General features: G+C 36.8%; 4 protein-coding genes across 6 annotated transcripts; 2 read left to right on the top strand and 2 right to left on the bottom strand.

The window, feature by feature from the left end:
• Window positions 13,196-17,858, top strand: LOC18766287 (dicarboxylate transporter 2.1, chloroplastic). The gene is made up of 4 exons (XM_007199685.2): window positions 13,196-14,304; window positions 15,162-15,475; window positions 16,696-17,144; window positions 17,428-17,858. The coding sequence occupies exons 1-4, from the start codon at window positions 13,492-13,494 to the stop codon at window positions 17,541-17,543; spliced, it is 1,692 nt and encodes a 563-aa protein (XP_007199747.1). The 5' UTR covers window positions 13,196-13,491; the 3' UTR covers window positions 17,544-17,858.
• Window positions 27,617-39,452, bottom strand: LOC18767611 (probable DNA helicase MCM9). Of its 3 annotated transcripts, XM_020553903.1 has the most exons (21): window positions 39,228-39,452; window positions 38,984-39,086; window positions 38,777-38,876; window positions 38,535-38,673; window positions 37,988-38,054; window positions 37,343-37,517; window positions 35,725-35,824; window positions 35,197-35,294; window positions 34,929-34,994; window positions 34,622-34,717; window positions 33,982-34,098; window positions 32,884-32,956; window positions 32,301-32,367; window positions 31,333-31,414; window positions 30,971-31,092; window positions 30,802-30,869; window positions 29,100-29,209; window positions 28,971-29,018; window positions 28,734-28,886; window positions 28,022-28,107; window positions 27,617-27,910 (listed from the first exon to the last, which is right to left on the bottom strand). In XM_020553903.1, the coding sequence occupies exons 1-20, from the start codon at window positions 39,362-39,364 to the stop codon at window positions 28,031-28,033; spliced, it is 1,998 nt and encodes a 665-aa protein (XP_020409492.1). In that variant the 5' UTR covers window positions 39,365-39,452; the 3' UTR covers window positions 27,617-27,910; window positions 28,022-28,030. The 3 variants fall into 3 exon arrangements, with proteins under 3 accessions (XP_020409492.1, XP_020409491.1, XP_020409493.1); XM_020553902.1 differs by having other exon boundaries at window positions 27,617-28,107; XM_020553904.1 differs by having other exon boundaries at window positions 27,617-28,107; window positions 34,622-34,714.
• Window positions 45,594-46,670, bottom strand: LOC18768186 (zinc finger MYM-type protein 1). Its single transcript, XM_020570981.1, has one exon. It carries the CDS (start codon window positions 46,668-46,670, stop codon window positions 45,594-45,596), a length of 1,077 nt encoding a protein of 358 aa, XP_020426570.1.
• Window positions 64,407-68,689, top strand: LOC18767238 (splicing factor 3B subunit 1). The gene has a single exon (XM_007201704.2). It carries the CDS (start codon window positions 64,672-64,674, stop codon window positions 68,476-68,478), a length of 3,807 nt encoding a protein of 1,268 aa, XP_007201766.1. The 5' UTR covers window positions 64,407-64,671; the 3' UTR covers window positions 68,479-68,689.

The raw sequence follows: 72,089 nt of genomic DNA, 5'->3' as shown, positions 1-72,089 counted from the left end.
GTGCAGCTTCTTCTTCATGTTTGAGTATGGATTTTGATGGTATTAGCAGTGAGTTTGGAAATGATTATTTGGGCAAATATGGTAGTTGTGGAGGTCGTAAGTATTTGTCTACTGATTGGGAGGGTTATATTACTCATGAGGGTCAGAAGTTTGAGGGTGGAGTTTGTGAATTCCGTGATAAGTTGGCTAAGTACTCGATTGAGAATGATTTTAAGATGAAGTATTTGAAAAATGAGCCTCGTCGTGTTACTACCGTGTGTGCTAAGAAGGAATCAAATGGCTGTAAGTGGCATGTGCATGATGTTAAGTCCAATGTAAATGGATTTTTTTATATTAAGAATTTAAATAACGTACACAGTTGCAGTGGTTTGATTAGTGAGAAGAGAAATAAGGCAATGGGGTCTCGTTTGGTATCTTCAATTGTCAAAGATAAAGTTCGTAGCAATCCTTTGGTAAGGCCTATTGAGCTGATTACTTATTTGAAGGAAAATTATGGATTTGATATCCCTTATCATGTTGCTTGGTATGGGAAGGAGTCGGCCACTAAGGATTTACGTGGTGATAAGGAGTTGTCTTATGCTCACCTGTCTTGGTATGTGGATGTTTTGAAGGCCAGCAATGTCGGACCTCATTGTGTGCTTGACTGTGGCGAGGATGGTTCTCGTTTCCAGCGGATCTTTATATGTTTTAAGGCCTCCATTGATGGTTTTCGATGGTGTAGGCCTATGTTGTTCATTGATGATATTTTCGTCACAAACAAGTACAAGGGTACTCTTCTAGGAGCTACTGCAAAGAATGGAAATAAAGGTATGCAATGCTTTTTCACTGTTGTTACAATTTTTTGTACCCATTATGCAAATCAATTGATGTTAAGTAGTATGGAGTTGTACACTTTTGTCGTACCTATTATGCAAATGTAAATGATGTAGTTGTTGACTTCCATTGAGTGGTATGAACAGTATAGTTATGCAAATGTAAATGCTGTAGTTGTTGACTTCCATTGAGTGGTATGAACAGTTGCTATGCTGTTCATACCCTGCATCTGAGTATTTTTATGCATTGTAGTTTTACTCTGCTTCATATGGCACTGTTAGCTCTTGCAATGTTCAAACTAACTAATATAGTTCTCTGTTTCTTGTAGAGGTATTCCCTTTTGCCTTTGCAATTGTATCTGGTGAAACTGTGGACAATTGGAGGTGGTTTCTGCAAAGGATATCTGAAGTCTTGGAGATGAGAGTAGGCAACTTACATTCATTTCTGATAGGCATAGTGCTATTATCAATGTTGTTAGGACTGTTTTTCCTGCTTCTGCCCATGATTTTTGTCTATATCATTTGAAAGAGAACTTGAAAAAGAAGTATCCGCATTCTGTTGGTTCCTCTTTCAATGATCATATTTTATGACTTTTTTGTAAGTTGTTGTATGCACCGACTATTGAGTAATATCAAGATAGGTTGAGAAAATTAAGAGATGATGGCGGTCCAACAATAATTGATAAGTTTTTTGCTGATCTCCCTATCCAAAATTTTGCTAATGCATTTTTTCCGGGAAAGAGGTATGAGGAGGTTAGTAATGCCTTGTCCGAGTCGTTTAATTTATGGGTTAAGGATGTGCGTAGGCTTCCAATTTATGAGATGATTGACACTGTTAGGGTCAAAATGATGGAGATGATTTCTAGGAGGAAGCTTGCATCCGAGAAATGGTGTGGTGTTTTGTGTTCGGTTATTGAGGATGAGTTGAAGAATTTAGCTGCAAAGGGTCGTCATTGGAGGATATGTCGCGAGAGTGAATTTATATTTGAAGTTCATGCTGATTTAAGTGTTATGGTCAATTTGGACGAGAGGTTTTGCTCCTGTTATCAGTGGCAATTGGTTGGGTTTCCGTGTCTACATGCGATTCAAGTTATCCAACATTCCGGGTTATGTTTGTACAACTTTGTTGATGAGTATTACAAGGCAGACTTTTATAGGGCTACTTTTGCAACCCCTATATTTCCCATACCTGATATTGAGAAGCCTCCTCCTGGAGATGTTTTTCTTCTACCTCCTCATATAAGAAAGCCTTTGGGATGACCTCCGACAAAGCTTTTCGAGTCAAGCAGTGAAACTAAAAGGCAAGTGAAATGCAAGAGCTGCGGATCTTGTGATCGTCATAATAGGAGGACTTGCAAGGCTTCTATTTGATGTAAAGGTTCTAGAGTATATAGACTTGAATGAATGTAGTTAGTTTTTAACAAGTTAAAGTGCTATGTGATTGATTAATGACAATCATAGTTGAAAGGAATAGAAATTGATATGCAAGTTGTTAATACAGTGAATAGCAGTTACTGCATATGAATACTCTTTGAATTTTTGTATTAATACATAATATTTACCATTTTTTGTATTTTGCAAATTTTGGTTTTGAAGTTTGATATGAATTAAGGATTACTGTTGTTTGAATTATCTATAAATTAACGAACACTATTTAATGCACGCTGTTTACATCATAGTTGAAATTAAAAGATCGTTCTATGACATGATATTAACAATTTATTTCTATCAAATAGTATTAACATTGTATTTAGAGTGCGTTGGTATTTGTTGGAGTTCACCTTTTTAGTTGTTTTAGTGTTATGGAGACCATTATTTCAGGTTACATACACTGTTATTTCACGTAAATAAACTGGTTTTTGAATAAGTACATAACTTGAATTTTAAAATCACTTTACTTCAATGTTTTAAACCTACACAAGTCCTAAGAAACTACAATATAAGCAAGAATTTTGGCAAAATATTTTATTACAACTTTATTCTTTCGCATTTCTCTCTTTGATGGAAATCCAACTTCTTTCATTGCTCATAATTTTCATGAGGACTTCTTTTCTCATTTTCCAAACCTTTGATTTGTTGAAATCTGATTCTATTTGTTTGTCTTTGGAAAGCTGCTTCATGAAGTGCATGACAAAGACGCCACAATCATTGTTGCATAATAGAGATACATATGCAGGAGTTAGTTCAGTATTTTTTTAGTTGAAGAGAATTAAATTTTTACTGTTATTGCGTAACTTACGAATTGTTTGCTTGTTGGGGACATTCTCTGTTCTCAGTCAGCTTGAAGTTAGTAATATCATGACGAATTAGATACTTCAATGTCTGAGCATATTTTGGTGTAAGTTTGATGCTGGCAAGTATTTTTGCTATCATTTTAGCTGAAGCTTCATTAAGCCCTCTCGGCTTCTTGGCATCAAAATTAGGAATTTGGACGAGTTTTGTTTTCAGTGATGTTGCAACACATTCCTTAAGAAGACAAAGGAATATATTTGCTGTCTCAACCTGCATCATAGTCAAGTATGTGCTTAGTTTCCTTTAAATTTAGTGTCATATGTATTAACAATGTTAATCACCAGTCTTACTTACCAAAACAGTTGCCTTCTTGTGATAATATTGGAGAGTTTGTTCTGATGTCCCCCTGGATGAGTTAAAGTGTGTCCATTTTGCTGCATCGGTGTCAAAGACAAGCAGCATATGGAGGTTCTCGTCTGTAATTGGTATGAACACTCTATCAACTCTTCCAACATTTTCTAGGAGTGGCATATAGAAAGCATGATATGTCAGCTTGTACGAAGTACCTCTCAAAAATATCTGCAAAAGTCATATGTTGGTGATTAGTGAGTATGTTGGTGATATAAAATTGATGTATTAGATGTGATCTTACATAGTTATTAGCAGACAAATATGCATTTTTTTTGTTTCTGAGGGTTTTGCTTCGCATCATCATTAAGTGCCTCTCCATAAGCATTGATGATTAGTGCAGAAATTGGATCATCTCCCATCAGGTTTTCAATGTTATGTTTGTACAATATTGTCCTATTGTGTAGGCAAAAAGCGTCCCTGCAACAATAATGTTGTTTAAAAAATAATTCAACAAATAATAATCTCATAACAGTTTAATAACAAGATAGTTCTATGACATAGTATTAACAGTGTGATTCTATGATAGTCCTACGGCATAGTATTAACAGTGTAATTCTATGACAGATTGGCTCACTCATCAGAATCAGATGCAGATTTCCAGTAATTTTCCAACTTCTTCTTTGATATTTCATCCAGCCTGTTGTAGACCTCATACATGTGCAATTGAAGGTATGTATCTTTGTCCTTTTTTTTGTTTGCTGCTTCGTCTTCACTTCGGCTTGCTCTTTTTCGGGCTTTCTTATGTGCTTCAGGGTATGTGTAATCTGGTTTCTTTGCAGGCTTTCTGTCTTTGATTATTTTGATGCCAGAACGTAACTGCCGTGTTCCTACTTCTTTCGCTTGCATGATAACTGACTTTTTAGGAGTTTTTTCATCGGCATTCTCATCTTCATCATTAGGAGATTCTTGCATCTCTAATTCACTTTCTTCCTTATTTTCTTCTATTGTATTATCATCTTTCTGATTGGCTTTTCCATCTGCTCTTTCAATTTCAAGGTTCTCTGCTAGTTTCTCAATTTTCTGCTCAATCTTTTCTGTTGTTTCAACTTGAACTGCTTCCTTTTATTATCGTTCTTCTGCTATTCTCTCATCTTTTTTCTCATTATCAGCTTGTTCTTTCATTGGAATTTCTCCTTGTTCACGTTGTTTGAAATTTTTTCCCATCACATGTTTCAAAGAGGCAATAATAGTGTCTTTTTCTTTCATTCTCTCAATGTAGGACAACTTTTCCCCTTCAAGTAGTTCACGTTGTTCCTGTAGTTGTCTCCTGTTTGATTTTCGTGCATGAAGTTCCCCTTGTAATTTTGTACTTCCTTTTTTCTCTGGCTCAAGCTGCTTTTTCAGTATTTGAATTTGTTGCTCCAAATCTTCTTTTTCAGTCCATATTTGTTGAGTGAATGAATTTTTCTTTATGCGGGATTCTATAGCAGTCTGCATCATATCCCTTCGAGTATCTGCCTTTTCAATCCAATAGTAGACTGCTTCTTTCAGTTGTTGGATTTTCTCATGGGTAGGAACTATTTCATGCTTGTAGTACTCTGGGATTGAACCCACTATGTCCCCAAAAATGTTGTTGAAGTCTTCTTCCTGGCTATCAAGTTCTGGATGCTGTTACTGGACATTAACAGTGTTCTCCTCCATCATTGAGTCTGCACTAAGGTCAACTGCTTGTTCTTCAATTTCATCATCTTCTTTGCGTCCCAATGATTGTGCTGGTTGTTCTTCAATTTCATCATCTGCTTTGCATCCCAATGATTGTGCATTGTCTTCATTTTGCTCATGTTGTGAAGTTTTTGTCTAGGTTGAACTTTGGTCCACATTTTCATAGAAGCTGAAGTTCTATTTTTGGGTAATAACAGTCTGCTTTTTTCCTTTTTGCGTTTGACTCTTTAACTATAACAAATATTAGAAATGAAAAAAAGAGTATTAGCAAATTTATATACATGTATATGTTTTTGTACACCAGCAATTCAGCTTTGAAATATAAATGTTGGATCATTGTAGGCTATCTTACCCAATCTTTAAGTGTGATATAAAAGTTATCATCCTCTTCATTTTCTTCTTGTTCTTCATGGTCTGCATGATCAGTCTTTGTTGCTTCTTCTTCTTTTTCATTGTCAGCAGCTTTTATCTGTTGAATTATTGGAGGCAGTAGTAATTATGGTGTACTAACATTATATATGTTTATGGAAGTAAGAAAAATGCCTTAATGTTTTCATATTTTGCAATATTCAGCTTGATATTGAGCTCCGGAAGGCTCCATTTCATAGCCACTGGTTTGTGAGCTTCTCTTCCAGGAATTGGACTGATCAGGTTAGTTCCTTCAGATAGCCAATACTGCAAACATGTTTTTCAAAATAAAGTGTTAATCCACATGAAAACAAATAATAAAATAGGATTAACAAATGGATGTAGTTTCTTATCAGGATTAGCACAAGGCAACCACTGACACTTGGTTGATTTGTCTTGTCCTTTTTATTTTTTATGGCTTGGTCCAGTCCAAAATACATGTATTCTAAGACTCCTTGCGCTCAGTTGTAGCTGTTCATTGCTTCTAAGGTGTCGATCATAGTCAAAAAGGTCCAAGCCATTGTCGCCCCAGAGTTGCAAAAGAGATTTGTGATGAAGAGCTCTAGGATTAACAACCTCACAACATCCATTGCATTTCTGTTTCTGTCATCTGCTATTGTTGTGTTCAGACACCTATCAAGGTAAGTTTTTGTGATTTTTTTTGAATTCTTGAAGTACTTCTTTTCAAAGTCCAAATTTGTTCTTGTGGAAGTTGTTGTGCTTGGCAACTTGTTTCCTTTGTTTGGCAATCCAAAGATGTCAAACACATTGTTGCTTGTAATTTCATACTCGTTGCCTTCACTGAATTTGAATTTTTTGGTTGCGGGGTTTTAGAGTTTGATTAGTCTAATTATTTGATAATTAGACTTCTGGCATTCTGCCTTGGTGAACTGACCTTCCATGTAAGCCTTGATGATGCTCCAGAATGGCGTTTTTTGTAGGATCTTGAGGACATCCTTTCTTGCTGCAAGCTTGTCTTTTACCGTTTGCAATGTGTTGTCAAATGTGAGCATATTGCTCTTGATCTACACATAATTTGGGTTATTACCTCTGTTTGGTTGAGGTTTTTGTGTTTGGGATGGTGTTCTTTGGTCTTCGTTGTTTTCTTTGGTTTCAGTGTGTTTGTGGATTTGGGAGTGGATGGTTTTGGTGTTTGTTTAGCTTTGGTCTTTGGTTTATGTGGATTGGCTTTAAGTGTTGACAGTTTGGCTTTTGCTGTTGTTGGTGGTGTGCCTTGTGTGTTTGTTGATTCTGTTTTGTGCTTTTCCTGGCTTGGGATCCTTTTGTAGCCTTTTTTTTTAAAAAAAAAATTTCAACATGGTTATCTTTTTCCATATGACCACCTGCAAAGTGAAACAAATAGATTACTTTAACTAAACAAAAGAAAGATGAAACATAAGTATTACTACTTCTATGCATAGCAGTCCCAGATTTTGATTGACAAAGGATGCTATATATTTTGGTCTTCAAGTGCACTGCGAAGTAGTGCACTAGAAGAGCAAGATGCATAGCAACCCCAAATTTTGATTAACAAAGCATGCTATATATTTTGAAGTTCTATGACATAGTATTAATAGTTCAAGTTCTATGACATAGTATTAATAGTTGTGAAACATATACATTGCAGTCAAAACATGCATCTTTTCAAAACATGTCAAAACATTGCTATTGGACTTTGAAGTTAAGAGATTTTGTAATACCTGGGAGTTTGATACTAATGTTTTGTCAGCCATTTCTGAAGCTTCTTTGTTTGATTTGGGATGGTCTTCTGTGCTTTTTGCATGATGAGTGTTTGTTTCTGTCATTGTTGGACCTTTTCGTTGGTTACCTGTATTAAATGTGGTACTCTTGCATTAATTAGCAAAATCTTGAGACGAAAGTGGAAAGTGAGTGTGGGTTTTTGAAATTGTACCTTCTGTCGATCTTTATGGATGAAATTTTCTTCCTTTTGTCCTGGGTTGTCCTTGTGCTCAGTTGCTTTTTTAAGGTTTTGTAGTGTCAATTTTGAAGACTTTTGGCTATGGCAGAATGTAACTTCGATTAGCCGGCTTTCTTGTTATGGAGTTTGTCTTTGATTGGTGGTTATGGAGTTTGTCTCCTACCTGGTGGTTATGGAGGTTGTCGCCTGCTTTTGGAGTTGGTGTCGCAAAGATCGGAGTGAGAGGTAAGTTGGTTTTTTGCTTTTTTGGTGTGTGTACTGTTGTTCTCTGGGTTTATATATATTTTTTTTCAATGGCTTAGTGAAATTGGGCTTTATTGGCTTGTTGAGTTTTCTGGGCTTCTTTTTTTATAAGACTTTTTAGTCTATTTGGGCTCTTTTTTGGGTCAAATTAGACTGGGCCTTTTTTCTGTATTTTGCGATGGCTTGTTTGATTTGTTTTGGGCTTTATTTCGTTTCTGACCTTGATTTTCTCAACTTGGGCTGGGTTTTTTGAAAGTCACTATTAATATCCATTTTGAAACCCACTGTTAATGCGCAGTTTGAAATTTAGAAGAAGCTACATAGTAATAATTTTTTACATTTGAATCTCACTACACAGTAACTATTTGACATTTGAAAGTTAAGAAGCAGCAACAGATTTTGTTCAGAAGCTACGTATTAACAATTTGACATTTGGAAGTTAGAAGCCGAACATTTACTATTTTACAGTTCTAAAATTTTTGAAATCCATGCTTTCATCCTTCATTCCCTTTTGTGAAATACCAACTTTTTTCACTTTCCATTGTCTTCAATAAAACTTATTTTCTCATTTCCCACACATGCTATGTACTCAATCTTTCTTCAATTTGTTTTCCTTCACCACAATCGTTTCTGCAAATTCACACACACACACACATATATATATGCAACATTTAGTGAATCATAGTTTAATTTGAATTGGGGGAAGGAAAGTGTTATTGTGACACTTACGACTTTTTAGGTTGTTAGGCGCATTCCCTGTCCTCCTTAAAGTTGAATTTGGTGGGATCACGTTTCATCAGATATTGTATTGTTTGATCAATTGATGGTGTAACTTCTAGGTTCGGAAGAAGTTTTGCAATCTCGTCGGTGAATTCTTCATCGTAGATGGGCTTCTTGAACTCAAGAAGTATGAAGCTGTTTTTTCTAAAATTGTTGGAGCACATTCCTTGACATTATTGAGGAAGACATTTGATGTGTTTGCTTGCATTGTAGGCAAGTATGTTGTTAGCTTCACTGATTTTTGTTAAATGGTTTTGTTCATGCCTTGTATTAACAGTTTATAGTAGGAGTCTGTCTTATCAAAATTATTGCTTTTTTGTTGTAGTATTCAACGGTTTGCTCAGTTTCCCCTGTCAATGAGTTGTAGTGCGTCCATTGCAATGAATTGGTGTCAAAGACAAGCAGGGTGTGGTGTCTGCCATCCGTTATTGGAATGAACACCTTTGAAGTTTTCCCTATGCATTCGAGGAGTTTGACAAAATATTCATCGAATGTTCTTAGGTGCATTTTACCTGTGAGATACCTCTGCAAGATTAATAGTTTCGGCATTAGAGAGAATATGAAAAGTATAGGAAGATGAATAATTTGTGGTTTTTACTAGAAGTAATGGGATAGCTATGATCTTACGTAAGCGTAGTACGTGATGTATGCATTCTGTTGTCTTTTAGAGTCCTTCTTTTCATCATGATGAAGTATCTTAGCATACGCATATATTATTTGTCCATAAATTTTAGTATCTCTTAATAAGCTTTGTATGTCATCTTTGAACAAAATGCTTGTCCCTTGCCAAAAAGTAGTGCTGTAACAGTATTTGTAGTTAGAAAAATTGTCAATAAAAGTGAAAGAAATGTTTAATAAAGTTCTAGTATAGGGTAATAATACTGCTTATTTCCTAAAAATCCTTTTTCTAATGCATGTCTACTATTATAAAGTTCCAGTATAGGGTAATAACACTGCTTGTATCCTATGAAATCCTTTTTGTAATGTATGTCTATCACTGCAAAGTTTCAGTCTAGGGTATTAGCACTGCTAGATTCCTCTAAAATCCTGTATTTAATGCATGTCTACCCCCTGTAAAGTTCAAGTATAGGGTCATAACACAATGAAATCTTATTTTCTAATGCATGTTCAATAATAGCATCTTGCATTAAAAATGAATGAAACACATTGCCTTGCCCATCAACTGAATTTTTTCAGTAATTTCTCAGCTTTTCTTGTGAGAGTTCATCCAGCATGTTGTAGACCTGATATGTATTCCATTGCAGGAATGAACCTTTGGTCCTCTTCTTTGATTTGGCTGGTTCTTGAGGTTTTTTTTGTGCCTTTCTCTTTTGTGCTATTGTCTCTGCTTTAGGGAATGAGGAATCTGGTTTTGTTGCGATCTTTTCAAATGTTGTTTCTTTGATTTTTGTGGCCCTCGGATGCAAGTTTCTCGAATTTATCTCCTTCTTTCTTTTCTCCTTTATCGTCTTCGCTCTGTAGTTCTTGCGCTAATTTTTTTTATCTCTCAACAAGGCAATAACAACTTCCTTTTCATTAATAATCTCCAAGTAGGAAATCTTCTCTGCAAGAAGTTGATCATTTTCTAGCTGCAGCTTTGTCATGTAGGATTTTTCCTCATAAACATCAAGTTGTATGGTATTCTTGTGATAAGCTGCTTCCTTAACCATCTTCTGCAATTGTTGATGATGCTTCCTTAATTCTTCTTTTTCATTGTATAGCATCTGAATCAATTTATTCTTTTTTTATGCAGGATGCTATTGCATCATGGATCTTTTGATGCTCTCATTTCTTTGTCCAATATTTAGCAGCATTATTGATCTCCATCATATACTCTTCTGTAAGCTGTATTTCATCCTCCTTGTATATTCTGGGACTGATCTAACAATTTCCTCAAACAACGTTGAGTTCCGGTATTCTGGGATTCAGTTTGGAGGTCTTCTTGTAGTTGGTGGTGTTGCTGGACTTGATGTTCAGCAGCATCATCATGCTCTTCATTTACTTCAGCATCCTCCTCCTCTTCATTTTCTTCTTCAGCAGCATCACCATGCTCTTCATTCACTTCTTCCACAGCATCATTCGTCTCTTCATTTTCTTCTTCAGCAGCATCATCATGCTCTTCATTCACTTCTTTAGCAGCGTCATCCTCCTCTTCATTTTCTTCTTCAGCATCATCATCATTCTCTTCATTCACTTCTTCAGCAATATCATCCAGCTCTTGAGCTTTAGTGCTTTTTATTTGTTTGTTGAGTAGAGTTAGTATTAAGAGTGTAGTTCTATGACATGGTATTAAGAGTGTAATTCTATGACATGGTTTTAATAGTGTACTTCTATGAAATGGTATTCATAGTTTACCTCTATGACATGGTATTCATAGTTTACTTCTATGATATGGTATTAAGAATGTATGTCTATGACATGTCATTACCAATGTTGTCATATCAGCTACAAATTATTTAAAAGGAAAGAGTACCTTTATCTAGTTGTTCTTTAGATGATGAAACTCCGCATTGAGTTCTTGAAGACTCCATCTGATAGTTGTTGGTGTCATTTGTTCTCTTCCAGAAATTGGAGTGAGTAGTTTAGATCTTTGACGCAGCCAATACTGCACAATATTTTTTGCAATATCACGTGTCAATTCATATCATTAGAATAATGTTATGAATTTGCAGTTTGGAGATTTGTATTAGGATTAGGGAGCCACTCACGCTTGGCTGCTTTTTTTTGTCCTTGTTCTTCTTTGCTTGTTCTAATCCAAAATACATGTAGTCCAAAACTCCTTGAGCCCAATTATATTTCCTCATCTCTTCTAAGGTGTCTATTGTGGTTGTATATGTCCAAGCAAGTGTACAACCAGAGTTGTAGAAGAGATTGGTCATGAAGAGTTGTAGGATTATCAATCTTATTACATCCATAGCACCCTCTTCTGTTTCATCTTCAAGTGCTAAGTTCAATCACTTATCAATTGAAGTCTTTTTATCTTCTTATAACCCCTGAAATATTTTTTTACAAAATGCAAATTTGGCATTGTTGAGGTTCTTGCCTCTGTTTGGCAAGCCAAAAATTTCAGCCACATCTTGGCTTTTCATCTCACTGTCACCATCATTAAACTTGAACTTCTTTGTCTTTGTGTCATAAACTTGTATGAGTCTCACGATGTCATAGTTAGACTTCATGCACTCTACCTTTGTTAATCTTTTTTGGATATTTGCTTCTATCAATGTCCAAAAAGGTGTCTTCGATAGCAATGTTAAGACATCATGCCGATGTTCAAGTCTTTGTCTGATGTTGTCAATTGTTGTTGCAAAAGAGAGCATGTTGCTCTTGATCTGCACATAATTTGGGTCCTCCCATCTGCTTGGCTTCTTGTTTGTTTTTGTTTTGGATGATGACTGTTGGCCTTTTGGTTTGGAGGTTCTTCTGGTTTGTTCTTTCTTCATCTTTTAATTGGAATACCTGCATTAGAAATAGGAACATGATAGTAAAGTATCAGTGTTAATTCCCTATACTGGAACTTGACAGTGATAGACATGCACTAAAAATAGGATTTCATAAGGAACTAGCAGTGTTATTACCCTATACTGGAACTTTACAGTGGTAGACATGCATTAGAAATAGTATTTCATAGGGAACAATCAGTGTTAATACCATATACTGGAACTTTACAGTGGTAGACATGCATTACAAATAGGATTTCATAGGAAACAAGTAGTATTATTTTCATATACTGGAACTTTATAGTGGTAGACATGCATTACAAATAGGATTTCATAGTGTACAAGCAGTGTTATTATCCTATATTGGAATTTTATAGCCATTAATCAACATGACAGTAAACTAGCAACTAAATTAGTGACTAAAATAATGGTCCTATGCAGTCAGTCCAATAGTGAAATCCAATATAGTTTCAAGATTTTGTCCTTCATTCGAATCTAAAATACTGTTATTACTCTAGAATGGATCTTTATAGCAAATAATCAATATTACAGTAAAGGTTTGGTTTGTAAATGTCTTACCTTTGAAGCTTTTTCTTGTTGAAATTGTTCTCTGAAATTTTGTCTTCGTTTTGAAGGTGGAGGTCAGTGTCTAGTATTTGTTTTTAAAAGTATATCAAGCATGGTGGTGGTTATGGAGTCTCGGTTTGGACAAATGATGAAGATGCTTTGATGACGACGTTGAGTGAAGAGACGTTTTGTAGAGATGACTTAATGAAGGTTCGCGTGCTGGAAGTTAAGTTACGGTTTTTTTTTTGGACGAAAGTTATGGTTTTCGAGATAGTAAAATGTTTGGGCTTTTTTATAAATGTGGGCTGGGGTTGTTTTAGGTGTTTTTTGAGTTTTTTTGTTGTTGGGCTTGATAGCGTTAGACCCGTACTTTATAGGAACTTTAACACTAATTTGTTATATAATAAATGAATTTTGAGTGTGTTTCTAAAGTATATTCTATGTGAAGATTTTTTTATAAATTCAGCTCCTATTTTCTTTGTATTAGTGAAGCTCCCTTTTACTAACAAGATACTATAGATTGATCACAAATGGACAGTCATATAATTATTGATATTTCACAATAAAATAAATAAAATTTGAACTCTAACCCCTAACCGCTAAAATAAAACAACAAAGATTTTGAGGGAGTAGATACAATTTTGAGAGGCCAAGATACCCCCTGACCCCTACCCATTGCATGGCTTCTATTCTAGCCATGCTCTTATATCAAGAAAAAAAAACCTGAATAAAAATAAAAAGAAAAGGAAAGAAAAGAGAAAAAAGAAAAAAAATAAAACCATTGAATTCCCTCCTCACATCGGGTGCTTACCAGTACATATTCAGCATCGTCTGCGTCTCCGTCTGTCTGTCTTTTTCTCTCCCGTCTTTGGGAGTTCCGCTCCTCCCACAAAAATACACCAAAAATTCTCTCTCTCTCTCTCTCTCTCATCACCCCTCTTCCCAATTCCAATTCTCATTCATTTCTGCCTCTCATTTTCTCTCTATCAAGTGAGCAACAATGGAGAGCTTTGCCCTCCACTCTCTCTCCACCTCCTCCTTCTCTCTCTCCACTCGCGCTTCCCTCTTCCGCCGCTCAAACCCCATTCTCAAATCCCCACCCTTCATCTCCAAAAGCCCCAATTCTTCTCCCGCCCTCCGATCACCAACCCTCTTTGCCTCCGAACCCGTCTCCTTCTCTTCTACCTCAAAACCCAACAAAACCCACTTCCCAATTCAAGCCTTTCAATCTCCACAGCCCCAAACCACTCTCAAACCACCACCAGAGCCCCCTCTAGGCGCCAAGCCCATCCCCTTCATCATCTCCATCGCCATAGGCCTTGTCGTGCGCTTCTTGGTCCCCAAACCAGTCGAAGTCTCCCCACAAGCCTGGCAATTGCTCGCCATTTTCCTATCCACCATTGCCGGCCTGGTTCTGAGCCCATTGCCCGTCGGCGCTTGGGCCTTTCTCGGCCTCACATCCTCCATTGTCACCGGAACTCTGCCCTTTACAACGGCGTTTAGTGCTTTCACCAATGAGGTGATCTGGTTGATTGTTATTTCCTTCTTCTTCGCTCGTGGGTTCGTGAAGACCGGCTTGGGGGATCGGATTGCCACTTATTTTGTGAAGTGGTTGGGGAAAAGCACACTGGGTTTGTCTTATGGGTTGACAATAAGCGAGGCACTTATTGCTCCGGCAATGCCGAGTACCACGGCCAGGGCTGGTGGTGTTTTCTTGCCTATTATTAAGTCCTTGTCCCTCTCTGCCGGGAGTAAACCCGATCACCCCTCGAAAGGAAAGCTGGGTTCTTATCTGATTATGTCTCAATTTCAGGTTTGTGATTTTACTCCCTTGTATTGTTAAATATATTTCACAAAGGATCATATGAATCTGTCTCTGCTTATATGTTTTATAGTTCGTGGGTGTTTCACATGGAACGTAATTCACATTTTTTTTCATTACTTGGTTAGACCAGTTAATGGTTTGAGGGTATTCTAAGTCAACAAGTTATCAACATTTTAGGTTTAAGTATTATGCTTGCAGTTTAGTAAATGAAATATTTAAGGGAAATGCAGTAGATTGTGCCCGTAGAAGTAGGCCTTAAGTACTCTGTTCACATGATATGTTAAATGTGCCCCGTAAGCCATATATACCTTTGCAGTTTACTCTGTGCTTCTTCAATGTGATCTCTATCTTGTAATGTTGGCCCAAATCCTAGGAGTCATGAAGCATTGCAATAGTTGGAAACCAGTGAGTTTGATTGGTTCCTTTTAAGGATACTCACTGAGAATATAAGTTATCTTCATGGTAGAGATTGTAGTCTGTAGCCAAATTGCAAAGAAGACCATAACACTCTGTCTAATTTTCAGTAGATTGTATTAAAATTTAAATGTGGATCGTTGAACTAATCAAACTGCAGATTTAAAACTTCTGTATCTTATCTGTGCATTTGGTTATTTATCCTGGACTGTGTTTGGAACATGTGGTCTGCTTGAAGAAAGGGCAGGCACTCATGTTTGAAATAAGAGAACCGCTGTATCTAAATTACAAGATCTATAGTTTCCTTTCTATTTCATTAATTCAGCATTAAGTATTAGATATTCTGACCTTGGATCCATTAGCATATTTTATTTGTGTCATCATGTGATTATTATGTGACTTATGCATCTGTGTTGTGTGATGCATGACAGTCCGCGGGTAACTCTAGTGCTCTTTTCTTAACGGCTGCGGCGCAAAATCTTTTGTGCCTTAAATTAGCTGAGGAACTTGGGTTGATAATTTCAAGCCCTTGGGTTTCTTGGTTCAAGGCTGCTAGCTTACCCGCATTTGTTTCGCTTCTAGCTACTCCACTAGTCTTATACAAGCTTTACCCTCCAGAAACCAAAGACACGCCTGATGCCCCTGCCATGGCTACAAAGAAACTCGAGCATATGGGTCCTGTCACAAAACATGAATTCATTATGGTTGGCACAATGCTTCTTGCTGTCTCTTTGTGGGTCTTCGGGTATGTAGCTTTTCTTGCTTAGCACTATTCATTATTAATTTTACATGTCCTGTAGATCATAATTGCATATTCTTTTTTTTGGCAATCTTTATATTCTGCACTTAGAATAAGACTTTGCTTGGGATGCTTCCATCGACTTAGTGATTACAATAATATTCTTTTGTGCCTTTTCGGAAACTTTCAATTCTATTCCCGACAGATGTTATTCGTCAAAGTCATGTTTAGTGGGTTAAGTATAATTTTGTTGTTATGTATTCTTTTTGGGGGTTAAACACGTTGGATTTTCTGGACCTCTATTTCCACGAACTTACTGTGTTCATTTGTGGTTTCATAAGAGAGCTGATTTTATGAACTTATTCAACAGTGAGAATGAGCTTGTTTTAAGTGTTATAATCGTAATTGTAAAAATTTAATTTCAAAAAACAATATTGTAGGTGTATTAAAGCGTGTAACAAGAGCTTCAAATTCATGTAGAGATTCTTCATAACCTTCAACTATAATGGAAGATATAAGTTGTCAAAGATGAGGTTACAGCCAAAAAAAACTTGGACCTAACATCAAATTTTGTTTCTTTGTCAAATTGGCTTCAAATGATAAGCAAACACTTGTTGAAACTCTTGGGTTTTACTCGAGGATGACCGAAAACCATGTCTATAGCCTTAAATTTGTCTTTCAAACAAAAACCGAAGAAATCTCAAACTTGGAGTTGAAATCCTCAAAATTCTTTGAGACTCAATCATTCTATCAAATAAACACGAAAATTAAAATTAGTTTTAGAAATCCAGTAAGGGGGCCTTTCAATCCCGCAACAACATTTTTCGAAAACAAACAGATTGTTTTGTGCCAAATTGAAAATTCGGGATCTATGTAATCAATTACCGAATTTGAACTGTACTTAAAACTGCTAACAAAATCAAACAAAGTGACCAAATTGATAAATTTGAAATCACAGTGTCCGAATGTGATTTTGGTTCTAAATGCAGTGACCAAAAATGGTTTTTACACATTCTTATTTGAATTATAATTTTTCCTCATAAGGTCACCTTTAGTGCAACATTTTTCAACCCAGCAAGATTTTCTTATAGTGATTGTTGACAATAGTAAATCCATTATATAATAGATATAGACATTTTCTGTTCATGATTTCCCAAGAATGCATTTTGTCCTACTAGGATTCTGAATCTTCTGATTCACCAACTCTTTTTTCGGTTCTCTTGCAGAGATGCTCTTGGTATAGCAAGTGTTGTAACTGCAATGATTGGCTTATCTATACTCCTTTTGTTAGGAGTCCTTGATTGGGATGACTGCTTAAGTGAAAAATCAGCATGGGATACATTGGCTTGGTTTTCTGTTCTAGTGGGTATGGCTGGCCAATTGACAAACCTTGGTATCGTAAATTGGATGTCTAATAGTGTAGCCAATACCCTTCAGTCTTACTCTTTGAGCTGGCCAGCTGCATTTTGTGTTCTTCAGGCAGCTTACTTCTCCATCCACTACCTGTTTGCAAGTCAAACTGGTCATGTGGGTGCTTTATACTCTGCATTTCTTGCCATGCACTTGGCAGCTGGGGTACCTGGCGTGTTGGCAGCATTGGCTTTAGCTTATAATACAAATCTTTTTGGGGCTTTAACGCATTATAGCAGCGGTCAAGCTGCTGTATACTACGGAGGTATGCTCCCTTCTGACCTCATTTGCTTAACTTTGGAATTTTTTTTTTGTAATCAATTGCATTTGTGTAATGTTCATCTGTTCTCCAATAACAGTTGCTTCATTGAATCCCCTTTGAAAAAAAAACAATTATTGGAAAATTTTATTTTCCCTCTCTCTCTCTCTCTCTCTCTCTCTCTCTCAATCTAAGCACTCTATAGTCAACCATTGAAAACATTGAATTGTCTCTAGTAGAATATGTTCTCGGTGATGACTGATAAGATTTTGTTTCTTCTTTCCAACAGCTGGTTACGTTGATCTTCCTGATGTATTCAAACTGGGCTTTGTGATGGCCATTATTAATGCTGTCATCTGGGCAGTAGTAGGATTGTTCTGGTGGAAATTTTTGGGCCTCTACTGATTTTCATTTTCCATGCAAGAAGATTATTGGTATTCCCTGCGTATTATTTTGAGGGCAGGAATTGAGACCATCATTTTATCACATACAAGATTTCAAAGCGATTAGTTTATTTTAATTTTAGCTCCACTTTACTTTTGCATAAGTGTAATGACAAACATTGAGAGGTGAATAATTGTTTTGCCGGAAACCTATAAACCATAGGTCCGGCCACAGTTCGAATTATTGTGTAGCCATAGGACCTCTCCTGTATATGAAGCAAAGAGTTCTCTCTTTTGAATTAATTATTATGGTATATTCCAAGCATCTTGTTTCGAATCTAGGGCTGCGCATTCGATCAGAAAAATTTGTGTATCGACAATACCGAACTGATGGTTTGATTAGGGCTGGGCATACTATACTTAATTCACAATCGATTTAATTGGAATAATGGAAAATAGGAAAGGAATAGGAATATTTGAAGATGGTTACCGGTATACCCACATTACCACGAACAAACATTGTTGGAATTGGATGTAGCTCGCTGTCCGTGTAGTATGATTAGATCCCAAGATGCACCAAATGTTATCAACTATGCAAAATATGAAAGTAACGCTATTGCTAGTGGAACGTTTAAGCAAAACCTGAAGTAATGGCACCTCGGTCATTAGTTTTGGCATTTTCAATTCCAAGAGGAGCAACAAGCAGTAATTATGAATTAGCCTTAAGGATATCGATTTCTTGTCCCCGTGAATGTATCCCACAGCAACAAGTAGTAACAACGCTCTTGAAAAGTGTATATCCAGAATGTAGTTTGCTACTATTAGATCTGCCCTTGAAATAACAACTACGATGATGACGTATTTACTTACCAGAAATGAAGGAATTGAAGAATGGGGCACTAAGGAATTGGTACGGGAAAATTCTGATTAAATCGTTTGCTAACCATATGGAATTAGCACATGAGTAGGAATTGTAAAATTGTAAGATTATTTTTGGATGCAGTAAGGGAGAACATAATGGCAATCAGATCAACTATTCCTCCTTAGTTGCCCATCTCCTATTGTCTTGTTTCAATCATGTTCTGAACTCTTGTCTATCTCTCTTTATATCACTTTAATGAATTCCCTCATTTTTCCTATCTTCATTATATATAATCAGACACGTAGGCTATCTCGTTTTGTCATTTTGTCATTATTTTCTGAGTGAGAATCTTTGTTTACCCTACACATTATCTCTTTATATCTTATCATGATTTCCTCTGTCATCCTTTCCAACCTCCATCCCCTTGTCTATTTAAGAAGAGTTGCTCTATCCAACCAAACACACAATCTTCTTCAATCTCATTCTCCTTCATACAATGAGCTCACGTGAGAAGGCTATACCAAAAATAGTAGATGATGATTCTGATGAAATTGCCAAATTTTAACCTAAGCTAGTGATCCACTAGCCAGTTGGTGAAAAATTCAAAACATGCGCATTGTTTTTATGGCAATGGCTAAATGCCCAACACGCGACACGGTTCGCTTCCTTTATGCGAAAGTGGCCGATAGCCCTTGCTTGCTTCGCCCTTTCCTTTATCACTTGGGTGTCGGCTCCACTAACTTCCAGTCCGGAACATAGCTGGGCAAAATTTTAGACTATTGCTATACATTGGTTGGAGAGCTTTTTGGGCTAAATTCCCAAATATTGAGTTTGGCACCCTATGGTTGGAGATGGCGTTACTATGGAGAAATTCTTTGGTCCGGTGAATTGATGATGTCACCCGTACAACCATGACCCCAAACTAGTCCTACCCTAATGTAGAGAGTGACCCTTACTTGTCTGTGGCCAAACCGGTGACATGGTCCACCCACCAGACCAAAGAATTTCTCATTACTATGGCTGATAAGCACTGCCCAGAAGCCCTTGTTCCAAAAGTGAAAAGTGCTAAAATATGAAAACTATGAGAGAATATTTTTTGTAGGAATTTTCTGTGTATTCTTCTCCTTGTAGGAGGTCATATTTATAATACAACGAAACCTGAATGGGCAAGTAAATAATAAATTCCTAAATCTATTTACAGTAGGAAATCAGGAATTAAAGTAAATCAATTACAATTATAATAGGAATTCTTGGTGTGTAAGGAAAGTAAGTCAATATCCACAAGTCACGCCAACACTCCCCCTCACGTTGGTGCATAGATGTCGCCAATGCCCAACTGATCCAGTGAATTGTGGAATGCTTTACTGGAAATCGCCTTTGTCAAAATATCCGCCAATTGATCCTCGGATTTCACAAAAGGAAACTGAAACACTTTAGCCTCAAGCTTCTGTTTGATGAAGTGTCGATCTACCTCAACATGTTTAGTACGATCATGCTGAACCGGATTCTGTGCAATGGCTATAGCAGCCTTGTTGTCACAAAAGAGATTCATTGTGGATGTAGGTTTATACCCGAGTTCAATAAGCAACTTTCTTAACCAAAGAAGTTCACAAATCCCTTTAGTCATGCCTCTGAACTCGGCTTCTGCACTGGATAAAGTTACTACATTTTGTTTCTTGCTCCTCCATGTCACCAAATTACCTCCCACGAATGTGAAGTAACCCGATGTGGATTTTCTATCTGTTACATTACCTGCCCAATCTGCATCTGAATAACCATCAATATTTAGATGACCATGCTTTGAGAACATAAGTCCTTTTCCAGGTGCAGACTTCAAATATCTAAGTATCCGAAGAACTGCATTCATGTGGTCTTCACTTGGAGAGTGCATAAATTGACTGACAACGCTCACCGCATAAGCAATGTCTGGTCGAGTATGTGACAAATAGATCAATCTTCCCACTAACCTTTGGTATCTTTCTTTGTTAGTTGGCACTTGATCCGGATATTCTCCAAGATGATGATTCTGAACAATAGGAGTGTCCGCAGGTTTACAATCTAGCATTCCTGTGTCTGTCAACAAGTCTAAGACATATTTCCTTTGAGAGAGAAATATGCCTTGCTGCGATCGAGCCACCTCAATTCCCAAGAAATACTTGAGTCCACCTAGATCCTTCATCTCAAACTCCGTAGCCAGATAGTCTTGTAGCTGTGATATTTCCTGTTTATCATTCCCAGTAATAATCATATCATCAACATAGATTATTAATGCTGTTACCTTCCCTTTTTGATGTTTCAAGAACAGAGTATGATCTGAGTTGCACTGTTTGAAACCATTGTTCTTCATTGCCATGGTGAACCGTTCAAACCATGCACGTGGTGACTGTTTCAATCCATACAATGCTTTTCGTAACCTGCAAACTGTTCCAGTCTGAGTAGTATTATATCCAGGAGGAATATCCATGTACACCTCCTCTGTGAGTTCACCATGTAGAAAAGCATTCTTTACATCAAACTGGTGTAGTGGCCAATCCAAATTAGCTGCAAGGGACAATAAGACTCTGACGGTGTTTAACTTTGCAACTGGTGCAAAAGTTTCTTCATAGTCTATACCATAGGTCTGTGTGTACCCTTTTGCCACAAGTCTTGCCTTGTATCGCTCGATAGATCCATCTGCATTGTGTTTTATAGTAAACACCCATCTACATCCGATAGTCTTTTTTCCTCGTGGTATAGTCTCTAATGTCCAAGTCTGATTTTTCTCAAGAGCTTTCATCTCCTCTTTTATAGCTTGGACCCACTTAGGATCTTTCAATGCTTCAGAGACCTTGGTTGGAATATGGATAGCAGACAACTGATGCACAAAAGCCTTGAGTGGTTCAGACAGCTTCTCAGTGGATACATGATTTGCAATTGGATACTTGGATGTCTTGCCAATATCCGGTGAATAACGGTTTGGTGGCTTCCCACGATTTTGCCTGAAAGGTAATTGATATCCAATAGTTTTATCATCTAAATGCACAAGTCTAGTAGGAGTAGTTACCTCAAGGATATTCTCAGGAGATTGGTCTGTTGGTACTGTTGAGTTAGAAGGGGGGTCTTCATCTTGTTGTTCTGTATTGTCTGTAGGTGTGGGACTCGGATCAGAAATATCTTCGCATGGATCAGGTGGGTCAGGCAATTGATCGCTATGAATGGGCGATTGGTCACTTTTCAACAGAGAGTAATCTCGTGCTCCAGACTCGGGATGATCAATCATTTCTGTACATGGGAGAATTTCTTTGTTTGCCAAGTTGCTCCAATTCTGTTCTTCACTTCGTATCTCCCCCTGAAGCGCAGAATTGGATGATGGGTCATGAAAGAACAGCTCAGATTCCAGAAAAGTCACATCCAAAGTGACATAGGTTCGTTGGGTAGGAGGGTGATAACAGCGGTAACCTTTCTGATGAGTGGCATAACCCACAAAAACACAACGAAGCGCACAGGGATCAAGTTTGCTACGTTGATTTTTGTGGAGATGAACGAAAGCCACGCATCCAAAGATTCGGGGTGTGAGTACCAAAACAGAGGGTAGATGTCTGTGTTGCGCAAGCACCTGTAAAGGAGTTTTAAAGGTCAATACACCAGAAGGCATGCGGTTGATCAGGTGAACTGCAGTGACAATAGCATCATCCCAGTGATGGCGAGGAACATGAGCGCCAATCAGAAGTGCTCGGGCGGTTTCAAGAAGATGTCGATTCTTTCGTTCAGCAACACCATTTTGTTGCGGTGTCTGAGGACAAGTCGTCTCATGGATAATTCCATGTTGTTGGAAGTAAGTCTGAAAGTCATGATTGACAAATTCTCCACCATTGTCGGAGCGAAGAATCTGGATTTGAGCATTAAATTGAGTTTTCATCTGTTTGTGGAAGGACTGAAAACGGGAAAACACCTCGTTTTTATTCTTCAGCAAATAAAGCCATGTCATCCGTGTACAATCATCGATGAATGTGACAAACCATCGAACACCAGAAGGAGCAGTGATAGGCGAAGGTCCCCAGACATCAGAGTGAATTAATGTAAATGGAGTAGTACACTTGTTCGTACTCAACGGGTAGGGCACACGGTGACTCTTGGCCAAAATACAAGTATCACATGTGAAGTCGGAGTCTTTGAAACCTGAGAATAAATCTGGTATAAGATGCTTCATATAACTAAAAGACGGATGTCCCAATCGACGATGCCACAACCAAATTTGCTTTTGTTTGCTATCAAAGGAATGTGTCACACTGTTAGCCACACCGGGACTGAAGTCATCGACATAATATAGCCCCCCTCTCTTAGTACCACGACCAAGAATCTCCTTAGTGTGAATATCCTGAAGCAAACAAAAACTCGGGTAAATGAGTACACAACAATTCAATTGTTCAGTAAGCTGACTAACTGACAACAATTTAGTGGATAAAGATGGAACAAGTAAAGTATTAGACAGTGTGAGAGAGGATGAGAGTGCAACAGTGCCAGCCCCTGTCACAGGATAAGTAACACCATTGGCATTTGCAATACAGGTTCGTCGAGGTTGTGTAGTATTCAGAAAATCATTAGGATCAAACGTCATATGATCAGTTGCACCAGAATCAATTATCCAGCTCTTGGAATCAATCTTATCGGAAGTATGGAATCCATAACCAGTACCATTACTGGTCATATTGCATTGTCCTCGATCTGTAGGAGTAGCCCACCAATCGGGGTAGCCATGCGATGTAAAACAAGTCTCACAAGTGTGTCTCGGATCACCACAATATGCGCAATTTGGTCCATGTGTCGGGGTCGTTAGTCTAGAAGTCATAAGCTGTGCAGCGAAAGAAGCATAGGATACAGGTTGAGTAGGAATTTGGATCGGAATCTGAGCATGAGTCGGGGCCGGAGTCGGAGTCGAAATCGGAATCGGGGTCTGAATCATAGACAAATTCGAGGTTGGGGTCATCATCGAAGTAGGGGTCGTGGTCGTCTTCGGAGTCGGGGTCAGGGTCGTCATCGTCATAGTCGGGGTCGGGGTCGGGGTCGTCAAAAGAAGATCCTGATTCTGGATCGGGGTCTGAATCATAGACAAATTCGGGGTTGGGGTCATCATCGGAGTGCGGGTCGGGGTCGTCTTCGGAGTCGGGGTCGGGGTCGTCGTCGTCATAGTCGGGGTCGGGGTCGGGGTCGTCAAAAAAGGATCCTAATTCTGGATCGGGTTCGGGGTCAAAGTCTGCATCTGTAGGGGCGGAGCCATCTGGGCACTCAACTCAATGATGGTTGGTTGAGAATGAGAGAAGGAGTCGGTGGTGCTACCTCCATGAGGGTTGAAAAAATCATCAACCCTCATAACGGCGGCGGAGTTTTGAAACTAGAGTCAGCAATTCCAAGATCGCCGCTCTGATACCATGCTAAAATATGAAAACTATGAGAGAATATTTTTGTAGGAATTTTCTGTGTATTCTTCTCCTTGTAGGAGGTCATATTTATAATACAACGAAACCTGAATGGGCAAGTAAATAATAAATTCCTAAATCTATTTACAGTAGGAAATCAGGAATTAAAGTAAATCAATTACAATTATAATAGGAATTCTTGGTGTGTAAGGAAAGTAAGTCAATATCCACAAGTCACGCCAACAAAAAGTAGCAATGCTTTTGATTCCAGTCATACCCAAATACCTGCACTTTGGCATAAACACAACGCACATTCACATGTAGCAGCAAATTCCTCAATTCCGCAATCTGTTCGATTGACCAAAAACAAATATACAATTATTGAAATTTCCATAATTCTCAAGCTCAGTCAATCATACAGAAACAAGGTCCAAACATGATATTTTATTTAGTACACGAACTTTCATTTGCATCAATTTGGTACCTGATTATTGTAATGTGCATAAATCCGACCCAACTAAAGTTTTGTTTATTTTTTTATGGAGAAATAAGAACAATCACAAACGGAAACGAGGGCGCATGCCTAAATGAATCAAAATAAAAAGGAAAAGAACAGTTCAGCGGCAGACCATGCTCCCACACACGGAAAGTGGAGAGGCCATGGCCTAAGTCAGCAACAGCATCTGCCGTAAAATTGACTTCTCGAAAGACATGAATAAACAAAACTTCTTCACAAGATGAAGCCAGTAGCTAAATATCTTGAACTAACAATAAAATACTCCAAGGAATAGAGACCACCTTGTTGATGAAATCAATAACCAATTTAGAGTCCCATTCCACACAAATCTTGCACCACCCATTATGAATTGCATGGGCAAGGGTGTTTCCCTCTTTTCGGCTGAGACGGCCTCTTCTTTTGAATGCGGGGGGTGCCATTTCCCTCTTTTCGGCTGAGACGGCCTCTTCTTTTGAATGCGGGGGGGTGCCACTACCAAATCCCGAATTTGGACTTGAATGGAATGTGAGTAGATGGATGTGTTGTGCTTCTAACTTCTGATCAAACGATTGATCGGCCAAGTAAGGAACCTCCTCTTGGCTTAGATTCTTTAACTTCCTCGGGCTCGAGGATTGTTAGGTTTCGTATGGATATTTTTGTGATTTTTAGGGTTTTAAGTAAAAAATAATGCAATTAAACTAAATATGCGTATAAACGTAAAGATCAGAATTGAAGTGCGATAAAATGAATCAAAGTAATAAATAAAGCAAGAACAAAATGAAAGCGATAAGAACAATAAAATAAACAAACTTGAAATTAAACTTAATTGAAGTGCGATGACAATGAAATGTAAAGGAATCAAAATAAACTTGAAGTTAATGACAAGAAATGTAAATCGAACAAGAATTTAAATGACAAGAAAAATATAAACTTGCACTAGAAAAAGGGAGAACTCACTACACTAGTTGGTTGAAAAGTAAAATCCTAAGTCTAGGAAAAAAAAAAAGTGCAAGACGAAAAGTAGGTTTGTTTGTCTGATGTTGTGTGTCTTCTGCCTTCGTTTGGTGAGGTTTATATAGGGCTTCCGTCAGCCCATAGGCTGGCCATTGATTGGCCAAATGTCAACTCTTTATAAACTCTTTCCTTTTGAAGCCCTTTGAATTCGTGGGATCACATTGGTGGAAATATTCTGATCGCTTGATTCTCTCATGTTTTGGAATATGCTGAATTATCATCAATCTCCTTGATTTGTTTCCTTGTGAGGCCTCCATCACATGCACATTGACCTCCGGAAATCTTGGGCGTGAATCCATGGCTTGTGCTTTGACCTCCGAGATTTCATCTTGACATCTGGTGGAACCTCGTGCCCCTTGAGTTTTTAGAATTCTAGAGTTGGATGACCATCTGCCGACCATCCGCCAAGGTGGGTGGTATGGGAGCTCCAAATATTTAAGAAGGGAAGCGCCCGACCATATTTTTGAGAAGGCACCACGGCCTTTGAACACGTCGGCCGCATTTTTGAGAAGGCACCATGGCCTTTGAAGAAAAGACCCCGGTCACCTTTTTGTGAAAGCACTTTGGCCGCTAGAAATTCTTTGGTCGCTAGGAATTCTCCAGCCACTCGGAATTCTTCGGCCTCTAGGAATTCTCAGCCACTAGGAATTCTTCCTTGGCAAATTGGGTGAATTTTACCCACCCCCAAACAAAGGGTATCACGCAAAGCAAGACACTCCGCAACTCTGATAGAAGCTTGACTAGCATTTTTGGCACCAGCAACACATGGCCATTCCAATCCCGAATAATAAAACCTGTAGCAACCTTATTATTGCAAACAGAACCATCAAAGTTAATTTTGACCCAATCCATGGGAGACGGCTACCATTTAATGTTCTTCAGATGCTGCACACTAGAGAAAGACTTGAAATTAAGTTTCCAATAGTCCATACCAATTTGACCAGCAACATGTAGGACTCTCTCAGGATGTGGGGAAACGTCTTAGAAAACACATTTGTTATGAGGGTCCCAAATTTACTAGCAAATCAGTAAGGCTTTAATAACAGCATCATTTACTACAGAGGGTAGATAACCAAGAAACACCATCAAAATCTTGCGGGATAGATATTGAGAGGGGTGAGGTACATCTCCAGATGCTTATAGCAAAAGGGCACTTGAAAAATAGATAATTGATAGTTTTCACTTTGATTTTTGCACAAAGGACACTCAAGGTTAACATGGGGAAGAAATCTGTGCAAATGATTTCTCACTTGGAGTCTGTTTCTGATAAATAACTAGGAAAAAAGTTTACCTTAGGAGGCATAGTGATCCTCCACATTTTCTTCAGGAGATCTGCTTAAAGGTGGATAATCTCTCGTCTTGCAATTGGACATGGTAAGCGCTTATAATAGTGAACTTGCCATTGGGGCTAGGCCCCCACCCAAAAGTTTTGACTTTGCTTACTTTAGTCATTGTCGTTAAAACTGCCAGTTCCTTTTCTTTTTTTTCTTTTTTTTTTTTCAATTTCTTTGTCAAAATTAGTTAGTCCATCTCTAGCAGTGGATGGCTAAACATAGCCCACCCATAAAATTTAGCCCACATTTGACCTAGTATTTGGCCCTTTGCCCTCTGACTGGATTTGACCGGGCAACATAAAACATTTAGCCCACTTACTAAAGATGGATTTTGAGAGTGAAAATGCTAAATTTGAGGATTTATCCCACTATTGGGCTTTTAGCCACCTTTTCTTTTTAGGGGTAAATGCAGCACGCAAAAGTACGAATTCGAAGACGACATCAATCTACTTGCAGTGGTGCAAATCATATAGTTGCAACCACATATTTTCAGTATTAAGTGTTTCCGCCAATCACTGCCTTGAGCTTCTCTCGAGAATGATAAATTTGAGGAATCCGGTGGTCCATGATTTCTCAAATTAGACTATATTCCTTCACTATTAACGAGTTGCACTTCGGTCAGTCATCCAAGCGCCTGTTGGCAATTTCTAACTGTTGATGCATGTGGTACTCAAATCTCATTAACCATAAAAGAATCAAGCATGCGCATGAGTGACTCACCTTAGCAAGATCCTTTCAAAAATCAAACATGGTGCAAATTGTTATATAGAATGAAAATGTTCATCTGGCACAACGTGAATGAGGGTTTGCAACTTATGTCTCACATATTCTTATTCTCTGCATCATCATATATATATATATATATATATATATAATGGATTATTGGAACGCAACCATTTTCAAATATTAGATTCGCGGAGGAAATCAACAAATTACAAATGAATTATTATTCATTTAGGTGGCGCAGCCAATCCAAATATATCAGAGGAAGCCGGTCAGAAGCTTCTGAGTTTGCAAAAACTTCTATAAAGTATAAACTGTGATTACAAGGATTGGAAGTTTTACTGTTTTCTCAAGTTGTAAGGGTCTTATTAATGGACCTAAAGTCTACACATCCATTAAATAATGTACATACGGGATTTTCATTCGAAATGTACATGAAAAATGAACTAATAGTTGCATTCAGATTGTACATTCAAAATCTACTAATACTTATCAATGAATGTACATTGAGAATGAACGTTCATAATTTACTGACCATTCAATGTACTTCAGCATGAATGAATACTGCAAAATCAACCAGAATGAAAACTCTGAAAAGTACATAATTAATTCCATAGAAAAGAATACAAGATGTTAGGTTTGTCATCTGTACATAAGGCTTTCGAAGCATCTCACCTGCCAAGCTTATCGCGTGCTATTTGCATCAGGGAAATCATCAAATGATCTTAGCTTTTCAAGGATCAGTCTTTCTTGTGTGGCATCTATCGGATGTATAGTCAAGGGATCAATAGCAATCTTTGGATAACTGCAAGCTAAGACTCTAAAATATACAAATTAATTAATTAAAGATTTCAGTTCTTATTTTTCTGAAAAGGTCTCTACTAGCACATAAATCCAACAATATGATTTTACTGCAAAAGGCATATAAAGAATCTAAGCTCTCACTCTCCCCCCATATATTTTTAACACAACTCGATTTGGAAAAGCAAAAAAAATTAGCTACACAACCTCCAACCACATCCATGTTCGCCTTTACCTTTCCAAATTTTAGCTGTTTTAATTGCTCTATACACCAAAGCGGCAACCAATATAGCTTCCATACACTTGACTTTAATAGCTCGGTTAAGAACCAATAAGGGTCTACAAAATTGGCCTTAAACCGGAGGAAATGAACACCGACTCTGTTGCCTGACCACACTAGACAGATAGGAATAATGGGTCAAGATAGTGAAAGTCCTCTCCACAACACACTATTCAGTTCAGTTTTTAGGGCATGTCAAAATTATTTATCTGCTTCTTAACATTTTAGCATGCACATACAAAATGAATATGCAAGGACAGAACTTAACAAAAGAAAAATGCATGCACAAATAGCTGGCAAGGATACATTCCAAATCAGGGTTCTCAGTGAAATTCGAATGCAGAGCATTTCCAACACTGTCTACGATGGCCGAGGTAGTCATGGATGATTCAATGCATAAAATGGCTGTAATCGCATCCAAACGAGTGACCTCATTTCTGAACATCAGTCTTGCATGAGCTGCAATATAGGCCCAGTCAACATCTTAGGGAATGAAACGGGAGATTGAGTTAAGATATTTGCTCCACAAAGAAATTAATGTACCTTGAGCTAGGCGTATCAAGCTTTCAAGCATGCGCACAGTTGTCCTTGCTGAGTCACAAAAGATTGCGAAACTAATTGGATAGAACAAGTACAGAAGATTTAACAAAGGGAACTTGTTTAAGGTGGAACCTGCATTGCCAGTTGCAGATCTTCTTTGGAGTTGATAATAGCTAGAGATGACAATTTCAGCTTCCTTTGTAAGGACTGGTCTGAAGTACCCTTTTACAAAGTGAATATATCTGCAAGATTTGTTCCAAAAAAAGAATATAGAATTTGATGCAAGGGTCGGACACAAAATTTACTTGAAACATATCAGTGTAACAGAAGAGAACACCTCCATTAAGGGGATTTTGGTTGTTGACTATAGTACCTTAAGGAGTTCATGCTTTCGGACGTAGATAGTTCAGATATTTTAATGATTTTGAAAGATGTTGATGCAGGATATGAAAAGCCTTATGGTGTGGGATGATTGAGTTCATTTGCCAGATTGGTTTAACTGATTTAGTTTCTAGGACGAATTTTTAGGAATTATTCATTGACTTTATATGTATGAAGGCCATATAAGGCTGTACATGACTCAGTTGATTCTCCATTTCTTAAATTTTATGTTTGTTTTATCATCAGAGCACACAGTCAAGTATAGATAGAAATTGCACCAAATATCAACCAAATTGGGTTGAATAGATGAGAGAACTGACAAAAGAGCATGTACAAAATAACAAAGTAGGAGGGAAGGTACGTCCTATTTTGTAGCCCATCCCTGAACCATAAGAGGAGCATTTGATCCCATACGAAGTGCACCCTTTGCCATATGCGCAACACTATTTACACGTGCAAGCATGTGTGTATTTGTAGAGTTTACTAAGGGTCATCCAAAGACGCTATACATACTATTTTAAATGTAATTTTCTTTTAGGAAAGTTTTAACAATACCCTATATGTTGCAAAGCATAATACTCGAGTCCCTTTGATTACAGCTGGCCACATTTATACACGTATTGACACATAAATAAGATAATCATCTTTACAATACATAATGATCGCTAATAGTTTTTAGGTGGGATACTCTCCATTATAAACAGGTGATGCAAAAGTCTACTTATTCACCTCCTCAAAGGAAAAACTAGCATAGAAAAGACAAAACTCACAAGCTTTTATCTAATCTACTGCTTTTGTAGGCAGATTAGTAGTACTAGTACACTAACCAGTACCTAACAATTGCCAGGAGCAATACGTAAGTTGTCAGCCAAGTTTTCTGAAAATTGGCATGACCTCTGCTTCTACAAACATGGATTTATCTCTTTATCATTCGATTTGTTAGTGTACATTCTGAGAAGTTTCTACTTGTTCTTTGTTTCTCTTTTTTCTCTTTTTTACTACTCAGAAATCCCCCAAATCTGCTTGGCAGACTCAGATTCAAAACTGGTCCCCCTTCAAACCTTACAGTCTTTGGGAACTATGAAACTCTAGCAAATAGCTAGGTACCGTGAGAAATAGAACCCCATAACACATGGGAGGTAAACCACAAGCCTGACGACTCATCTAACCCCTTGTTGATGTTTCTACTTTTTACTTATTGAAAATAACAAACATGAGAAAGCACAAAAATAATATTTGTTGTTACAATAGAAGGGAATTTTTTTTTTTTTTTTTTACTAAAACAATATAAGGGACTTCAACCTTTGACCTAGCCTGGTCTTAACCTATTTCCCTACCTTCCGTCACCACTTGGGCTTAACCAGAAAAAATAACTTATACATAGACAACTTTCTGGAAAACAGAAAATCAGGGTTTGAATTTAAGCTCTCTTCAACTAAAGAAAACATTTTACCTGCGGAGCATAGGAAATGGCCAGATGTTTGCTAAATCTTCATCCTGCTTGCCGTTGTCTGGTTCTTCCTGAAGTGGTTTAGTAAAAGGGAGAAAAAATCATGATTAGATTTATCCAAATGGCTGCAAGACAACAGGGTGCCACTTACACGATCTTAAGAGCAGATTACCTCAGAAAGAATGTGAGATGACACGACTCCATCCCACTCAGGATTCTTTGTATCCAAGAGTACAAGGACTATATCAAATCTGCTCAATAAGGGACCAGAGAGTGCCGTATTGACAGACAAAGCTACAAGATGAAAATAAGAGAATAAAGTTTAGGATAAGCTGAGCCACTACTATTTTAGAAGAAATGTGTTTTTTACAGGCTAAAATTTAAGAATAGCAATAATGATCTCCGTTAGATATTACAAGTAATTCAACAAAAGAAAGTTTATAGTCTTCCACAAATGACAGATGTGCATAATCAGAAAACCATAATCTAGACAAATAAATCCAACTAACAATATCTTCTGAATGTAAGTAATACATTGATCAGGATCATACTGTCCCTTGGGATTGGTTGCACCAAAAACAATTGTTTTAGTACTGAGAGTTGTCACAAGACCTGCCTAGCAAAGAGAGATACAGAGAGAGAGGAATAGTCAGCTCTGAGTAAACATAGAATAGAACTTTTTTTTTAAACAATCAATAATAGTATAGGCTGCAGACTTCTATACAGGATTTCGAACAAACAGAAAATATATAAACATGTTGTTTAGAAGCGTGAGGGATAAGAAAATAGTTCTATACACATGGATAGAAATTGAAGCATGTCATAGATAAATAAAGCACATGGAAACAGCACGGGCAATCCAATATCTGTAGTGCATAATAGCATCTGTTATAGCAATTTGAAATTCATTGAATCCTAACTTTCCTTATCCTCTTTTACTGTATTATTTCTCAGAAATATAGCATGCTCTGATAGAATAAAGGAAAATAGCTTCCACTGAAGAGTAATGCATCGAACTGTATTAATGTGCATGTTATTTGTGGGACTTGCAGCTGATTCTGCTTTTTAATATTTAGAAAAACACAGAAGATTCAAGAGCAACACTGAAAAAGACCAGAACAAAGACAATAAGAAACAAGCTGAGTGATAGCCTGAGTGAGAGTAAGCAAAATTTCTACTTCATTGCCCCACATGGCTGCCGAACTCGTAGCAACCCAAGGCCACCCTTATGCTTAATCAAGTCTGCATTAAGAGTGAAGACCATCGATGCTCTAGGTCTACTGAGGCCAGCTTACCTAGACCTTTGGTTTAGGTAACCTGATGGTTTGAGAGTAACCTTATGGTTGCTTATCTTAGCAAAAAGTCTGCGGAGAACACTATTTCGTTTGGCCAGATTTTGACCTATTTGACACACTAAACCCACCTTACACATAGACTAGAATTTCCCAAGAGGACAGCATATTTTTCCTAAACTAATATAAAACATAAGCAAAAGATGTTACCTTGGCAACACTTATGGTCTGCTGTTCCATTGCTTCATGTATGGTTGCCCTATCATGTTCTCGCATGCTGACAAAGCAGAATTAACTTGATAATATATGGCAAGAAGCAAGGAAACAACTTCAAGGTCAACCACTAAAGTTCAAGTTTATATTATGCAATTGTCTAAGACTTTGTCAGAATTTCCAAAACTAAAAATAATTGAGAATAGAAGTTACAATTTCCTTTCCTTGTTTAATATATATATATATATATATATTTCCCGAGTCTAATAGAGCTTAGTGCAAATGCATATGTTCATTCCCACTTAATTATCATCCAGGGCAATCCAGTAGAAGCAACTAGGCATCTAAGATTTGAAATTTTCTTTTTTCTCCATCGAGAATGACAGAGTTGCTTCCCTAAGTTATTTTTCACAAGCATAACTATAGAGGTAATATTATTGACAATGAATTATTAATGACAAAAAGAATCGGGGCATGGTAAGGTCATAACTTCAAAACATATAAATCATGTATTACCAATTTGAATGCATGATGAAAAAGGATAGAAATAAATGTTCCAAAAAGCCATCAAAGGACTTGCCTATCAAATTCGTCTATGCAACAAAGCCCACCATCTGCCAAAACAAGGGCTCCAGCTTCCAACATCCATTCGCCTAGATATTTCATAAACATAGTTAATCCATTTACTCTAATATTGTACCGGAAGAAAAAGTAAAACAGTGCATAGAGGTCATATAATGTTTTTCAATTAAATGACGTAAGTTCATGGCCAAGCTTAGAAATTTAGAATATTTTTGTTTCTTCTTTTTAAAAAAAAAAATAGAAAGTCATGCTTACAAGAGATCTAGATTACAAACTAAATCTGATTTAAGTGGAAAACTTTAAACTGAAAATTTTGTGCATGAAATCAACCTTTGGAGATTTTTATCAAAATAAAAAATAAAAAATAAAAAATCAGAGAATTTTAGTATTTCATTATTCTTCTATTTAGGTTGACATGGAACATGTAACTAGGGTCACATATGCCTTCCAAGTTAATATAAACCACTCTTTCTTCATGTTTGGCTAATTCTCCAGGCATAAAAACAAATCAGTTCTTTAACAATGTTCTTTTGTGTCTTCATATATTAAATCACTCTTTATTGTAGTTTGATGCTTTACACAGAGTTTTAAAGCAAAACAATATATTAAAGCAACTTTTTAATGAGTAATTCTTTGCTAAATAAGAAATAGTCATACTTTTGTTTGTTCACTATATCTTTGATCGAAGTTGTCCCATATGAATTTTACCAAAAAAAAAGGAAAAACGATCTTATATAATTATAAAGAGGCATGAACAAGGGGAAGTTCAACTATAGACAAGCGCAACTTGTCAGTAGAAGCATTCACACTGCACAACCAACACTCATCTCTATATGATATGAATATATGTCTCTCAGTCATATCTTGCATTGATGCTTTCTATCCTACTAATTTCCAAACATGTCACATAGAAGGATGAAAAACACTTGCATACATACATAATGTCAATAAATGAAAATAGAGAGGAAAAAGCAATGGAAGGACAAACTAAATGGAACCATTGCCAACTTAATGATTCATCATTCTTTAATTGTTATTTATTTATTTATTTTAGAAGAAACAACTTAAGAATTCAGCTGGAGATATAAAAACTTACCGCCATCCTTGACTGCAGTGACAGTTAATCCAGCACTTGTGCTTCCTAATCCAGTTGTAATAACAGATCGGTTGCTCAACTTTGCAGCAAACTTCAAAAATTGAGATTTTCCAGTACCTGAGAGTTTTAGCTGCCAACGGTTACATATAGAGTCCATGACTATAATTCACAGTCCAAAGGTTGGTCAAGATCCAATAACACATCTACAGGACTTCAGTGGGATATTTGTGCGAGTGTATGTTCTGACATGCGTGCATGTGCAGTTGTGTGTGTATTATGGCTGATATCTATTGAAGCAAGCAATCATGAGAGATTAAGCCGAATTTTGGGTCTAAAATATAGTCAATTAAAGTGTTTGGTCTCAATGTCTTCTAATTTTTTTTCTAAGATTCCTATCATTGAATGAGCCTTTTAGCATTAAGTGTTGAGTCTTTTAGTATTTTGATGAGTCTTTTGTATTATAATTAACGAGTCTTTTAGTATGAAATCAAAAGCTGTATTACGAAAATGGCTAAATGCAAGTGACAGTGTGATTGAAATGAACCATGGCATTTAGTTTCAGTTGACTTAAACCTTTCTAGGAATAAAATATTCAGGTCTGAAAACTTCTAAAGTGATAAATAAATATTAGAAAAATAACCTGGATCACCAACCAAAAGCAAATGAGACTCTCCTCGAACCTTTGTCCCAGAAGCATCAACATGTTGCACACCTCCAATAAGTGTTAATGCCACTACTTTGAACAAGGAAATGTGATTTAATTTTTATACAGGAAATATTAAAAAGAAATGAATGAGAAACTGAATGTAGAAAGGAAAAAGGAGGGAAAGACAAACAGACAGATCAGTTAATTTTATTGGTTATACCACCAAAACCCCTAAACTAGTTCATTCAGAATGCTAGAAATCCTAGTAAATAACATGAATGGGATGTTGATGTCCAAATACCTGCAAGCTTTACAGTAAAGAGTCCAAAGACTTGTGGGCAAATGCCTCGTAGAATGGCGTTTCGCCCTGTTTAATTCTCGAAAGAAAATAAAAAGAAGTTATAATGGAAAAAGATACTCAAGCTCATAGTACAATATCAGATCACTCCGAAATAACAATTAACTAAACTTTAATATCCTAAATATTCCGCAATGCTACAGGCACAAAAAAGATAAGTTTATATGATAATACCCTCTCGTATATATTTGTGAATCAATAACTTTTCTACCTTTCAAAGGGGTATCTTTGAAGTCAGACCAGAACTGCTTAAATTTCATAATAGCATCATCAGGTATATCAATTTCTGACTTCAGCTCATTAGTTCTCCTAAATATCAAACACAACAATTTCTTTAGAAAAACAAATATAAAAATGTGAAATCTGCCGGAAGAAAAACTAATATTGAGTGTTTCTAGTTCTACTTGCTTACACTATCAAACAGTATCTTCACCGGCATACAACACTGTTAAGCTACCAAGGCAGCTAAGGTATACTTAAATTTAAAAATCCAAAACTTGAGCTATGTGAATGTGTCATCTTTCTTTTTGGGAAGGGTGGGACTGTAATCCAATAGAAGAAATAGTAATAAAGATTTTCTCAGTAAGTTACTGATATACATTTCAATTATACAAGTACATAACACAATATTAAGCTTCATACAACCTAGATCACACAGAAGATATCAAGAAACCCCATATGGTATTCCTTAAATCCATTCATGATGTAAATTCAAAAAAAAAATTACTATTAAATTTACCTAACATAATTAGCAATTAATATAGGATCAAGGTCACAACGCACATCTTTTAAGTCTGGAGACCACTTTGCAGTTAATATCCCAGTAACAATAACATCATCTGCATTAACAATTAATAAAAGTCATATTCACCATTACACAACAAAATCAAGTAATACAGGCGAATTTTAAAAAAAAATCTTATAACATAAACAAATATACATTATATATATATAATATATGTATATAGATTCATTCGTTTAAAGCAGGACAAGAAAAATGCTATATAATAATGAGAACAGATGCTACATAATAATGAGGAAAAAATGCAGGCACAAATTAACATAACAAACAACCACATATTCAAAGAGTAGGTCCAAATCGCACCATTGTTAATAGCAAACGATATTAAGATTAAGGATCAAGTTTATGCCATCTTTGTACAAGTCTACACAAAATTCTGATGCTGTCTCCAATTACATTATCAAAGAAAAGGACTCAAGAAATTATACAACGTTTTGTTTGACTGAATCAGTTTAGTAGAGCTCAAGTTGCTAAGCAACCAAGCAGAGTTTCCTAGTTGGAGCAAACAGATATCTATGATCTTTATCTAAAATTAGTGAGAATTGATAGAGAATAATTTTATTGACATCTGGCCACCCAAGTCCAAATGATTACTTAAGAAAATTACTTGACCATAAAAGTGTGAAGATTTATGGTTTTCTCATAGATTTTGTAAAATGGCTTAGTTATTAGCCATCTTACAGTCAAGGATTTTTCAGGTACAACCAAATAAAACAACATTTATCCAAGAGGAAATAACAGAGAAAGAAGAAATACAAAATAAGTACAAAGAGACTCAAGAGCAAATATACAACAGCTTCATCTTCGAGATAGCACACCTCTTTTCTTGTAGTTCTCTAGTACAAAGTTAAGAATTTTCTTTATGCAACACCCTTTTAAAATGCTAAGTTTCCATGAAGTTCATCTTTAAGTAAACCATAATTGAGCTTTGTTTTAATATTTTAAAAGGCAAAACAATATATGGTAATCTTAAATGGTTTACACTGAAAGAAACTTGAAAACAAGCACATTCTTGTATTATCCAAAAATGTAGGCCAAAATACACTTTGGGTCCCTGTAGTTTGCTAGCATTTTTGGTTTCGACCCTGTAGTTTAAAAATGGACAATAACGCCCTTGTAGTTTCAATAGGTTGCAATCAAGCCCAAAAGATTACCAGTTTGTCATGTGTATTATTCTAAGGGATTTGGCAAAGGATTTTGAATTTTTTGTACCATCAGGTGGTTATTGTTGCACTTAAAATGTCAAATTCCCACTCCAATCCCTTTAAAAACATGAAAAAGTGATCACTTTTTGAGATTTGGGCTTTATTGCAACCAAATTACAAGGGTATGATTGTGCATTAGACGGGGTTGAAATTGAAAATTCCTAAGCAAAATACAGGGACTAAAAGTATGTTTTGACAAAAATGTATAATTACTTATTTCCAATTAATAAAACTGGGATAATTTTCAAATTGAAATTAAGTTTCACTTTGGAATACGTAATATCAGGAGGTAAATTATTAAAAACAAAAAGAAAAGAAGAAAAGAAAGCAGAGATCCCAGAATGTAGTACCTCCAGCTTTAACAATATCAACAAGATCGTCCTTTAGAATGACAGGAATTGAGCGAGGAATTGCCCCAACACCCAGTACATGTGTGCTCTCCTGGATTTTAATTTCCTGATAATCATGGCATGTAATAGAACCTTCTAAATGCCCGAACTTTGTGCCTTCACAGGGTTTAGACCTCTGTCATTGGGAAAATCAGATCAGATGCCAAAACTCCAAAAGCATAATTATATCAGAATTCAGAAGAGACGTGACTAGTAAAAAATGCAAACAATAAGTAAAATAAAACACTAAGTTTCCTATTAAACATCTGAATCCACACACAGTGTCAATCTTCAAAATTAAAGTGTTATTCTCTCTTCATTCTTAGCATGATTGAAACCAACGACCAACCCCAATCAAACCCATCATGTACTACTTAAGCTAAAGCCCAAGTATAATTGCAAACTACAAGAAGTCCAAAAAAAACCAAAATCAAAGATCTAGATGACTATGATCCTACTTTAAAAAATCTAAAGACTTTTTAATGTTTTACATGTACCCACATGACCTCTTCTGATAGTTGCTAATGCTAATCTAAATGTTGCCTTTGGACTTTCCAAACAATGAATAGCAAATAATATTCTTAGTTCTGAGCTGAAGTAAATAACCTGGGAGGGGCAATATGATGGCAGTTTTATGGAGTTTCTCGATTCCAGCTCAGGATAAACCAGGAATCTGCAGATAAACAAAGTTAACTTAACTCAACGCAAAGAGGAGTTTATTCCAATATATACTGGAATAATATCTGCATATGTGCTACATCTATAATTCCAGTAAACTAAAAATTTGTTCTCAAAGAAAAAGATTCAATATACCACATGAAATAGTAAAAGAATATCATATTTAGTACCTATCTTTCATTCTGAAATTATTCCAAGAAAAACTGCTGATCAGATGCAGAATTTACTTTTATAGACAGTTTTACTGTAATTGGTAAATTACATTACAATAGCACTGAGCTAGGTTATTCATGCTCTCAAAACATATTGAGCAGCAAGGATGCTAACATAGCTAGTCAAGATTTAGAATGAAATGAACCAAATTTATGAACATTATATTTCTTTAAGCACAAGAATTTTTAATATATCCAGATGTTTCTTTCTTTCCACAAACATAGTATGTGTGTAATAGTTGAGGAGAGAAAAAAAAACTCACTCGTGCTTGCATTTCTGACACATATACTTCCTCTCTCCTTCATACATCTTGATTGCTCCAGATCGAATTACTGTCCCTTTGAGAGTGAGCAGAATCCCACGATGCTTGACTCTCACACGCCCAATGCTCGGAAAAGTCTCTACGTAACACACACATCAACCAACAGTTTATAACAAAATTAAGAATACCCAGTTGAAAGAAATGGCTCCAAATAATTTTTAAGAGCTTAAACAGAAGCAAACCAGGGCATTCAAGTGGTGAACCGCTGATATTGATACGAACATGAATGAATTCTTTCTTTATCCCTTTATTGGAACCATTCAAATCCCCCAATATGACTTTCTACACAGAATACCACACATACTCAAATCAAAATTCATCATTTCAACAAGCTCAGTTCAACAAATTAAGACTACAATTGTAATTAAGCACACAATTTGAATACATACATGAGCCCAAACAGCCGCCTCGTCGAAAAGCCGCAAGTACTCGGTGGGTTGAGAGAAGACGAGGTGTGAAAGCGGAGGATCGTCATCCATGAGCTCTGCAAAACTAAGATATATATACACACACACAAAGTGAGAGATAGAGAAAGATAGCTTAAAGAGTCAGCGAGTGAAAGATGCAATGCAAACCATTGAAAAAGAAAAAAGATAAAAAAGTAAAATGGGTTTTGATGAGGGTTTGATGTACTTGACGTAGAGAGGGAAATGAAGCTTCGGGTCTTGGGAAAGAGCCATGGAGTGAAGCTGGTCAGAGTGGTGGCGGATGAGAAATGCCGCCAAGTGTTTGACGTGAGCAGGTTGCTCATCCTTTGCCGCCGAGTCCATGTGAGGTGAAGAAGGGGAAATTGGGAATGAGCGGGAAGGGTGGTCTTCCCTTTTTCATTCACTACAGCTAAAAAGCTTCGGGTTCTATTTGGACACAGCCTCAAGAGTTTCTCTTTCTGTTGATGTGTCGTTTTGATATTCAAAATTTTATTTTTCTTTGAGTGTATTGATTATCCACCAAAAATCAATATACCAGAAATATCCTTAAAACAAAAAATAATAATAATAATGATTGGTGACATACAAAATTGCAAGAGAAAACAATCATGTCCGAATTGGATTGATTTCACTCTAAATCTGCAGCCGAATTAAAGCTCACTTATTATTAACTAGTCTCTTTATACGCGATTCCATGTCTGAGAGATACTTTTTTAAAAAAAATATAAATTTATTTTAGAATTAAAAAAGATAATAGGTAGTTGTGTTCCATAAAAATAAGATCCATTATCTTATTTTTCTTTTAATTTTAATTTTTTTAATATAAAAAAGTGTGAATTTACCATATTATCCACATTTAGTTAATAATTTCAATTATTAATGTTTATATTAACTAAAGGCATTTTCTAGTATTTTGAATGTTTCATCATTCTCTGCTTTTTGCTTTATATATATAGATAACTCCAAAAGTCCATCAAACTTCAAATTAACACTCCTATATTGGTATTATCTATCTATATATAGAATGGTGAAACATTCAAAATACCAAAAAATACCTTTGGTTAATTCAAACATTAAGAATTGAAATTATTAATTAAATGAGGATAATATGGTAAATTCACATTTTTCATATTAAAACAAAATTTGATAATAGATCCTATTTTTATGGAACACAACTACCCATTATTATTTTTAATTCTAAAATAAATTAAAATTTTAAATAAATTTTAAAAAAAAAGCCTATTGCAAACGCGGAAGCGTGTGTGGAAAAGCTAGTCTAATTAGAATACTACACATATAAAACAAATATATATATATATATATATTAGTAGATGGTCCGATTTGGTTTAGGTCAGTCTATAAAAGTTCAAACCAAACTACACCAAACTATACATTTCTGTTCGATTTTTAAACATGTTGATTAGTTCATGGTCAAAACCAAACCAAATTGGTAATTACGGTTTGCATCTGCCGAATTCATCAATTCAACCAGAATGATGTCCCCCCACATGTCGGATAATAAGTTATTGTAAAAATTAAAATTAAAGAAAAGAGATTAAACGTGCAAAAAGAGAGAAAAGAAGAGACACCAAAAGGCAGAACGTGGGATAAATTGCATCCAACTGCCACTGCTTCTCTTGCAAATTGCATTGGACGGAAGATCCATTTCTTGTTCTCCACTAGTTTCATAAAGCTATAGATCGGGTAAGTTTATGAGTTATGTTCGTTGTTTCATCAAATTCTCTGCAAACTACACAAAACACTGACTTCCCATTTTTGTTTTACAACTCTTTTTAGGGGTTTTTTTACCCTTTGTTTTATAGTTCTTTTTCCAATCATGCAGGAAGCATGAGATGGCACTCAATCTGTAACATGCACAAGAAAAGAGTATTTGTTCTTTCTAATCTTCTCAAATATTCTTAAATCAAATCTGTTAGAATAAGGTTTCTTCATCTATTATCATGCTTGGAATTTGTTCTCATTATCTTTTCATCTGCATATACATGACAAAAACAAGATTTTGTCGTCAGCAGTTTGTGTGTATACCTCAGAAGTTTCAGTAGTGCATTTCCAGTATAACTATGGCTTCTTCAAAATCTAGACAATACAAAGAAGGTTGACAGAACCGAGTAGCAATATAGATAAAGTCTCTGCCGTCAGTAGTTGCAAGTTGAAGGGCCTCGACCGCATTGAATTCGTATGCAAACGGAAGGAACATACATTAATACTTGTATATCAAGCGAATGTTTTTTTTTGTCTCCTGCAAATCTGCGCAATAACTTAATTACTATTGTTTAGCAAGGTGTTTGCTTCAGAATATCTCAAACTGTAATGATGTGCAGCTTGATATACTTTTTCGAGGGCAACGAGATCAATGGGATGGAGGAGTTGGTAGCATTAAACACATTCTTTTGATCTTGAACTTGTATTGCAGATGGGGATGTCATCAGTGAAGCTGCAGATGGGGTTGGTGGTCTACTTTGGCTCCATTTAAGACCACGTTTGGTGGCTCATGCGAGTAAGTTCTGGTGAAATGTTCTCTTTATTGCCTGCCTGGCCATAATTATGTTCAATCATTTGTCGTAATTTCATATAAAAATTGGTATGATATGGTTGTGTTGCACTGACTTGGGAGCCTGCTATGAGTCTTTTTCATATCTATTTGCCAAAACCTTTCAGATAATTTTCATACAATTTTTCCTTATTCGCTTTTGTTCGTAATCTGCTGCTTGCTTACTTCCTTTAAAAGATAAAAGAAAGACGATTACTTTTTTGATTGTACTTCACTGCACTGCTAATATTACTCTGATATGTTTGATTCTGCAGGGATGTTTGTTCAGGACCTTGGGATTTCATTTGCTTTATTGAGCATCTATGTGTCTCCAATCTATTGGAACTGTTAATGATCTTGGTCCTCTGCTACATAAGTAATTTCTCCTTCTTCTTTTGTTGTACTCTTCTTATTTTCGTTAGAGTTTGCTTCGTAGACTAGCCTTGGAAGAGCATTTTCTTTTAGATTTAGTTGCAGAAATGTTTGATTTGTTTCGTTTTCATATTTTTTTTAAAACTTTTGTTCATCTTTATTATTCTTCTATCTATTATTCAAGCTGGGGTTATTCCAATGCATTGGAAAAAGCCTCTGTAAGATGTGTTGGGCTGCATGTGAGACATACTTGGATGCACTAGAAGATATTACTTGTTTTCTGTCGTACAAGCTAAAGAACACTAAGAGGGTAAACCGCTGTCATTACCGCCATCGATGCTGCCGCCAAGTTCGAGACATTGAACAAGGATACAGTTCAAGCGAGGAAATTGATTTTTGGGATAACTATCATAATTTGAATGTCAGTAAAAAGCAGAAGTCACTCAATAGGAAAAGAAAGGACAAGCTACAGAGCTCTTTTTACCCATCATGTAATAACCCGATCCTAAATTAACATTTAATTATTAATTTATTCAAGTAAAAGACAATTTTACCCCGGGATATTTTAATGGGTTAAAAGTTGACTTTTTGTTCAAGAAGGAATCTAGGGATTTTGGTGATACCGTTGTGTAAAACACGTCGAGATGAGTTTGCAGACACGTAGTGGGCTCAAATCGGAGTTATAACGAAGAAGTTATGATCTATGGAAGCTCAGTGTCATAACCGTAAATATTTCGAAGTTCAGTTTTTAAAAATCTAGATTTTCTTAGTCTCTTCTCCTCCTTCACGAGCAGCAAACTTCAGACAAAGATATCTCCTCCGTCCAACCACCAAAACTGGTGCCACAACTTGCAAACTCATCTCTCTCTCCTCTTTCCATACATACGCATATCAAGACATGATTCCAAGCGATTAAACCAGAAAATCGATCAAAAACAAAGCCCAAAAACCGGCATGTTTCAAAACAGCGGCCACCGATGACTTTTTTGGCCAATTCCAGCCACCACCCACCACAAAATTACTCCCAAAACACTCCTCTACCTCCCTTATGTGATTTCCCTTAAAGACCCTACCCAATTTCAAGTAGAAATTGTCAAATCCAAACCCAAAACTTTCTAGGTTTTTCAAGGAAAAAATAGTTTGTTTAAGGGCTTTAACGGTGGAATTGATCTTCGAGCAAAGGTAACCGGGCTTCGTTGAACTCGCAGGAAGGACCCTCGAAAGGTCAGGCTAGCTCGGACGCATAGTGAGTGGACATTTGTTTTCTAAATAGTTTTAAGAAATTTTTGAACTGTAGTTATTAATTGTTTTGCTTATGGAGTTGATAATTTATGATTTCCAATTTTCTAAATAATATTTTATGCATATTCAAATTTAGTTTGAGAACGATTCTGAAGGATTTTTCATGATTGAGTTAAGTTAAGGAATTATGTATGGCTTTCGTTTTACAAGTATTAAGTTTGAGTTCACATACTTTAAAAGAAATTTGTTTATGATTAAATGTGAATGGCTTGGAAGGTAGAAAAAGGAAGTGATAACAGGATTTAAGGATTTAATGAGATATAGTATTATAATTGTCCAAGAAAGGCTTGTGTTTTAAACCACCATATGTACCCAAAATGTTGCGTTCGGATATAATGATGTCCACAGACATCCTAATTGTCTTCGGTTGAGTCAGCGCACGTTTGACAGTTGCCTCACGAGTCTTAGGGATATCCGGACCGTGAGGAGCGAGGAATGCGGCTTAGGTTCACCAAGTGTCTCCTGAGTCTTGCGAGGAATGCAGCTCGGGTCTACTTTCTATTACCGAGGCCTGCGAGGATGTGTCTCATTATGTGACACAAGGAATTGATTGTATAATGTGGGAATTCGTAGAAAATCATGGAATTGATGGATATATGATGGGTACAGCTAGGTGGAAATGAAATGTTTCTTTACAATGCTTTCAAATGGTTTTAAGGATTTGTTCAAATGCATAATCGGTTATATGTATATAGATATGCATGCTTGACTTTTGTACGAATATAGAACATGGATATAAATGAATTTTCAAATGTTTTAACAGTGGGGTTAGTATGTTGATATTATATTTTTCAAAACTTTATTTTATCCACTCACACTTTTAAATGTTTTGCTCCCCCAGGCCGTAGTCGTGTACTAGAGCACCACTACAAGGTGGTCATCACTCATCACTCCTCATTTTTCCTCTATGTAGGATGTTATCTTGTAATTATTCTGTTTTTGTAAATTACTGAAGTAGCTTGCTCTGAAATTGCCCTAGGATTTCTATAAGGCCTGAGGCCATAAAGATTTGTTATTTGGTTGCATAAATTCTAACATTGTGCATGCTGAACGGTTGTGGATATTTGAATTGTATGTCGTACAGGTGAAAAAGTTTGGGAACAAGTAATTTACAGGGGAGACTCTGCCGACTTTTTGGCAGAAGTCGAACCCTAAAGAAATTTTTGAATTTTAGTTAGAAGGGAAATTTGGTCAAATGTGCTCGGCACCTGTCAGGTGTCGGACACGCATAGGGTTCGGCTCATATTCCAAAGTGGAATTTGGGTACCAATTGAAATTACATGTAGAATGACTTAAAATGCCTAGAGTGAATAGGCCAATTTAATATTATAATCAATAAACAAAAAGTAAACTTTGGTAGCAGGATTGATATGGTTTATCAATCCTGAAATGTGCTGAACATAAAATAAAGGAGCATGCAGAGAATTATTTTACGTGGTAAAATCCCACCTTTAGGAAAAATCCACATGACTCATCTGTCCAACACAAATCCACTATAGAATGATGATTACAAGAAGTACTCACACACTTATCCTAGACACATTCTAGATAATGTTTATCGACTTCTTCGTAACTCAACTTCTACCACGGGATAATCTTCGACACTCCATATGTTGAACGCAATACTGGTCACGATTACTTCAAGGCTGCCAGAGGAAAATCGTCACCATGGTCTTGGTGCCCTCAACCGTATGAGTCATCAAATAATGCAAATGAATGCAATATGAATGATTAAAGTGTTTGATAAATCACCAAGTAAACATGGAACACTTGATCATTTATCTCAAATATATGCACAGGAACGTTTTAGGAATTTTAGATGCTCAGACCAAAAAATATAAAAGCTGCGTTAAAAATGAGATACAAGCTAGGGTGGAACCAGAAATTTTTCGACCGGTGGGCTAGCTAAATTTTTTAACTAAAATAGAACTATGCATTAAATCATATAAACCATGCTAATAGTATATACATTAAATCAAATAAAAGTATAAACCACGCAAAGTATGCATTAAATAATATGTTCAACAACATAATTAAAAGTGTGCTTATTGAAGTTGTGCCCTGTGATCCTTGAGAAAATTGAAATCTTTTGTTATTACATCTAAATTTATTGTCAGCAAGTTCTTTTTCAATGTAGACAACCATAGAATCTGCTAGAAACTCATTCTCCATCTTGTTATGAAGAGCTGTTTTAACAAGTTTCATAGCTGAAAAAACTCATTTAGTAGTTGCCGTAGAAACAGGGAGAGTTAGCACAAGACGAATCAACCTATCAATCAAATAATATCTTTTTGACCTTTTTGTTTCAACTAATCCCTGACATAATTCAGAGAGTGTAGATACTTTTTAAAGTATAGGATGATGAGGTACGTCTGCCTCGTAAAGTTTTAGGGGCCATCTCAAAATATGTAACTTTTTTAGAGTGAAATCTTGAGGATAAAATCCCTCTGCAAGGCTGCAAATTTTACCAATATTAAATGATTTAAAAGAATCACTAGGGTCCAAAGCTGAACTAAGAATAAGAAGTTCCATTGCCCCTTCACTAAACCTACTGTTCAACTCTGCCAATTGAAAATCTATTGCATCATTGAATATGTCAAAGTGGTAATGATGCTCAACTGTAATATTGTCCTTTTGCTGACAAGAACGACCTGTTCCCACTTTATATTGAGCATTCATATCAGGCATATCAATGTCATGTTTCTTGCAAAACAAATCTACTTTCCCAATAAAAGTTTCTGAACCATTTATTCTCAATTTTTCAAGGACATCTTTTGTTGTACCAACTAGGTTCATAGCATTCACGATGTCTTGAGACTTATGTTGTAGTTCTCGGCAAAGGATATATGTGAGTCCCATAATTTCTTTCAATAGATGCAAGATGAATACAAATTTGAATTGCCTAATCGCATTGTATCCACTAGTAGCTTCCCCATGTAAGGAGCCTGTGGATCCATCCTCCTTTATATTCTCAAGAACCGTACAAATTGCATCATACATTTCTATTAAATCACAAACGGAATCGTAATGAGAACTCCACTGAGTAGCTCCAGGTCGATGCAAGGTACCAATTTGATTAGCTCCTCTACCAGTCTCTCGTTCACCAGTAATCAATAGCTCTACAATATTCATTGATTGAGCAACTTGTAACTCAGTATGACGTTTTGGTGAAACCCTAATGACATTGACAATTGAATTCAATGATGAAAAGAATAACCAAATTGTAGCCACTTCTTTTGATGCTGAAACTAATGCTAACTGTAGTTGATGAGCAAAACAGTGTACATAATATGCATATGGGCAATCTCTAAGAAATAATGCTTGTAGCGCATTCCATGCACCCCGCATATTACTCGCACCATCATATCCTTGACCTCTCATCTTGTCAATACATAATTCATGGAGATCAAGTACTTTCTTCATCTCTTTTTGAAGTGTTGATGCAATAGTGTCTTCAACCCACACAATGTCAAAAAAAACGTTCACATAGAAAAACATCATTATCAACAAATCTTAAAACAATAGCCATTTGCTCTCTATTTGACGTATCTTGTGATTCATCAACAAGGATACAAAAAGCAGCATCCCCAACTTCTTCACGATTTTTTTTCTCACTTTGTTTGCGAGAATATTTAAAATCTCCTTTTGAATCATGGGTGAGGTATATTTTGCATTTCCTGGGGCATTCTCTAAAACAACTCCAGCCACCTCATCATTAAACTTTGCTGTATGCTTGACCATTTCAATAAAATTTCCATGATTTTTAGAATCCAAAGATTCATCATGACCCCTAAAAACACATGCCTAATATGTAAGCCACCGAACACACTCTATCGTTGTCTTGAGCCGTAACCAGTTTTTCAAAATTTCTTCCTTTGATTGTCGATTAATAACTTTGTCGACATGTTGAGATGGATTCATCAAATCCTCCATACATCTTTCACAAGTATTATGCGATGAAGATGGACCTCCAACATGAGTCAAAAATACACAATTCTTTCTATCATTAAATCTTTTCCATATTAAAACCCTCAATAGTTAATGCAGGACGACCATTACCAAAAATAAAACATGGAAAACAATAGACTTTATCTTCTGAAGGGGAATATTCTAACCATGGAAATTGGGAGAACCAAGAATATTGAAATCGGCGATATTGCGACCCAAACTGAGACCTTGGATATTCTGATAATTTTGGTTGGTAAGGTCCAACTTTGATATAAGCACGCCGAACCTCATCACGTTGATTAATATGGTATTCAGATATTTGAATACGTTTTCCATGGTCTCGTTCCAAAAAAGCAACATCAAATAGGTTAGGTTCAACTACGGGAGATGTGTGATGAGGTAACTCAATTGATGGTGAAGCCTTATCATTGAATGTAAAAGCCTTGTCATTGTCTAATTTATCACTATTATTTTTTTTCTTGAAGAATGAATGAATAGTTTTTGCTCTTTTACTTGCTTGGTTTTGATGTGACATTATAATCTAATAACACATATCAAAAACAAAACAATTTACTTTATACTAAACAAATCAATGAAAAAAAATAAAAATTCGAGACTGTGGAGAGTTAGATACCTTTAATACGCGTGTTGACGATGAAGTCAACTTTGGTAGCACAAAATACAAAACGCTGTAGATATTCTTTTGGGATTGCTAGGGCTAAGTTTCATAAATATGAATATCGTCTTCTTCTTTTTTTATTAGACTGACTAAGATACTTATAAAGTTGTGTAGGACAAACTAGGCTAGGAATATGATATTTCATCATATCAGACTAGGATACTTTATTCAATGGGAAACTAGAATACTTTATTGAATAGGAAATAGACCACACAAGAAATAATAATAAAATAATAAAAAGACAACAGCCAACCACCAATGGTCCAATGCATTGGCCACGTAACCCACGTTGGCCCTCATAAATTAAACACAACCACATCTAATTTTTTTTAATTTTTTTAAAAAGGTCCCTGGGCTAGAGCCACTCTAGCCCATATGCTAGTTCCGCCCCTGGATGCACGCCTTGGCTTTATACAACTATGTTGTTATCTTGCAAGAAACAATTCATAAAACCAAGCTTTGCATCTACTTTTGTTAGTATTGTTTCTATGATTGGCATTTCCTAGAAACCAATTAGACTAAGTATAAATGGTAAATTAGTTGTGATGGTGGCTGTCAAAATTCTAAGATATGATCTAAAGGCTCATATGTCAACCGACGATCACTAAGGTAAATTCTTTATTCAATCATGCATTCTGATTGTGGTATTTCAAGCATTATTTCAAACTCACAATCTGATTAACATTATGATTAAGAAGACTTTTTATTTTAAGAAAGAATAATTTATTTTATAAATTGCTTTCCAGTTTTGAACATTAAAAGTCTTCTTTGATTGGAAATCAATTAGTATGATTTTAGAAAATTAATATGTTGATTATGAACTAATTGATCTTATTTCCAGTTTTGAAAACCATTATAAAAAGTAAGGCTTGGTTTAATTTGTATTACAACTTTCAACGATGAGAGTATTTCTTGAGTTTTCATATACACAAAAGAAAGTTGTTGTGCTTTGTTGTTCATAAGGATAAATCATCAAGAGTAAGATTATCTTGGTGATTTGTCATTGCATTCATTTACATTCATTTGCATAAGTTACAAGGTTCTCATACCTCCGGTGAGCTTAGATCGATCACGTCAAGAATCGGATTCAACATAAGGAGAGAAGGAGAAATCCCGCGAGAAGTTGAGTTACGAAGAAGTTGGTACGTTGTCTAGAGTGTCTAGGACAAGTTTGTATACTTCTTGTAATCATCGTTCAATAGTGGATTTATCTTGAACTATCAGGTCCTGTGAATTTTCTCCAGAGGTAGGGTTTTACCACGTAAAATACTTTTTGTGTTTTTCTCTTGTTTTACGTTCTAAATTGATGTATCAATCCCCTTGGCGTGTTTTATTTGTATTATCATGATACTCTTAACTGCTCAAAACACAGACTTTACGCTTTTGGTATTTTAAGACATCCTATAGGTATTTTCAATTGGCATCAGAACAAGTTACTGAACATTCTTAGCTCGATCCGACATACCTTAGGATGGAGTGTGTCACAGGCTCAGTTTTGCATCCACCATATTTTGATGGGAACAACTGTGGTGCTTGGAAAGCTAAAATGAAGTCTTTCTTATGGTCTCTAGATGAACGTATCTGGAATATTGTGGTTCATGGATTTTCTGAACCCACAAAAACAATTGGAAAAGTCTAGGAGAAGGCTTGTTCGTGTTGTAGGCAGATCTTGAAGGCCAAGAAGCTCGAGACATCTTCAATCAAGAAAAGTGAGAAATGTTTGAAGGCAAGCCAGGACTTCAAAAAGGAGGAAACTTTAGTTGATTGTCAGTGATTCTGAATTTGTATTTGTAATTAGTTCAATATAAGTTATGAGATGTCAATTGCTGCATATGAAATGTGGTTGACCAAATTTTTGCTTCCACTTGAGGTAGAAGATGAGATTTCAGTTTACTGTTTCAACGACTACTTATTTTTTTTACATCATTTGATCAACAAGGAAGAACTATACATGTGATTTCTGAGAATAGGTCTGATAAGATACTACAGCCATTTTCTCTATGCTAACGCCACAATTGCAAATGTTGGCAATAGCTCACGTGTATTTCCTTCCATATGTCAAAAAAGGTCCACAGTGGTTCTCATAAGTTCTCATCTGTGTTGAAAAGAACTCAAAATTAAGATCTGAGGCACAAAATGAAGGGATTTACTTGAAATCATTATAGTATAGATCTAAGCCAAACACATGTATATCTGTATTAATTTAATGTTTGGAGTTGCAAGAAGGACTTACAAGCATCTTGATGCAGTCCCCAATCATTAACTAGAGGCTGCGCCCCGCAGGCCTAACCTTACTTCTTAGCTCTTCTCATATCCAAACAGAAGCTCCCCTATTTTATTTATGATGTAGTCCATATGCTTTCCTATAAACAATTTTATCAAGCAGCAGCTTTTGAGCTTCCAGTTTCTCACGAGAGCCAATAGGGGCTCTGTGGAAGTGAATAATAAAAAGATATGGTTTATAAAATATTAGGAACACATTTTTAACTTTTAAATTTTCTCTTGCCAAATTGTCAATTATATATATGCAAATTTAAAAAACATACAAGTTCAGAGCTCAGACAAAATTAAGAGCAGAAACCTTGTGCAGATAATGAATGAGGTATGTGTCGTATTAGCTTACAATTCTTGAGGTTGATCAGGAGAGGTATCTTTGACAGAAGTATAGCTACCATTTGCTGGGTCTGAACCCATGTACGACTCCATATTGCATAACATGAGATTTATTTGTTTTTCACACCTAAAATTTTGTCAACGTGATCTTATTCTAGCTTTTGAGATTGTAGTGCACATACACTTCATGCATGTGAAATACATATCTTAGAATTTGATTTGTTATAATCAAAGTTTCATCATCTTACCTTTTCATTTTGCTTCTCTAAAGTTTCATTATGCAAATCTTGTGCATGCGTTGCTGCTCTCAATGTGAAAATATACCAAAAGTCACATAAACAACAAAGTACTAAGTATGATCTTTAGAGTTAAAATATGCTAGAAATAACTTCAATTGGTACGGGCTTTGGAAATAGGGGAGTTGAAGTAAGACATGCCTTCAAATCTTGAAAAGCTGCTTCGTACTCTTCATCTCACTTGTCTCTTTATCTTTTCTTTAAGGCTTTAAAGAATGACATGCACTTGTCTATAGATCTTGAAAGAAATCGGTTGAGAGCGGTTGTTCTGCCCGTTAGTCTTTGTATTTTTGTCGTTGTGGCAGGTAGTTTCATATTGAGGATGGCCTTGATTTTATTGGGGTGAGCCTCGATGCCTCTTTGGGTGACTAGTATCCCAAAAATCGACCAAATGAGACTCCAAATGTGCATTTGCTCAAATTCAACTTCATGCAGTTTTGTCAGAGCAGGCTGAAGGCTTCGACAATATAATGACACGTTTTTTAAAAAAAATTAATTAATTTTAGATGTTATATAAATCATCAATATTTTGGTCATTTAGTTCAGCCCAATGTTTTATCTTATATGTAAGTTGAGATACAACAGTTTTTTTCTCAAAAATCATGCACCCAAATATTTCATTCTTCGTCTTGTCTTCTTCATTCTCTCTTATTTTGTTTCTTTCAAAAAAATATCTTCAGCCTTGTAAGCACTCTAGGGTGCTTATTAGTGAAGGCTATATAAGCTGGTGGTGGTGGGAGCAAGATTTAAGGAGGAGGTGTAAGGGCTAGGTTAGAGGTGGAGAGTCTATATGAGGAGGTGGCTATTGGGGATGAACTTAGATTGCTCTGTAAGCAATCTATATGGCTGACTAATCCCAGCTAGTGTGCTGAGAAATCCCAACTATAAAGAGGATGGAAGATCTATTAATAGGTTTTAATCATGACTTTTCCACCTATAAATAGTTAAAGTTAGAGAGTGATTTGTCATATGAGTTTTTAGCTCACATTACTAGGAGTGGGCACAGTCCGGTTCTCACCTCAAACTGAAACCGGCATTATTTAATTGGTTCGGTTTTAGTGAATTTTGTTTTTAAAACCGGTCCATCTGGTTCTCACCAGTTTCGGTCCGATTTTGAATTGGATTATTAATATTATTAATTTTTAAAAAAAAATTTAATACCAATTCCAACAAAAATTTTATTTTTTGGGCTTGAAAATTTTATTTTTCGATTATGTGCCGGTTCGTTGACTTTTTTAGTCAACCAATTTTATTTTATTTTTCATTCGGTCTAGTTTAATGTTCTGATTTTCCGCTCCCGATGCCCACCCCTACACTTTACTAGTAGAACGTTCATAGAGGAAGAATTTTGAAAGAAAAAAAGATGGAAGTTTTGAGCTTTGGAAAAGGAAAGCATAAGGGTAAGAGTTTTTATAGTTTTGGGTGTCTTTAGTAAATTCTTTGGTTTTCAATTTGAAGTTCAATGCTTTGTATCATGTTTTGATCAGAAATTGTAACTTTCCCTTATTATTTTTGTGTTTCAATGATTCTATTTGAACCTATATTTCCAAAGAAAATAATAAGAATTTCAGAATAATGCATATTTCATATTTTTTGAACCTCTCTTTTGACTTAATTTTCTTTCATTACAAAGTTTCTTTTGGAAAACGAATTGGGTAACTTTGAAGAAAATTTCATAAGCTTGAAATCAAGTATTTATACGAAAATTTTCATTGAGATTTGATGTGTTAAAGTTATGTATGAACTTGGGCTGTTAAAACAAAGTGGCTTTTTATTTTTTTATTTTTTTGGTAATGGGACGGGTGAGGGAACTCGTTCCCAATGCATGCATGGATGAAGATGTTGACGTGAGTCTCCTAATCAATCAAAGAGATTTATTTTCTTGATTAATTAAGGGATTTACTTTCCTATTTTTATATAGTTGGTAAATCATTGTATAATTATGAGATACTTTCCTAATTCTTTACTGTATCTAATTCCTTGTAAAGCACCCTGTAAACTCTTATATAAATCTCCTTATGGAGAAGAATAAAGTTAACCTAAAACATTCAAACCATATTCATATTTTAGAATGGAATCAAAGCAATCGATCCTAGGTTGTCTATAAACCCTTATCTCAAATTTCTCATATTCAAATCCAAAACCCTAAATTAAATTCCTCATAATTTTCCCTAGATCCAAATCCCTCAAATCTAAAGTCCTCAAATGCTCTTATCTAAATTCCTAAATACATACCCTCAAATCTTATACACATACCTCTTAAATCCAATTCCTACATCAAACTCATACATCAAATTCCTCACCTTCTCATATCACATCTTCCTTCAGCTGCGATGTCAGGAACCCCTACGATTCTCCATCTTATTGCAGACTCACAGAAGCATGCGATCAATCCTGCTAACCTGGCTACCTGAACTCCTGCTTCTATCACCACCACCAAAGGTTCTAATTTTCATACGTCCTCCAACAACTCGTCATGAATTATCGACTTGGGCGCTACGGATCACATGACATTTGATCCTGGCCAACTTATTAATCGCAAATCATCCACTCAGTCTGTGGTGTCTAATACTAATGGTACCCCCTCCCCTGTGGTTAGGGAGGTCTCTTTATCTCTTTATCTCTCTCTACTTCCCTACATCTGGATTCTGTATTACTTGTTCTACCTTTGGACCATAACTTGTTATCTGTTGCATAACTTACTACTACTTTGGGGTGTACTATAATATTTTGGCCGAATCATTGTGTTTTTCAAGACATCCTCACAGGAACAACAATTGGTTGTGTTACTCGACGTTGCAAACTCTATTACTTGGACTGGGTACCGGATAGTGAGGTCAAGGGTGGTCAAGCTTTCACAACCAGTGGAACTCGTCCTGAGGAGGAGAAAGACAAAATTTGGTTATGGCATAAACGTCTTGGGCATGCCTCGTTCGGTTATCTTAAGAAGTTGTTTCCATCATTATTTTCCAGTTTTGATGTTTCAAGCTTCCAGTGTGATACGTGAATTGGCTAAGAGCCATCTTGTCCCGTTCCCATTAAGTTCAAATCAAAGTTTGGTTCCGTTTTCTCTTGTTCATTCTGATGCTTAGGGACCTGCTAAAATTGCCACTCCGGCAGGGACGCGATGGTTTGTTAGGTTTATAGATGATTGCACACACATGACTTGAGTTTCCCTTCTCAAAACAAAAAGGGAAGTCAGTTCAAGGTTTCAACAGTTTTATCAAATGGTGGAGACTCAGTTTCATGCTAGAATTCAGGTTCTTCGTTCTGACAATGATGGAGCATTTCTCAACTATGATCTTAACCAGTTCTTACAAGATCATGGCATCATACATCAAAGCTCATGCCTTTACATTTCCTAACAGAATGGGGTGGCAGAAAGAAAGAACATACACTTATTGGAAGTCGTTCGTGCCTCTCTCTTTGGTGTCAATATGCCACGACCATTTTGGGGCCAAGCCGTCGTCTCTGCAGCATACCTTATCAATCAGATTCCCTTTAGTATCCTAAATTTTCAAACACCACTTCAAACACTTCACCACCATATCCAAACACCTCTTACCCCAAACCTGGAACCCCGGATTTTTAGTTGTGTTGTATTTGTCTACTTACATGATCACCAACGAACCAAATTGGATCCCCGAGCCGAAAAGTGTGTTTTCATTGGCTATGCACCTCATCAAAAAGGATACCAGTGTTATCATCCTTCAAGTCAGAAAGTTTATACTTCTATGTATGTTGTGTTCCGGGAGAACGACATATATTTTTTAGCTGCACAGGAGGAGCATTGCGACACCAACACTTCTCAAATTTTTTATTTTTTCCCTCCATAATCGTCCCAGCCTGAAAGCGACCGGTCGCCAATGACTTTGCCTGAAAACGACCGGTCGCAGCCTAATAACGACAGGTCGCTTAAGACTCTGCCAGAAAACGACCGGTCACAGCTTGGAAGCGACCGGTCTCTACCCGAAAACTAGCCTCAGCCTGATCTGTCGTCTCCTTGTTGTCCAACTCAGGAGGAGAAAACTGATGAGATTTTGCACAATCCAGATACTTCTTCAACTCCAATCACCTGTTGAGGATGTCATTCAGGTAACATCTTGTCCTGAAACTAATAACATTGATGAAATATCCCATCATAATTTGATTTCAAAAGGCATAGGGCCTGCTTATTAGATTCTAAAACGGAAGAACCGTGGCAAACCTCCAGTACATTGAGAAGTAGATCTTAATGCCAAAGGAAAATATCCCATCAACAATTATGTATCCATCAACAGATTATCAGAGTCACGGGTACACTTTGTGAAACAGTTAGCCGACATACTAGTTCCTAACAGTATAACTGAAGCACTGGAAGACCCAAAATGGAAAGAAGCCATGAACGAAGAAATGCGAGCTCTCCAGAAGAATGGCATATGGGAACTCGTGCCATTACCTCATGGGAAGAAGACAGTGGGATGCAGGTGGATTTATACTATGAAACTCAAAGCATATGGATCAATTGAAAGATATAAATCTAGATTGGTGGCGAAGGGGTACACACCAAAGATATGGGATAGACTACCAAGAGACCTTTGTCCCAGTAGCCAAGATTAAAACTATCAGAGTCCTTCTGTCTCTAGCAGCAAATCTCGATTGGCCATTACATCAGTTTGATGTAAAAAATGCATTCTTACATGGAGACTTGGAAGAAGAAGTATATATGGACTTACCACCAGGATGTAACTTAGCTCGTGACAAGAAAAGTCAAGTTTGCAAACTCAGAAAGTCATTATATGGGTTAAAGCAATCCCCAGGGCATGGTTTGGCAGATTCAATAAATCCATAAAGAATTTTGGATATATACAGAGTAATGCAGATCACATTTTATTCTTGAAGCGTGATGGAAAAAGACTTACTGCATTGAATGTTTATGTAGATGACATAGTCGTAACTGGAAATGAAATAGGAGAGCAACTGAAACTGTAGAAGTATTTGTCTCATGAATTTGATATGAAGGATTTAGGTGATCTGAAGTACTTTCTAGGAATTGAAGTAGCCAGGTCCACAACTGGTATATTTCTGTCTCAAAGGAAGTATGTATTAGATCTGCTCACTGAAACAGGAATACTTATATGCAAACCTGCTGATACACCCACTGAGATGAATCATAAGTTATGTGAAGGCATAGATCAAGAACCAACCAATAAGGAACAGTACCAACGCCTTGTTGGAAGGTTGATATATTTAGCCTACACAAGACCAAATATTGCATATGCTGTGAGTATGGTTAGTCAGTTTATGCATTCACCCAATGTGTCCCATAGGAATGCAATTGATCGGATCTTAAGATACTTAAAGTCAGCACCTGGGAAAGGATTAATGTTCTTAAAAAAAAGAGATCTCGAAGTTGTTGGATATACAGATGTTGATTGGATTGGCTCCATTACTGATAGACATTATACTTCAAGTTACTTTACCTTCGTAGGAAGTAATCTAGTCACTTGGCAGAGTAAAAAATAAAATGTGGTTTCTTGGTCTAGTGCAGAAGCAGAGTATCGAGGAATGACTCATGGAGTTTGTGAACTACTATGGATCATAAGACTATTGACAGAATTGGGTTTCAAGCCAGGAAAGCCAATAGAGTTATATTGTGATAACAAATCAGCCATTAACATTGCCCATAATCCAGTTCTACATGATCAAACCAAACATGTTGAAGTGGATAGACATTTTATCAAAGAGAAGATTGAGAAGAAGATCATCCGCCTACCATTCGTAAAATCAGAAGATCAACTGGGAGATATATTAACAAAAGCTGTTTGTGGCAGAGTATTTCATGACTCGCTTATCAAGTTGGGCATTGGTGACACATATGCACCAACTTGAGGAGGAGTGTTGACGTAAGTCTCCTAATTAATCAAGGAGATTTATTTCCTTGATTAATTAATGGATTTACTTTCCTATTTTTATATAGTTGGTAAATCATTGTATAATTAAGAGATACTTTCATAATTCTTTACTGTATCTAATTCCTTGTAAAGCACCCTGTAAACTCTTATATATACCTCCTTATAAAGAAGAATAAAGTTAACTTAATACATTCAAACAATATTCATATTTTTGCAGAAGAATCTTGATTTGAAGATTGCGGGTATGAACGTAGGGATGGGAAAAAAAGGCCTAACGGGGATGAGGATGGGAATGGCATACCCACCCATGATTCGAGCCATTGTCATCCCTATCCCCACTTCCAGCGATATCTACGGTGGTCATGGGTGGGGATGGTTCATATCGCTGCTACTCTCTCCTCCCAGTCCCACCCCAGCCTGATTGCCTGTTTCCACACCCCCACCATAATCAAAGGTTTCTTGCGGAACTCTTAATCAAGAATAATAAGGAACACAATGACTATGGAGAATGGAATAGAATCGAATGAAAACTGATTGATTAATTCATTCTAACAGTCAATTTATATACAAAATGAGTTTTCTAAAAATGAAAAACTAAAAATAACAATTGATTTTAAACCTTACGTCCTGTATGGTTTAAAAAGTTTAATTAATATAAACCTTTAAGTTTGAGCGGTTTCAAATCCATTAGGTTTGAACCGCAAACTTTTAATGGGTTTATAATAATTAAACAAAATGATAATTAAGTAACATAATATGATATGGATTTAATTTCATATTGTATTACATACAGAAGATCCACCTGGATCATGGCTCTCCATTTTAGGGAAGTTGAAGCTCCTGCAAAGCTAAAACTGCAAATTAGGGAACTCTTGAATTCCTTTTTCCTTGCGAAACCATTTTGACTTGCTTGGCAACTGCCCCTTTCTTCCAATGTGATACGATTCTATCTGACCACGCCAAGTCGTAATGACCTTCTTCTCAAGAATGCAGTTTGCTGTCAATGGGTCTTCCCTCTCAAACCATAGATCGTCTAGCGGGGGAAGTCGAGAATCCTTAACGTCTTCATCATCATCCAATAATGATGGCTCAAAGGGTTTTAAATACTCGGCATTTATTACTGAATACATCTGCATGTAAGGTGGCAGCTCAAGTCGAAATGCATTCTCTTCAATCTTTTCCAAGATCTTGAATGGCCCATATCGAATTGGCTTTAATTTCCTTCCTACACCATGTAATCTTTTCTTGCTGAGTTTTAACCAAACCAGATCACCTACTTTGAAGTCATGTTGGAGCCTATGTCTGTCATGTCGCGCTTTGTATCGCTGTTTTGACTTTTGTAATTGCTCCTCAACTTCTTTATGGATCTTCGAAATGCGCTCCAAGAGTCGCTGTGCTTTTAGCCTATCATCATTTTCTTCTCTTTTTCGCTTGTCTGCAACTGAGAAGGCCATATCAAATGGACTCGAATGTAGGTAGCCCAAACAAACTTTGACAGGTGACTTCAAAGTAGAACTATGAATTGCCCTATTAAAGGCAAATTGTAGATAAGGTGAACTCGCATCCCAAGTACGAGGATGCTTAGAGTTATATCCTCTCAATAGATGTACCATGGTCCGATTTACCACTTCTATTTGTCCATCTGTTTGAGGATGAAAAGCAGTACTATGTTTCAGCTTTGTGTCCATCAATCCCCATAAAGACTTCCAAAAGTGACCAAGAAATCTGCTATCTCGATCCGAAATGATAGAAGTAGGTAACCCGAAATGTTTCCAAACATGGTGGAAAAACAACTTTGCGACACCTTCTTCTGAAATTCTCTTCTTACAAGGAATTAGGATCACCATTTTGTTGAATTGGTCCACCACAACAAACAAGTAATCAAACCCAGTGGTAGTTGTAGGCAAACCACCCAAGAAATCCATTAAGATACTTTCCCAAGGCCTATTTGGTACCGGAAGTGGTGTATACAACCCCAACTACCTTGATGGTTTTGAGGTGTTGCATAACACGCATCCTCGAATAAAATGAGAAACATCCACATGCATCCGAGGCCAATAAACATAACGTTGTAGATTGAGGAGGGTTTTGTCAACTCCGAAGTGACCTGCACATCTAGAAGTATGAGCCTCCCTGATCCATTGCAATCGGTCTCCATTGTTGGGGATGCATAGTTGTTTTCCCTTGAACATTAAGCCATCATTCATCTCAAATTGGCATGGCTTCCCACGTTGTAGCTTATCGAAGAACATTTTGAATTTTGGATCACCATCATAACTTGTTACGTACTCAGGTTGGAGTTGCATAGCCACCAATAAAGCGGAATGTCCTGGAGGTCTAGACAACATATCAGCCAACTTGTTTGTAACCCCTTTCTTGTACTTGATAATGATGTTGAATTGTTGCAAGTAGGACATCCACTTCATGTGTCAAGCTTGTTGCAACTTAGACTGTGTCTGTAAGTACTGCAAAGGCTTGTGGTCTGAGTGCACTATCACTTCCTTACCTAATAAGTAGCACCTCCAATGTTTCACACACTAGTGTAAGGCAAACAACTCCTTATCGTAGGTAGGATAATTTTGCACTGCAGCATTAAACATCTCAAAATAATAATCAACTGGGTTCCCATCTTGCTTCAAAATGCCACCCAAGGCGTAATTACTAGCATTCGTTTCTACCTAAAATGATCTTTGCAAATTGGGCAAAGCTAAAACTGGAGCATCTGAAATCTTCTTTTTAAGCAATCTGAAGGTATCTTCATGTTTATCTAACCATTCAAACTTTCTTCCTACCTTAGTCAATTCAAATAATGGCCCAGAAATTTGAGAAAAATGGCGGATAAACTTACGTAGATACTGACATGCTCCCATAAAGCTGCGTACTTCAGTTACTGTACAAGGTCTAGGCCAATCTGTAATAGCCTGTACCTTGGACGGATCAACTTTCAATTCTCCGTCACCAATTATAAAACCAAGATACACTAGAGAATTCTTCCCAAACTCACGTTTCTTTAGATTTAGTCGTAACTGATATTGCCTCAATGTCCCTAACACTTTCTCAACATGAATAAAATGTTCTTCCCAAGTAGGACTAAACACCAAGATATCATCCAAGTAAACAATGACAAAATCATCAATGTATGAATGAAGTACCTCATTCATGAGACGCATAAATGTTGCCGGAGCATTGCATAAACCAAACGGCATCACTAGCCACTCAAAGAGGACCTGTTTGGTTTTGAATGCTTTTTCCATGATCTTCTTCTTTGATTCTGACTTGATGATAACCATACTTTAAATCTAGTTTGGTGAACCATCGAGCTGACTGTAGTTGATCCATTAAATCATCTATCCTTAGCAATGGATACCGGTTTTTAATAGTGATTTTGTTGAGCGCCCGAAAATCAATACACATACGCCAATTGCCATCTTTCTTTGGGACCAACAATACTGGGGATCCAGAAGGTGAGCAGCTTGGCTTCAATACTCCTTGCTTTAGGAGCTCTTTGACTTGTCTCTTGATTTCTTCGCTCTCCTACACTGAATGACGATACATACCCAAATTAGGCAATGGAGATTCTCCAACGAGTTCTATCTCATGCTCTACTGGGCGCTGCGGTGGTAAGCCTTCAACATTCTCAAACAAGTCTGAGAATTGCAATTGTAACTCCTCCATATCAAGTTTCTGTCTAGGAGTAAGCATCATAGTAGATAACACATATGTAGATGAGGTGTTTTCTCGTGGTAGAACCACCAATAAGATGAACTTCCCACAAGCATTCACCATCCTTTTAGCTTGATTAGCACTAATCAAACTAATACTTAAGGAAACTTTGCTGGCATGAATGAAGTACTCTACTCCATCCTTCAGAAATATATACTTTTGATGTCGTCGATAAAACACTGCACCACGATCCCACAAGTATGGACTACCAAAAATTACTTGGCATACATCCAATGGTACTACCTCACAAGTTACTTCGTCAATGTATTCTCTAGTAATTGCAAACTTGAAAGTACATTGTCGAGTAATTTGTGACTCAACATCTTTCTGTATCCATCCCAACAGGTATGGGTTAGGATGAGGAGTGGTTGTTAACCGCAACTTCCGGACTAATGCCTCTGCAATGAGATTCTTTTGGCTTCCTGAATCAATTATAGTGTCTATCAAATCGTGTTTTACCTGTATACAAACATTAAACAAGCCTTCATGACCTTCTGGATGAACAAGCTGCTGGGTCATGAGAGTCAACTTCATGTCGGGTTGCACCGTTTTTGGAATTTCCACAGTCTTGTTAGCATTCAATGCTCTTTTAAGATCTTTTCGGTTACTTCTTTTCTCTTTTTCTTTCTCCCTAAGCTCGGGATGAAGAATGTAACATGTTTCTTTACTATGACCTGGCTTGTTGCAATGCTCACAGTTTGTATGCTTCTTTCCAGAACTTTGCTCCCTATTTTTACTATTGCTACTCCCAACTTCAAATTTCCTTGAATCCTTCTTGTCCTCCTTTTTGTCCACTTTCTTGTTCTTTGATTCGATGACAGTTGCCATTACTATTGCCTCTTCAAAGTCTTCAACCTTGAACAATCGCAACTCTTTGCGACTATACAATGATAGGCCCCCAATAAACTTCATAAGGAGTTCATGGTCTTCCAAGTCTAGGTCCAACGCCATAGTCTGATTTTTTGAAACTCGGCTCCATAATCTTGTACTGATTGTCCAAAACTCTGCCTCAAATGCTGCCACTTGAACCATCTATCCTCTTCGAAGCCAACAGAGTAAAACTGCTTTCTTATGGCTAGCTTAAACTTTTTCCACGTCATAGTCGTTATACTATAACGTTTGTTATAAGCCTTCCACCATGTCAAAGCATGATTGGTCAACTTTAACATTGCAAAGTTGATCCTCTGACGATTATTATACTCATAAATAGTATAATATGTTTCTAATTGGTCAATCCAATTATCCAACTTCTCGGTATTGATCTCACCATCATACACCGGACTATCAATCTTAACATCAATTTCAAGACTATTCATAGAAGTTTTGGACTTACCAACTTTATCAGCATCTAATTCCTTCTCTTGGCTTTGACCTGCACCAAACTCCTCTGCAGACTCTTTTTCCTCCTGGAATCTCATCTTGCGGTTTGCGTGCAAGATCCTCCACCAACTTTGCCATCATCAGCGTCATTTTCTCCATTTGTTGCTCCAACGACGCAATCTTAGCATCAGTTCTTTCTCCTTCTGCCATTGTTTTCTTCTTCTTTTGTCGAAGAGCTTTTTCTGAAATTAATGGTCCAACAAAATCTTCACCCGAAACCTCGATTTGTTTGCGAGTTGAGACCATAAACCACAGGCTACAGCAAAATCTGTTCACTCTTATACCACTTGATCAAAGGTTTCTTGCGGAACTCTTAATCAAGAATAATACGGAACACAATGACTATGGAGAATGGAATAGAATCGAATGAAAACTGATTGATTAATTCATTCTAACAGTCAATTTATATACAAAATGAGTTTTCTAAAAATGGAAAACTAAAAATAACAATTGATTTTAAACCTTACGTCATGTATGGTTTAAAAAGTTTAATTAATATAAACCTTTAAGTTTGAGCGGTTTTAAATCCATTAGGTTTGAACCGCAAACTTTTAATGGGTTTATAATAATTAAACAAAATGATAATTAAGTAACATAATATGATATGGATTTAATATCATATTGTATTACGTACGGAAGATCCACCTAGATCACACCAACCCAGCAGCCTCACTCCAAACCCCAAACCCTTCAGACCCCAACAAACCAGCTCTCTCTCTCTCTCTCTCTCATCTCATCACGAAAGTCCCAAATTTCTTTGATTCGTTATATTTTCCCATATCATATTTCACCTTTGATTCAAGAATCTTGCTAAATTTCTTTGATTCATTATATTTCCTCATATCATATTTCGCCTTTGATTCAAGAATCTTTGATGGTGTTACTCACAAGTGGAGAAAGTGGGGTTAAGTTTAATGTATTTTTTATAATATGGGTTTGATTTTTGATATCTAGGTTTGATTTTTTATGTCTAGGTTTTATTGATTTTTCATTTTTGTGTTTCTTCTACACTTATTTATTTCAATGGTATGGGTTGGGTTGAGAAAAGGGATGGTTGTTGTGTGGTCTGAGTGAATTGGGTGTTACAGTCACGACAAAAGGAGGTGGGAGATGGGGGAGGTGGTGGATCTGGTTAGGTGTTGGTGGTCCAGTTGTGGATATGGCTGGCTGGGGCTGGCTTGGGTGGTTATGGTGGCAGCTGGGTTAAGGGACGGCAAGGGGTAAGTGCTGGAGTGGAGAATAGGACGAGGGGTGAGTCATTATTGTGTTCAGTGGAGAAGGATAGGGCTGAGATGAGGTTGGGGATCGATGATTGATTGGTTAGAATTTTTACTTATTAGATCTTGTTTTACTTTTTAAATTTATTTTAAAAGATAAATAATTTTTTATTTATTAATATTTTATTAAACATCAACAAAAAAAATTGGAGCTCATGTTTGCCACATCATCATTTCACAGATCTATTAACGGTCTAACTAACAGAGTGACTAATTTGTATGTTTTATGTAAGGTTGGGTATCTACATGCAAAATTTTAAAGCTTGAGTACTAATTTGAAATGACCCCCAAAATTTTGATACTTCTATGCTGTGCACCCATTTTGTTTATTATAATTGGGATAATGATTAAAAATACAAAATGAAAGAAAATTGGGTTTAGGCCCAAACCGATCTAATCACACCGTCTTAAATTGGTTTGATTTGATTTATTATGTGATGTTCGGCCACAGTTTTGAAGTGAAACTGAAGAATCTAAAATATCGGTAGTCAAAAAACACAGAAATTTCGATGGAAATATCAGGATATTATCGATATCGATAAAAATTGAATAAAAACCAAATTGTAAGAAAAACTTAGAAATTTTTATTGAAACTATGAAGGATGTTTATTTAATCAATTATTTATTAGTTTATCACAAAAAATTGGAAGGAAATGCATTGCATGATGGGATTAACTGATTTAAGTTGATTATATAGTGAGCTAACAAACACTAAGTGTAGAAAATATGTAGTAATTAATCAAAAAAAATTAAACACACCATAATGATTTACTACAATATTTTACACTTTATACATTGTATAGTAAGATACATGAGTGACTTAGTACCACACGGAGTTCTTATGAGGTTCAAATTTTTCACGATTTTCATCATCTCTATGTGTAGAGTAAGTGTATTGTTGAAAAGTAGTCATAAAATGATAAATCCCCAAAATAGTTTTGCATGTAATTGTTCAAAACAAAACAATATAAATATACATATTTTAGCATATTATCATAAAAACATAAGCAACATGATGGTTACGGCGTTGGAGGAGTGAAATGGCAAGGATTTGAATCCCCTTTGTGTGTGTGATTTGTGTTTTTTTTTTTCCATTACATCGATATTTTCAATATTATAGCGATATTTTGACAAAATATTGCTGAAGTATACACAAAATTATCGACATCGATATTTTTCGATATTATCGATATTTATACGATATATGTATAGATACGTTCCAAAATATCCGTAACCCGAAAAAACGATAATATCATCAATATTATTAATATTTTAGACTATGTCCTTTGAAAAAAAAAAAAAAAAAAAAAAAAGAAAAAAGAAAAAAGGAACTAATCCGGAACATGCCCCCCACCTCTCGGGCCAACCGACTTCATAAGCATATTGGGAAGGGGTTAATCTATATCCAAGCCCATCGCATTGGCATATACTATACCCCAAAACCAGGGTACGCTCCATAAGCCCTAATTTATCTGATCCGATCTACCTTCTAGATAGCGATTCGGTGGGTGTGCTCAAGAAAACCCCAATTTCTGAATTGAAGCTCAATCTCCACTCAAACCCTTAATTCTATCTCTCAGTCTCTTGGGTTTTTTTCGAGACAAAACCCTAACAATGGCGCGTATCGATGACGATAAATCGGACATAGAGAAGACACAGGAAGAGAGGAAGAGGATGGAGAAGCAATTGGCCGCACTTACCTCCGTCACCTTCGATACAGACCTCTACGGCGGCACTGACAAGAATTCCTACGTCTCCTCCATCCCTGTCAATGAAGATGAAGAGAACATGGAGGCCATGGGCAATGAGGCGGCTCGGATGCCGTCGTACACGGCCCCCAAGTCCATCACGAAGGAGATGCCGAGAGGCGGCGACGAAGAGGAGGATTTAGGGTTTAAGAAGACACAGAGGATTTACGATCGTGAGGATGAGTATAGACGGCGGAGGCTTAATCAGGTCCTCTCGCCCGACCGCCACGATGCGTTTGCGGCTGGTGAGAAGACTCCTGACCCGTCGGTGAGGACTTATAGCGATATCATGAGAGAGGAGGCGTTGAAGAGGGAGAAGGAGGACACTTTGAGGCTTATTGCCAAGAAGAAGAAGGAGGAAGAGGAGGCGGCCAAGGCGGCGCCTGAGAAAGGGGACAAGGCGGCTGCGGCGGTGCCTCAGAAGAGGAGGAACAGGTGGGACCAGTCTCAGGATGAAGGTGGGGCCAAGAAGGCCAAAACTTCGGATTGGGACTTACCGGATAGCGCTCCAGGAAAGTGGGATGCGACCCCGACTCCAGGAAGGGTTGCAGATTCGACTCCGTCCTTGGGGAGGAGGAACCGGTGGGACGAGACACCAACGCCGGGGCGGTTGGTGGATTCGGATGCCACTCCGTCTGGTGGCGCTACTCCCGGTGCCACCCCTGCTGGGATGGCTTGGGATGCTACTCCGAAGCTTCCAGGGATGGCCACGCCCACTCCGAAACGGCAGAGGTCAAGGTGGGATGAGACCCCTGCCACAATGGGCAGTGCAACCCCAATGGCTGGGGCAACCCCCGCTGCGGCCTATACACCTGGTGTGACTCCTGTTGGTGGAGTTGAGCTGGCTACTCCCACGCCCGGGGCTATTAATCTGCGTGGTGCAATTACGCCGGAACAGTATAATCTGTTGAGGTGGGAGAAGGATATTGAGGACAGGAATAGGCCATTGACTGATGAAGAGCTGGATGCTATGTTTCCTCAAGAGGGGTATAAGGTTTTGGACCCACCAGCTTCTTATGTGCCGATTAGGACTCCGGCGAGAAAGCTGCTGGCGACCCCAACTCCGATGGGGACTCCCGGGTATTCTATTCCAGAAGAGAATCGCGGGCAGCAGTTTGATGTGCCCAAGGAGTTGCCTGGTGGGTTGCCATTTATGAAGCCTGAGGATTACCAGTACTTTGGGGCGTTGTTGAATGAAGATGAGGAGGAGGAGTTGTCCCCTGATGAGCAGAAAGAGCGGAAGATTATGAAGCTTTTGCTTAAGGTTAAGAATGGTACGCCGCAGCAGAGGAAGACAGCGTTGAGGCAGCTTACTGATAAGGCTCGGGAGTTTGGTGCTGGCCCCTTGTTTAACCGTATCCTACCTTTGCTTATGCAACCCACGTTGGAAGACCAAGAGAGGCATCTTTTGGTGAAGGTAATTGATCGAGTGCTTTATAAATTGGATGAACTGGTACGTCCTTATGTGCATAAGATTCTTGTTGTGATTGAGCCTTTATTGATTGATGAAGACTATTATGCGCGTGTTGAAGGGAGAGAAATTATTTCTAATCTTAGTAAAGCAGCTGGTTTGGCTACTATGATTGCTGCTATGCGTCCGGATATTGATAACATTGATGAGTATGTTAGGAACACTACTGCGAGAGCTTTCAGTGTTGTTGCTTCTGCGCTTGGTATTCCTGCACTGTTGCCATTTTTGAAAGCTGTGTGTCAGAGCAAGAAATCATGGCAAGCACGGCACACTGGAATCAAGATTGTTCAGCAGATTGCCATTTTGATAGGGTGTGCTGTTCTTCCTCACTTGAGGTCCCTTGTGGAAATTATAGAGAATGGTCTAAGTGATGAAAATCAGAAGGTTCGGACAATTACTGCGCTATCACTTGCTGCTCTTGCTGAGGCTTCTGCCCCATATGGTATTGAAAGCTTTGACTCTGTCTTGAAGCCATTGTGGAAGGGTATTAGGTCTCACCGTGGTAAGGTTTTGGCTGCCTTCTTGAAGGCAATTGGTTTTATCATTCCTCTTATGGATGCAATGTATGCTAGTTACTATACCAAGGAAGTGATGGTTATTTTGATTAGAGAATTCCAGTCTCCTGATGAAGAAATGAAAAAAATTGTGCTCAAAGTGGTGAAACAGTGTGTGAGTACCGAAGGTGTAGAGCCTGAGTATATAAGAAGTGATATTCTTCCTGAGTTCTTCAGGAACTTCTGGGTTAGAAGGATGGCTTTGGATAGGAGGAACTACAGGCAACTGGTGGAAACAACTGTGGAGATAGCAAACAAAGTGGGTGTTGCTGATATAGTGGGGAGAATTGTTGAGGATCTCAAAGATGAGAGTGAACCATATAGGCGAATGGTTATGGAGACAATTGAGAAGGTGGTGGTGAATTTGGGTGCCTCAGATATTGATGCTCGGTTGGAGGAGCTTCTCATTGATGGTATCCTTTATGCTTTCCAAGAGCAGACCAGTGATGATGCAAATGTGATGCTTAATGGGTTTGGTGCAGTTGTGAACTCTCTGGGGCAGAGGGTGAAACCTTACCTTCCCCAGATTTGTGGTACCATTAAGTGGCGCTTGAATAACAAGAGTGCAAAGGTCAGGCAGCAAGCTGCAGATCTTATTTCGAGGATTGCTGTTGTCATGAAGCAGTGCCAAGAGGAACAACTGATGGGTCATCTTGGTGTTGTCTTGTATGAATATTTGGGAGAAGAATACCCAGAAGTTCTGGGATCAATTCTGGGAGCACTAAAGGCAATTGTGAATGTTATTGGTATGACAAAGATGACGCCTCCTATAAAGGATTTGCTTCCCAGGTTGACTCCAATTTTGAAGAATAGGCACGAAAAAGTCCAGGAGAACTGTATTGACCTTGTTGGTCGTATTGCTGATCGCGGTGCTGAGTTTGTTCCAGCGAGGGAATGGATGAGGATCTGTTTTGAGCTTCTTGAGATGCTGAAGGCTCATAAGAAGGGTATCCGGCGTGCTACTGTGAACACTTTTGGGTACATTGCTAAGGCCATTGGTCCACAAGATGTCCTGGCAACTCTACTGAACAATCTCAAAGTGCAGGAACGTCAGAACCGTGTTTGCACCACCGTGGCAATTGCAATAGTAGCCGAAACCTGTTCTCCTTTTACAGTTTTGCCAGCACTGATGAATGAGTATCGTGTTCCAGAACTTAATGTGCAGAATGGTGTTTTGAAATCCCTCTCTTTCCTGTTTGAGTACATTGGTGAAATGGGGAAAGACTATATCTATGCAGTGACCCCGTTGCTCGAGGATGCCCTCATGGACAGAGATCTGGTTCACAGGCAAACTGCAGCATCTGCTGTCAAGCACATGGCTTTGGGAGTAGCTGGATTGGGCTGCGAAGATGCGTTAGTCCACTTGTTGAACTATGTCTGGCCAAACATATTTGAGACATCCCCTCACGTTATAAATGCTGTCATGGAAGCTATTGAAGGGATGAGAGTGGCTTTGGGTGCTGCTGTTGTGCTCAACTACTGTCTGCAGGGGCTGTTCCATCCTGCTAGGAAGGTTAGGGAGGTGTACTGGAAGATTTACAACTCGCTGTATATTGGAGCTCAAGATGCCCTTGTAGCATCCTACCCTTTGCTGGAGGATGAGGATCATAACGTATATACCCGGCCTGAGCTAATGATGTTTGTATGAAGCTGCCGCAGCAGCTCTCCTATTTAGACAAGGAGCATAAATCGGTAATAGACAGTTTTTAAAGAACAATGTTTAGGTATTATGTGATATGGTTTCTGTAGTTTTTTATGTGATATGGTTTCTGTAGTTTTTCTAAATCAGTATTGTAACCCAAATTATTTGTACTTCACTATGCTTACTTTATTCCATGAGCTCCATTGCATGATCCTCATAGCTTGCTTTCTTCCTCCTTTCCTGAGACATCACTTGGACCCAAATTAGTGATCCATTGGGGAAGCATAATGTTGTTTCATTTTTCTTTTTCTCTTTTGGTCAATTGGGAAAGTGATTGTTAGTGTTGCAATATTTGCCTCTTATTATGCGCTGAATTTGGACCCGTAGTTCATTGGTCTCCTCTTTCGATTTTGCTTTTTCTTTTTTCAACTGAAAATGTTGCTTAATAGAGTGGACTTAGAGTATTCACAATGGGCTCCTTAAATCACTTCTTTAGACAAATTTTAGGGAGGGATCGTAAAAATGTAACTCCAACCACGCTCCCTATCCACTTTCTAAAATAGGGATTCTTTAGGAGCTCTTAAATTTGAGGAGAGAGAGTGGCTCCCTATAATTTAATGCTGCTTTATTTAATGAGTATTTCAAACCTTTATTTAATGCTAACTATTTTTTTTTTTTTTTTAATAGAGATGGACCAATCAAAAAAGAGTTATGGCATTTATGACTCTCCAAATTAAGGAGTATGGTTGGAGTTGAAATTTTTTGGAGAGCTTCTAAAATAGCTTTCTTATATTCTTAGCCAAATTTTAGCTAAGAAATAGAAAGCATCATTGTGGATGCTCCTAACAACTAAGATCATTGTCAGTGTTCTTTTGTGTCTAACTATGTGGACAGAGTTTCAAAATCGCTATACTTAATGAATATTTATGTAAATTCCATTTCCAATACTTAATGAAAATCCCCTCTCCCAATCGGTTGTAGTAAAAAAAAAAGAGTACTGCTATTTTCACACACCTATTCTATTTTCCTACCCACTTTATATTTCCACCCATAACATAAATTTTAAAAAATACAATCTTACTTTTCCACCCCCCATTATTCCTAAAATACCCTACCCTATTTTAGTGTTTTCTGAATACACGGAATGCATCCCAGCTACGCCAACTCGCTCTCTTGACAACAGAGAAAACCACCATGAACAACACCCATCTCCTCCGACTCAGAAAAAATTAGGACCCACTCCGATCAAAACCAACACGAACTCTTTTCACTTTCTCTTTCCACATCATCACAATTCTTTGGTGGAATAGCAGATTTGACATGCAGATTGAGAACTTTTTATCCCTCTATTTCATTGCTTTGTTTTTGCCTCTCTGAAATTTCTGTCTTCAACCTTCATAGAGACCACAACCCTTGCCATAAAAGACCAGAAAATTTATTAGAGAATTGAGAAGCACTATAGATCTAGAGATTGCGACCAACAAAACTCACTGCCAAATTAGGCGGTGCAAGTTGGATATCATTGTGCAGCTTTGATAATGATAAAAATAAAATAAATAAAAAAAAAGAAGAAAAGTGAAGAGAGAGAAGATGAGACTTTCTTAATTTGTTTGGTTCAATTTTCTTTTAGTGTTATTAATTATTGAAACGCGAAAATTTTTTGTTGGCCGATTTTGCAGAGGAGAAAAAAATGTACGCTTTCTTCTTTAATTTTTTCTTCTTCTTTTTGTCAAACCAAAAGATGGGGTATGTTAGTTGGGTTTTTTGTCCTGAAGTCCTTAGACGTTATTTTACAAATGGGTAAATTGTCTTTAAAATTTTGAAGATAAGGTAGGTAGAAAAATAGGGCAACATTCAAAAAAAATTAAATAAGATTAATTTAGACGTTAGATTTAAATTGGACGTGGTCTTTCAGACCTTTCAGAATTCCAATTCATCCCGAGTGATCTTCGTACTCTCAAACAAATGGTTTGTAGCAGCTCAATATCGCAGAGTGTAGCTGTTCACATAATTTCTATTGTGAAAAGTTTTTTTTGGTTTAAAGAAGTTTAAGGGTAAGAACTAAAAATTAATAAATTAAGATAGTAAACTGAATTGGATATAATGGGATTTAATATAAATATATGGCATTACATGAATTAACCAAATTAGAGTAGTTTATTTGTATAAAAAAAAAAAATTAGAGTAGTTTATGTTAGAAATAAATGTAGATTTGTGTAAATATAAAACGGATTAAATATGTCCAATTAAAACAATCACAATTAACAATAGGTAGATTAAAGGAGAAAGAAAGTCTAGCCTGTGAACCCAAGAGAGGCACGATAAACGTTGTCCTAAAGCCATAGACGCCTTCCTACGTGCAGGTTATGGATGTGTCTACAACTCCCAAGATACAACCCAAAAGACTCACAGGATGTCTGGTCCGTTATGCACGCCAACGGCAGACAGGTATGCCAAGTGTTGATCGATTGTCCAAGAAATAGATAAAGAGAATTGTAGGAGATGGAGAATGATGAGTGTGATTCAGATATGGAGTATGAGAGTAACAGAGAATTGTTCGTACTCTTCTATGAATGAGGAGTTCTTTATTTATAAGACTCCAGACACCCTTTTATAAAGTCATGTCTATTGGGTCAACAAATATGACTCTTAAAATAAAGAGAAATTCGCATAAATACCACATGAACTTTTAGGCATGTGCGTCATTATCACCTGAACTTTTAATTTTTATTTTTACCCACCTAAACTTTATAAAAATGTTGTAATCCACCACCTACGTATAACTCCATTAAAATTTCCGGTAAGTTTAGGGTATTTTCATTAATTAACAACAACTAAAAATAATTATTAAAAAACAAATTTAAAAAAAAATAAAAGAAGCGTTCAACAATGATGGAGGTCATAATCTTATGGTGATGGCAGAAATTGAGGCCTTCCTAAACTCCTAGGGCTCGTTTGGTACACAGGACTGTCTTGGCATGGACTATGCTTAGGGACTAGCTTGGCTTGGCTTGGCTTGGTCTAAGTTGGATAACACTTATCCTGCGTTTGGTGTATGCTTGGACTAGGACTATAATTTTTTTATTTTTTTAAAAATATCTATATATATGTATATATGTATTTTATAATATATATATAATATATATGTATATACATGTATATAAGTATATTATAATAATATTATATATTTTAAATAATATAAACGTACATACATATATATAAGTGTATATAGGTGTATATATGTATATTATAATATACATGGGTATAATACATATACATATATTTATATATATGTATGTATATTATAATATATAATATATATGGGTATGTTATAATAATAATAATAATAATAATAATAATAATAATAATAATAATATACATATATATACCTGTATATATGTATATTATATATGTATGTATATATACATATATTATATATATTATAAAATACATATGTATATATAATATATGTATAATATATGTATATATATTATATATTATAATATACATATATATATATACGTATATACATGTATATAATATATGTGTATATAGGTGTATCTATATATTATAATATATACATGGGTATAATACATATACATATACATATGTATATT

Source organism: Prunus persica, chromosome G8 (assembly GCF_000346465.2).
Source record: "Prunus persica cultivar Lovell chromosome G8, Prunus_persica_NCBIv2, whole genome shotgun sequence".
Classification (NCBI taxonomy): domain Eukaryota; kingdom Viridiplantae; phylum Streptophyta; class Magnoliopsida; order Rosales; family Rosaceae; genus Prunus; species Prunus persica.
This window is presented reverse-complemented; position numbering and strand designations above follow the sequence as displayed.

Excerpts from the sequence above, each read along its gene's own strand:
- LOC18768186 (XM_020570981.1), bottom strand. The coding sequence starts at position 46,670 with ATGAAGAAAGTACTTGATCTCCATGAATTATGTATTGACAAGATGAGA.
- LOC18767611 (XM_020553902.1), bottom strand. The coding sequence starts at position 39,364 with ATGGACTCGGCGGCAAAGGATGAGCAACCTGCTCACGTCAAACACTTG. Across the intron at positions 34,995-35,196 it reads CAAAGATACCCCTTTGAAAG|GGCGAAACGCCATTCTACGA; the intron begins GTAGAAAAGTTA and ends AGAATTAAACAG. Across the intron at positions 34,099-34,621 it reads GCTTTTGGTTGGTGATCCAG|GTACTGGAAAATCTCAATTT; the intron begins GTTATTTTTCTA and ends TAAAACTCTCAG.
- LOC18766287 (XM_007199685.2), top strand. The coding sequence starts at position 13,492 with ATGGAGAGCTTTGCCCTCCACTCTCTCTCCACCTCCTCCTTCTCTCTC. Across the intron at positions 15,476-16,695 it reads GTCTCTTTGTGGGTCTTCGG|AGATGCTCTTGGTATAGCAA; the intron begins GTATGTAGCTTT and ends GTTCTCTTGCAG. Across the intron at positions 17,145-17,427 it reads AGCTGCTGTATACTACGGAG|CTGGTTACGTTGATCTTCCT; the intron begins GTATGCTCCCTT and ends TCTTTCCAACAG.
- LOC18767238 (XM_007201704.2), top strand. The coding sequence starts at position 64,672 with ATGGCGCGTATCGATGACGATAAATCGGACATAGAGAAGACACAGGAA.